Source organism: Ascaphus truei, chromosome 2, assembly GCF_040206685.1.
Source record: "Ascaphus truei isolate aAscTru1 chromosome 2, aAscTru1.hap1, whole genome shotgun sequence".
Classification (NCBI taxonomy): Eukaryota; Metazoa; Chordata; class Amphibia; order Anura; family Ascaphidae; genus Ascaphus; species Ascaphus truei.
Genome location: NC_134484.1, coordinates 171510731 through 171582819, shown reverse-complemented (window position 1 = coordinate 171582819; position 72089 = coordinate 171510731). Strand labels below are relative to the sequence as shown.

General features: G+C 44.3%; 1 protein-coding gene across 1 annotated transcript; it reads left to right on the top strand.

The window, feature by feature from the left end:
* Positions 1–12810: 12810 nt before the first annotated feature.
* LOC142486966 (putative 2-ketogluconate reductase) lies at positions 12811–59260 on the top strand. The gene is made up of 5 exons (XM_075585547.1): positions 12811–13187; positions 13480–13651; positions 21693–21871; positions 55192–55288; positions 57145–59260. The coding sequence occupies exons 1-5, from the start codon at positions 12812–12814 to the stop codon at positions 57299–57301; spliced, it is 981 nt and encodes a 326-aa protein (XP_075441662.1). The 5' UTR covers position 12811; the 3' UTR covers positions 57302–59260.
* Positions 59261–72089: the final 12829 nt, after the last annotated feature.

Sequence of the window (72089 nt, the reverse complement as noted above, 5' to 3'; positions counted from 1 at the left end):
GCTTGGCTCCGCCCCTGCGCTTGTACCGGGCGGCCGCCCCGCGTGGTGCGTGCACCGCTCCCCAGCTGTGCGGCAACTGTAATCTCTCTCCCACCTGTCTCCTGCACCTCGCAGCCAATCGCTGCTTCTGCAGAGGCCGCATCTCCGCTCCTCCCCTCAGTCCTATATGTCCAGCTCTCCTATATATGCTCAGCCTTTCCGTTCATTCTTTGACTGAGCATAGTTCATTGTAGCCTTGTGTTCCCACGTCCCTGCCTTGCCTTGTTCCTGTTGTGGTTTAACCTTGTTGCTTGTTTCTCCAGTGTACCGACCCAGCTTGACTTTAGGACCTCTCTCTGGATTACCGACCCCGGCTTGCCTCTGACCACCCACACTTCTCCATCCCTGACTATCAGACTAACTACCTTTCTACTGGCTCCAACCCCTGGCCACGACACTCCGGACTCTGACTACTCTCCTGGTCCCTACCTACGACCTCAGCAAGTATCAAGGCTAACCCACTCTCTCCAACCCAGACCCGGCGATCTTGACTATCCACCCTCCAGGCGTGCCTCTGCTACTGTGGGTGCGCAGTTCTATACTTTCCCACCTCAGTACCGGGGTCATTTTAATCACTAAATTTGTTTGGTCCAATTATTTCCTTTTGTTACATGTGATCACTTCAGGGTTTTCTTTTTTTTATTCTTGGAGTTTTTCAATTTTTTATCCATGCAAAAATGTAGGGTAAATTATCTCAAAGTCAAACGGGTTCCAAATTGGTGCAAAAATAACAAGATTTGTCAAAGACAATATGCCACTGTTTTGAATATTTTTCGTTGATAAATCTGGACCTGTTTCATACATACCTGTATCACCCGGGTTCTTGCTCCAGGAATGTTTGATATATGACAACTTATTATTATGTACATGTATACATAGTATTTTGTCTGGAAGTATTCCAGAACAGTTTTACAACAACCTTATTGTGGTAAATCCCAAAATACTCATATTTTAGTAGATTGGATCTTGTTTTCTTAGTGTACAATAAATGACTATAACTGTGAATAAGATGGCGGATCAGCAAAAAAACTGGTTATGCAAGCAACTAATTAACTAACAGCTCTGTGTTAGCAGCGGCTTCCTACTGTGTGCTGTCAGACGGCTTAAGAGAACGCTGGTATGTATTGAACTTTGTTTCATATTTGAATGGAATACTTTTGTTCTGTGGTTGAAGTGCCTGATTTCAGGAAATTCTAAGTCTGTTTCAGTGTTTGTTTAGCTCCTTTTTCTGTGAGTTATACAATATTTATGTTCGTAAAAACAAAAAGGAGAGACATCTGCAGTACGTGGCCCTTTTCTTATACTGTAAATAAGAAGTCAAACGTGAGGTTTGTAAATATAGAAAGAAATGGGACCCCAGTTTGTGTCATTTAGGGAACCTCTGAATGGATTTAGCAGGCCTTACACAAAATGTATTTCCCTGCTTACTAACACAAATACAATGGGCATAACAAATATAGGATTTGAAATTATGGAATTCCCGAGAAAAAACATGTAGTGTCACGTTGTTTTGTTAAACTGAAGAAGAAGTGTATACAATTATTAACCAGCGTTACCAAGTTGAATATTTCTGTGTGTACACACTGTGTGCCGGGCTGCGGCATCGAACTCACAGCACCTCCGGCACTTCAAGATCATATGATTGTGTCATCACTGATGCGAACAGAAGAGGAGGGGGGGAATCCTTTTCTGTTCCCCTACCTGCAGGGCCGCAAACAGGGGGGGGGGGAATGTGAAATGTGTTTGTGGGGGGGGGGTGGCGGCGAGAAGGAGCAATGTGGGGAGGGAGAAGGAGCTATGTGGCGTGGGGGGGGGAGATGGATATATGTGGGAGGGGGGGAGAAGGAGCTATAGGGAGGGTAGGACAAGGAACTATGTGAGAGGAAGGAGCTATGAGGGAGGAGTAGGTATGGGCCTGGAAGGGGGGTGGTAGGTATGGACCTGGGAGAAGAGAGTGGGTTTGGACCTGGGAGGGGGCGAGAGAGTAGGTATGGGTTTGGGGGAAATAAGAATGAGCCAGCCAATGGGAGAGGGGGGGGAAGGGCCTGGGGAAAAGGAAGGCCTGAATGGGACCAAATGAGCCTACCGACAGGTAGGGGCCTAGCTGGAACGATGTGCTGAAAGAAGAGGCGGGTCCGTCCATGTGCTGAAGGAACAGGTGGACCAGCCCATGTGCTGGAGGCAAGATTTTAAGTATCCCCCAAGTTGCTCGGGCCCATCTTCTTGTCCATGCCAGCTGGGTTCCCCATAGCCACCGGGCCCGGCTCTCCCCACCTGTCAGTGGCCCTACCTGCAAGATCTTGTTCAGTGCCTTGTGCCTTATAGGAGCGCCTGACTCGATCTCTGAAAATAGGTACTAAACTTCAGTCAATACTTCCACGGATCGGTTCTTGTTCTAATAGTTTATTCAGAGACAATAGAAAACAAACTGCATCATATAGGTCTATACAGGCATTCTCTGTTATGATCGGAGAGCTCCATTTTCTGTTGGTATAGCTTTTAAGCAATCACCAGTTCTGCTTTCAATACACATAGATAAAACATTTAGACCGCATTCCTGGACATCCGCACCTACCCAAATATGGGCCTGCCCCAATTACTGAGCAATAGGTAGTAATACAATGACCGGTGCTTCTGGTTCAGGGAAACCTGTCTATAAATTCCTATTAAGTTAGAATAGATGATCCAAGGCACTGCGGATTTTCCAAAGGATTTATTGTGTCAGAACAGCACGACGTTTCAACCTTCAGCGAGGTCTTTTCAAATGACTGGCATAACAAACTAGTAAAAAGTCCATAATATATAGTCCAACAAACATGTGAATAAATTTATCATAATCCCCCCTAATTATCCCACGTGGTTCTTTAGCTGTTCTCTTCCTCATTCTGACAAGTGTGTAAGTGCGCCGATCCGGTCTCCAGTCACGGTGACGTCATCAAGCCCTCCCATCATCCATCATGGTTCCTGATAGGTCCTGAACTCTTGTGAGATTTTCTTGTCGTCGACGTCATGGCAGGGGGATCTGGTCCTCTCCTCACTCGCGTCGCCTTTTCCTCCATTCCATCTTCGCGAAGGAAGCAGTGTAATTGCGCATCGATACGCGTCCTCCAGATTCCACAGTGGGGATCATGGGGGGGGGGGATTAAGCCTGGCATGTAGATACATCGTCACATGTGGGGAAGGTGGCTGTCACATAAAAGGAGAGAGATTAGAATAATCCGTGAGATAACACACCAAGTGCCACTATACCCTAAAGAGATCATTAAAAAATAATTTAAAAAAACAGAGCTTGTTTCTTTTCTTATTTTCATTCTTTTCTTAGGTCATTAACAGCACCCACCTTAGTCTCAAGAAAAGGCAATAGAGCAGTGAAGAGATCAGCAGCAGCATCTTGATGGTCTGTGGATGAGAAAAGCATTGTGCAGACATATTCCATTCAGCTGCTGTCTAAAAAGCAATTAAGGGACAAAAAAATCATAAAGTCCTCTTGGGAAGACTGTGTCCAATGTAAACTTCCAAAATGCTTCTCTTTGTAATAAAGCTTTGTCTTTATCTGAGCCTGAAAATGTTTTTTGCACTTCCTCAATCCCCATAAGCTTTAAAAAAGCCACAGTGTGTTTATATTCTGTGCAATGTGATATCAATACTGTCTCCTCTTTCTTACCATTGATCTTGTTCCCGTGCTCTTTGAACTTTGTCTTTAACATCCTGTTGGTTTTACCAACGTATATTAACCCACATGGGCACTTTATTAAATATATAACGTTGGTGGAGGTACATGTGATCCTACCCTTTATTTTGTACTTCTGACCATTTCTAGGATTGAAAAATTAATCACCGGTATTGAAGCTGTTGCTGACAGAGCATCCAAAACACTTATAACACCCATGCCTTGGGTTACTCAAGAAGTGTGATGTAATGTAGTATTGTATTGTATTGTATGTCTTTATTTATATAGTGCCATTAATGTACATAGCGCTTCACAGCAGTAATATACGTGGTAATCAAATAAATAACAGATAACATAAATAACAGATCATGGGAATAAGTGCTTTAGACATTAAGGAAGAGGAGTCCCTGCCCCGAGGAGCTTACAGTCTAATTGGTAAGTAGGGAGAACGTACAGAGACAGTAGGAGGGAGTTCTGATAAGTGCGTCTGCAGGGAGCCAAGCTTTATGTATCATGTGTCCATGATTATCCAGTGCTATTCATATGCTTCTTTAAGCAAGTGTGTCTTAAGTTGGTTCTAAAAGGTGGATAGAGAGGGTGCTAGTCGGGTACTGAGGGGAAGGGCATTCCAGAGGTGTGGGGCAGTCAGTGAGAAAGGTTTAAGGCGGGAGAGGGCTTTAGATACAAAGGGGGTAGAAAGAAGACATCCTTGAGAAGAATGCAAGAGTCTGGATGGTGCATAACGAGAAATTAGGGCTGAGATGTAAGGAGGGGCAGAAGAGTGTAAAGCTTTAAAAGTGAGGAGAAGAATGGAGTGTGAGATGCGGGATTTGATCGGAAGCCAGGAGAGGGATTTCATGAGGGGAGATGCTGAGACAGATCTCGGAAAGAGTAGAGTGATTCTGGCAGCAGCGTTTAGGATAGATTGAAGGGGTGACAGGTGAGAGGCAGGAAGGCCGGACAGCAGGAGGTTACAGTAATCAAGACGGGAGAGAATGAGGGCCTGAGTCAGAGTTTTAGCAGTCGAGCAACAGAAGAAAGGGCGTATCTTTGTGATATTGCGGAGGAAAAAGCGACAGGTTTTAGAAATGTTTTGAATGTGAGAGGAGAATGTGAGAGAGGAGTCGAGTGTGACCCCTAGGCAGCGTGCTTGGGCTACTGGGTGAATGACTGTAGTTCCAACAGTAATGTGGAAGGAGGTAGTAGGGCCAGGTTTGGGAGGAAGTATGAGGAGCTCTGTTTTAGCCATGTTGAGTTTAAGGCGGCAGAGGGCCATCCAGGATGATATAGCAGAGAGACATTCAGAAACGTTGGTTTGTACAGCAGGTGTAAGGTCGGGTGTTGAAAAGTATATTTGTGTGTCGTCAGCATAGAGGTGATATTTAAACCCAAAAGATGTTATTATGTCACCTAGAGAGAGTGTATACAGAGAAAAGAGAAGAGGTCCCAGGACAGAGCCCTGGGGTACCCCCCACAGAGAGATCAATAGAGGAGGAGGAGGTGTTAGCAGAAGAGACACTGAAAATACGATGGGAGAGGTAGGATGAGATCCAGGATAGAGCTTCGTTCCGAATACCAAGAGTATGGAGAATGTGAAGGAGAAGAGGGTGGTCCACGGTGTCAAACGCTGCAGAGAGGTTGAGTAATATGAGCAGAGTGTAATGACCTTTGTCTTTGGCAGCATGGAGGTCGTCAGTTATATAAGTGAGGGCTGTTTTCATGGAGTGAGCAGTGCGGAAGCCAAATTGTAGAGGGTCTAGGAGAGAATAGGTGTTGAGAAAATGGAGCAAGCGAGAGAATACAAGACATTCAAGGAGTTTAGAGGCAAAAGGCAGGAGGGAGACAGGTCGATAGTTAGAAAGACAGGTAGGGTCAAGCTTGCTGTTTTTGAGTAATGGTATGACTGTTGCATGTTTGAAGGAGGATGGAAAAGTTCCAGAGCAGAGGGAGGAGTTAAAAATGTGTGTGAGCGTAGGGATTATAGTAGGAGCAAGAGGTTTTAGGAGAGGGAAGGGAATGGGGTCAAGAGGGCAAGTGGTAGAGGGAGAAGAGGCGATCAACAGCGACACATCCTCCTCCGAGATAGTGGAAAAAGAGTCAAGGAAGGCAGGAGGAGAGTTAGGAAGAGGTGTAGGATGGGAGGAAGAAACAGAGGGGATGTTCTGACGTATGGATTCCACCTTTTCCTTAAAATAGTCAGCAAAGTCCTGAGCGGAGATGGAGGAAGGAGAGGCAGCTGAGGGTGGTTTGAGTAGGATATCAAAGACAGAGAACAGTCGGCGTGGGTTAGACTTGTGCATGTTGATTAGTGAACAAAAGTAGGCTTGTTTAGCTTGCGAGAGGGCAGAGTTGAAACAGGATAGCATAAATTTGTAGTGAAGGAAGTCTGCGAGAGTATGAGTATTTCCTAAAGAGGCGTTCAGAGGAACGAGTGGAGGAACGCAGCATGCACGTGTGGGAATTTAGCCAGGGTCTAGGGTTAGAAGGGCGAGTGCGGCAGAGAGAAAGCGGGGCATGTAGATCAAGAGAGGAGGACAAGGCAGAGTTGTAGTTCCTGACCAGGTTGTCAGGGTCTGTAGCAGAGCTGAGAGAGGAGAGGGAGGAGTGTAAAGTGGACTCAAAGTCAGGTAAGTGAATAGAGCGCAGGTTTCTGCAGAACCGGGGGGGTAGATGGAGGTGGAGAAGGGGAGAAGCGAGATAGAGAGAATGAGATGAGGTGATGGTCAGAGAGAGGAAATGGGGAAATGGAGAAATCGGAGAGGGAGAAGTTTTTAGTGAAAACCAAGTATAAGTAGTGGCCATCCTTGTGGGTGCTGGCTGCAGTCCACTGTTGAAGGCCAAAAGAAGAGGTTAGAGAGAGAAAGCGGGAAGCCCAAGGGAGAGAGGGGTCATCAATGTGGCAATTGAAGTCCCCAAGGAGAAGAACAGGGGAGTCTGAGGTGAGAAAGAAAGAGAGCCAGGATTCAAAGTGAGAGAGAAAGGCAGAAGGGGGATGAGTAGAGGTAGGTGGGCGATAGATGACCGCAACGTGGACAGGGAGAGGAGAGAAGATCTGGACTGTGTGAACCTCAAAGGAGGGAAAAGCAAGAGATGGAGGAATAGGAAGAGTTCGGTAACGGCAGAGAGAGGAGAGCAGGAGCCCACGCCTCCACCCCTGCCATCAGGGCGCAGAGTGTGGGAGAAGGAAAGGCCACCGTAGGAGAGGACAGCTTCCAAAGCAGAGTCAGACTGAGTGAGCCAGGTCTCAGTTATAGCAAAGAGAATCAGGGAGTGAGAGAGAAAGAAGTCATGCACAGAGAGGAACTTGTTAGAGAGGGAGCGAGCATTTCAAAGGGCACAGGAGAAAGGGAGAGAGGAGGGAGGGTGGCAGGGGATGGGTATGAGGTTTGAGGGGTTAACACCAGAAGGAGTAGAAGTTGTATGTGGGAGGCGAGGACGAGAGCAAGTAGAAATAAGGCAGGGACCAGGATTGGGAGAGATATCCCCAGAAGCAAGGAGGAGAAGCATGGATAGAAAGAGGATGTGTGAGGATGATTTGTAGGGGTGTGTTTTAGTGCAGGAGGTATAGCTGTGTGGTGACAGAGGGCACATGTAAGAAAGGAGTTCATGTGAACTGAGAAGTGGGGAAGAAAGGAGAGATGGAGATATATGAACAGAGTTAGAGACATAAGGAGACTGGTAGAAGGAAGTGCATAATTTGAAAATAAGTGAGGTTACAGCAAATATAAAAAAATAAAGGTGGCATCACAGCAATAGTTAAGTGTTGAGATGTGCAGTCTAGGATAGATGATATCCTCTTTTCCAACGTTGATAAAATGCAGGAATGAGAAGCAGTAGGTGATGTCCACTTTTCCACTTCTTTTTGAACTTCCTTTTTAAACCCCAAATTTACTTGAAACATTTCTACTTAGTCGTCTGCTGAGATAAGGATATCTTTTAAATTTTGCCCCCTTTGATGCGGAAATCTTGGTTGGTCATTGAAGGAAGAGCCCAAAGACTTATCCATCTGAAGCACAATCCAGTGTTTGCAAATACTGTTTTTAATAAACTTACTGGCAGTCGTGTATTTGCTTACAATGTTGATCCTCTCTGTATTTTTCTCCTGATGTGTAGTTATTATCTCTTTATTAAATGCCTTATCTATGATTGATTTGTTGTGCCCACGTAACATGAATCTTCTCTTAATGTCTGTCAGTGTCTCCTCCAGTGAGAAGGGTAACATTTTTATAAAAGGGTCTGGATGAAAATTTGAAGCGTGTAATGTGGAATTTCTGTCTGTGGGTTTACAATAGAGATCTGTGTATAAATGATGTCCATCATAAGAGATGAGTACATCAAGAAACAAAATCTGGGTGGGACTCCAGTTATTCGTAAAGTGTACTGGTGTTGGGAGCAGTTCAATGTAGGAGAAAAATTCAACCAACTCCTCATCTGTTCCACCTCAGATAAAAAACACGTCGGCAATGTACCGACAGTAAAAGATCATCTTACTGTAGTACTCAGTGTTGTAAATGTATTTTGCCTCAAAATCAGCCATATATAAGTTGGCATAGGATGGTGCGACATTACTGCCCATGGCACTACCCATGATTTGTAGGTAATAGTTGTTTTCATACCTGAAATAATTTTTGTGTAAAATGAAGTGCAATAGTACAAGGTTAAAGTCAACAGGAGGTTGTGTGGTATGTTCTTTTACTAAAAATTTCCTAACCGCATCTATGACATTGAGGCGGATGATCTTTTACTGTCGGTACATTGCCGACATGTTTTTTTATCTGAGGTGGAACAGATGAGGAGTTGGTTGAATTTTTCACCTACTTTGAACTGCTCCCAATACCAGGTCACTTTACGAATAACTGGAGTCTCACCTAGCTATCGTTTCTTGATGTACTCTTCTCTTATGATGGACATCATTTATACACATTACATCACACTTCTTGAGTAACCCAAGGCATGGGTGTTATAAGTGTTTTGGATGCTCTGTCTGCAACAGCTTCAATACCAGTGATTAATTTTTCCATCCTAGAAATGGTCAGAAGTACAAAATAAAGAGTAGGATCACATGTACCTCCACCAACGTTATACATTTAATAAAGTGCCCATGTGGGTTAATATACGTTGGTAAAACCAACAGGATGTTAAAGATAAGGTTCATAGAGCACGGGAGCAAGATCAATGGTAAGAAAGAGGAGACAGTATTGATATCACATTGCACGGAATATAAACACACTGTGGCTTTTTTAAAGCTTATGGGGATTGAGGAAGTGCAAAAAAAACATTTTCCGGCTCAGATAAAGACAAAGCTTTATTACAAAGAGAAGCATTTTGGATGTTTACATTGGACACAGTCTTCCCAAGAGGACTTAATGATTTTTTTGTCCCTTAATTGCTTTTTAGACAGCCGGTGAATGGAATATGTCTGCACAATGCTTTTCTCATCCACAGACCATCAAGATGCTGCTGCTGCTGCTGCTGCTGATCTCTTCACCGCTCTATTGTCTTTTCTTGAGACTAAGGTGGGTGCTGTTAATAACCTACAGTAAGAAAATAATGAAAATAAGAAAAGAAACAAGCATTCTGTTTCTTTTAAACATTTTTTAATAATCTCTTTAGGGCAGGCCTGCACAACTCCAGTCCTCGAGGGCCGCAAACAGGCCAGGTTTTCAGGATATCCATACTTCAGCACAGCTGGCTCAATTAGTCTCAGTATGACTGAGCAACTAATTGGGCCAGCTGTGCTGAAGTAGGGATATCCAGCAGGGAGCTTGTTAAATGCAGCTAGACAACCAGTCTCCACCTGGCTAATCAGACAGCTAGAAAAGCCTCCTACTGGGAACTGACAGGGAGACTCCTCAGCACACAGAATGACTGTGTGCTGCCAGCAGGATACCAGGTACGAGACCTCTATTCCAGGGTGCACTGAACCCGGGAACTCGCCGGAGGCTGGCCTCACAAGGACACCAACCCAGACCTAGACCCAAAGACTGACATGAAGGGCCCCCTGCTTTCAGGTACTTATTTTGGACTTTCAGGTCTTAGGTTGCAAAGAGGCATTTCCTCCCAGACCTGCAGATAGGGACTGGGGATGTGAGTTAGTCCTTACAAAGGGATAGGCTGTTAATTTCTTTGTGTATATATATATATTTCCTTAAACTATGTAATTTAAAGTGACGGGCTGAATAAAAGCCATTGTTTAATTTCCCCAAATCCATCTCCCTGGTCGTACCTCTGCACATGTCTCTTACAGTCCTCCCTAAACATAATGACAGGGCAGCCTTATTCTTCACTTTCCCATAACATTATTCTTGTAGATAACAAATATGCCTCATTATATTTCTACGGCCCCTTTGTCCAATATGGCCTTGTACTTTCTCTGCCTACAGATAATGAAGTCTTCCTTTCTTACATTAATTCTCTGCTATTTCTTTAGTTAACAACTTAGGTGCTGAGTATGCAGTTAGTGTGACTACAGACAATATGGCGTCTCTTTTGTTCAGATTGAAATCCTCCCATCTTCAATCTCCCTTAGAAAAACGAGCTCAAAAGCCATGACGTCGCCACCCCATCATGGGAGCCCATGGGTGCCAGACCTCAAAATGTGGTGGCTACTTCATGGCGCACTCAAAGAGTTGAATACAACTGAAAGGCGAAGATGCCCTACTGCCAAACCACACTAATCTTACTCACAATTTATTGTAATTGTAACAGTGCACGCCCATGTAGCCTGCCAAAAAAATAAACCTTTTTATAAAGAACTAAACAATCTAATTGGGTTCCTTGAACAAATATAACCATGCTAAAAGCAAATATTTGGCTGCTTTTATTTATTAGAAAATGAATTAGAGACTTAATTTCATTTTGCATTTTCACCCCTTGTAAATAAGAAAAACATGTTTTGGCCATCTGTCTAATACTGCTGGGGAGTTCTGATTTAAAGAAATGCTGGGGAGGAGAGACTTTACTTAAAAAAACAGTATATTTAAATGGTAAAGCAGCTCAGATGCTTTGGTACATTCCAGTTGAGTGATATGTACAGTATATCTGACCAAGGCATACGCTTCCTTCCCCATAATTTAAATTTTCTCATCAAGTACATACACTATTCCAAAATAATTTACAAGAATAGAACATCCACAATTCTATTAAAATACATTGTAAATAAATCATAAAATCCTGTTATACAAACATTGTGAAAGAAGGATCATTCTGAAATGGAGATGCTCCTTTAAGTAACTTCACTTTTAATAGGCTCACTATATAATACAGGGGTTGTATAGCCTTGTCCATTCTGTGAACTGGACAAGATCTTCAAAGCCCTTTTCCCTGGGGAACCTGCCCAACATACTGAAGCTATACCAATTATACTTTCCCTGACACATCCCACCCTAAAAACAGTCCCAGCCAATCAGGTAGATGTTCGTTATGCGATGTCAGCATACAAACAAGCTCCTGTATATGTCACCTTTGACCATGAAATTACCGCAATTTTTAATCTGTTCTAATAACAGCTCAATTCAGATCAGTAGCAGTTATTCACTGGACCATGAACTTATCTCCACGTGCTTAACTTTAAAAGGCTCATGGGCTCTGCTCAGCCTCTCCCACTTATCTTGAAGAATCCTGTAACAGGACTTCTCCTTTTCTTGCCAGAGAATCAGCAGAATTGTCAGGAATGCAAAACTGGCAATAGATGTGATAGCAGAAATTGTCACATAGATCCTATTCTGTATAACACACCGAATACATATTTCTTATAGATGGATATAAAAGAAAGTTTATTGACGAGTTACTATTGACTTCCTTTTTAGCAAGTCATATCCCCCTTTATTAAAATCAGACTCCTCAATAAAACAAAAGGGATGCGTGTGTGAAGAGCACACACAGAGATCCCCACTAGGGCGCACCACAGACCTGAGGTGAATTAAATCATGGTCCTTTAGTGCGCAGACACATACAACATATAATAGTTTATTAAATGACTAAATAAAAAACTATAAAACAATGAAGTCCCTAGTGCTACTATGGTGCCAGTACCTACTTAAAGGCTCTGTAACAGACCAGGAGGTAAATACGGGGATAGTACATGATTGACTCTAACGTTTCACCCTTGTATGAATCGACTCCTCTTTGATGATTCCTTGGGTGAGGTATTAATATACCTATGTATAAACCCTAAGTTTATAAGAGGAGATAGATCTAGAGTTAATGCTTCGTATAACTCTAGATCTATCTCCTCTTATAAACTTAGGGTTTATACATAGGTATATTAATACCTCACCCAGGGAATCATCAAAGAGGAGTCGATTCATACAAGGGTGAAACGTTAGAGTCCATCATGTACTATCCCCGTATTTACCTCCTGGTCTGTTACAGAGCCTTTAAGTAGGTACTGGCACCATAGTAGCACTAGGGACTTCATTGTTTTAAAGTTTTTTATTTAGTCATTTAATAAACTATTATATGTTGTATGTGTCTGCGCACTAAAGGACCATGATTTAATTCACCTCAGGTCTGTGGTGCGCCCTAGTGGGGATCTCTGTGTGTGCTCTTCACACACGCATCCCTTTTGTATAAGTACTTATGCCTGGCAGCACGCGACCGAAACCATTTATCAAACACTAAGGTTTTGAGCGAGGCATCCCTATCCTCCTCAATAAAACATTAACAAACTACAAGCAGAAAACACAAAACACAAATCTATTCAGTTTTTTTTTTAAGTTTCAACACAATATCAAAGGGGCGTGTGGATTTATATGGCCCAATGTGTATCAGAGAATACTGTAACATTCTTTGGGTAGCTGTCACTGTCACTTCCAATCCATGTGCTTTCCACAGCAATTAACTGTAATGTGGCCCCGGAGGACTTGGTGGTAATGTACATTGCTGTATTAAGCTTTTTCCCTTTCCTATTATTTTGCAGATAGCGATACCTTTTAGTGAAAATACATGAGTTCTTCACAGATTTAATTAGTATTTAAAATCTCATATTTATTTCATGTGTCTACTTCTAAGAAACTTACCTGTGCTTTTTGTGGAATTCATTAGTTGTTCATGAACCTCACAGCTCAGAAACATGGTTTACTATTTTATTTTTAGCAGGAAATGGATGAGCTCGCTTATGCTCTGTTATCTCACACTGGAGGCTCCTGTGCATTCCCAGAACAGTATGAATTTATTGTTAAAAGGCACTTCCAAATAGTGTATCTTGAGGAATTTTTAAACGATAAGGATGCATATTCCCAAAAGATACAAGTTATCCTATCATGGTTGCACAAGCCTAAAATTGACCGCGAGCTCCTGGAGTCTCTACCGAACCTGAAAGTCATTGGGAGTGCTGGAGCTGGGGTGGATCACCTGGATCTACAGCTTATATCAAGCTACGGCATTAAAGTGACCAACACACCACATGTGGGAGATGACGCGACTGCAGACGTGGGAATGGCTCTGATGTTGTCGTCTGCCAAAAATATACTGGAAGGTAACACAAACTACTATTCAGAATCATATATATTTTAAAGGTGAAACCTACTCATTACACCCACGTATAGCTAAAAACAAATTATAACAGTACTGTATGTACTACAAGACTTCTTCAGTGTCAGAGTACCTGCAGCACACCTGTGTAATGTATCACCGGCTCTCTGGCAGTGAAGGTTTAAGCAGCTCAGGGCTTAAGGAATAGTATTTACTCTTGTAAATTAGGCCCCAGTGCAGTGTAAATGCCCAAGTCTCAAATTAGCTAATTATATTGTGTGCATTTTATCTTACAGGCAACCGAATTGCATGTTCACCTGAAACCAGTCATTTTGATCTGAACTGGGTGGGTGATGACATCACAGAGGCTACACTTGGCATCATTGGAATGGGAAGTATTGGCTACAGTATTGCTCTGAGGGCTAAAGCTTTCAGAATGAACATTCTGTACCACAACAGGCAGAGGAGGTGAGGGGCACACGACGGCAACTAACCCTTTCCCGTCCCTATTGTATGAGTACTAATAATAGACTTTGTTATTCAAGGTATTCCACTTTATACCGCATAGAATTTACCCAGCACATTTTCACTGAACAAGACTATTTCAGCTACCATGTATCATTACTATCTGACCAATAGATGGCAATGTATGATAAATAGCTGTGTTTTAGGCTGTGGCCTGTAAGCAGAGGCCCATGTTATATATGATATAAAGATGAAGGGAACTGTTCAAGGCTGTTTTTGTAAACACTTTTGTGAATTGTCATCAAAATCTCAAAATGCCAAACAAATTTACCTCATGGATTAATGTTTACAAAACGTCTTAATCCCAATCAATGCCTTTTTCAAAATACCTGGTTGTCACATGATATGTGAGAACTTTAATCATAAAGTCCTGTGGGGAAATGAATGTGGCACTCAAGGTTACTCCTAACAGCATCCATAGTAACCTCTGTGCAATGCTTTTATAAATGTGCAGAGCGAGTTAAATTCCACAATAAGGGAAAATATTTGTGACCCCCCCATTGGAATTACTGTATTCACTTAAGGGGTTAAAGGCTTTAGATGGTTAACTGTATGGGTTACTGCAGTGTAATGCCCCTGTCCCAATCACATGGTACAGAGTGACTGGGCAGAAACCGACCCACGCCCACCTTCTAGAAGATGTTTAGCCCATCACCTGGTACAGGATATTAAGTGTGGCTCCATTTCCCTATGCCTAAGGGAACTACGCTGGCAACTACGTGTGCTGCTGTACCTGTTTACTCACAGGTGGCCTAATCCCAGGGTGAGCTCTTTCTCCTTGCGTGCAACGCCTCCACCTATGAGGGATCCCAGTGTTGGCGGGATAACCCCTCACAGGAACCAATAAACACTATACAACTGAATATAATATAACTTCTTTACTGTACACAATATAACCATAAAGCACACCGTATGATACACCAATACAATAACATGAGTGGTTCACCCAAAGTACTGAGGGCACCTAGAGCCCCGGTGTCCACACGAGCAACCCACCCCAAATTGTGAGGTAGAGCTAGCTTCCCTCCCCCCCCTCCCCCTGTGATGTGTAAGTGCACGGTGGTAGCTCCCTGGTCAACATCCCAAACCAGGGAATACTTGGCAAGGGGTTGGATCAGGTCCCACGCAGCAGGCCTCCAACATAAATCCCCTCACACCTTACAGATGGTGGTCACGTGCGGTCTCATCCAAATGCCGCAGGTCACCACGTGGACATCCATCCGACGGCGCAGTTTTGCTGGTGGTGGATCTCTAAGAGTGAGAGCCCTTTCTAAGGCCTTCCCTACAATACTCTAAGCAAGGATCGGGGCCTAACTTGGGACTTAGGGCAAGCTCTGGCCTAGTCCAGGGGCTTACTTGCTCCTTGGACATGTCTTGCCTCCTTTCTGGCTCTCTCGGGACTGAAGCGTGGGCTTTCCGCGCACTGAGGATATCCTGTTCCTCCTCTCCTCAGAGCCGTATTGGATGGGACAGTCCCATGTGATGTTTTCCTCCCCCCAGAGGATCCTGGGACTTGTAGTCCTGCGCTGCATCTGCGGAGCTGTCCTAAAATGGCTGCCACACTCTGGATACTGCGCATGCGTGCCTCGCCACAATGCGCATGCGCACCTAACAACATGGCCGCCCCCACACTCCCGATCAAGCGGGGGGGGGGGGGTGTACTAGGCTACATAAGTATAAATTCTAACCGCTCTCACTGTAGGCATGGTGACCTGTGATGTCACAAATAGGTATATGTAGAGTTGTAGAAAGTTCTAGAGGGAGGTTCTCAGGAGAAGTGTAAGAGATAAGGGATCTCATTCTACACAGAGTATGTCCTGTTTAAGTATGGAACTATATGTGTAGGGATGTATGATCACCTATTGTTTTTTACAGTTAGGGAAAGTGTCCCTTATTTTAGAATAGGGCCATACCAGAAAGGGGAGGTGTATGCCAGTCCATAAATGGGGAGGGTGGGTGTGGTACTCCACGTGATGTCCATTTAATATGGGCCTCAAAATATCACCATGAAGCTGCTCAAATAACAGGTTCACAAGCACACGTACATCCAATAGTATGCATGGCTCTGCACTGGGTGACAGGCTATTTAAAAAAAAAAAAAAATTATAAAAATGTTTTAGCAGGAAGTAATACATTGAGAGTTACCTCTCGTTTTCATGTATGTCCTGGGCACAGAGATAAAAATACATGGTTACATTAAAAGAACCGGGTTATACAGTCAATTCACAGACATTTCATGAACAGATAGAGTTGGAAAATTCTTGTGAATTTCAGATTGAAAATAGAGCAGCTTTAACATCACTTTAACATCAGCGAATAGCAGCAAACAGCTCACACCCTTTGGCTGCCCTTCGGCTGTGCCAAAGGCCATCTGCCTTTGGGGCAACACAGATGTACCCTGGGGTGGTTAAGATTCAATGCAGCTGTGAACACAAAGTTCTTTGTATCCTCTTGGCTCATTAACATTCCAGTGGGTGGGGTTGACGTTTCACAAAGTACAAGCAAATGTTAACCCTTAGTAGCTCTTGGGGAGCCACATCAGGCTATGGATCCTCGTGAGAATGCCCCCCTGTAACCAGGTCCCGGTGGGATGTAAGAAAGCCCTGTCTGCTAGACAAGGGAATGCAATATCAATAACACAAATGGTGACAAGCAATGTGCCTTTTTGGAATGCTGCATGCGCACCCAAAGATGAATACGACTGATGTCTAATGTGAATAAAGAATACTTTTTGTGAGAAAAGTTCATGGCGCCCATCCTTTGTCAGCACTGCTTAAACTCCCAGCCAGCATGAACGCCAGCACCATGAGAAAGGTAAACAGAGGCCCTGAGCACTATTTGTACAACGATAATATACCTTAATGTGACACTCCTTGTGAGCCAGGTAGGAAGGGTTACATACAGCATTTATTTCCTGTTCTCCATGGCACCGGGCACTGTAGGGCCAACTCTTTGTGCATGAGGTGCTTGTGCTTTAAATGCCCACGGCCCTTGTTGAATGGGAATTTAGACTTCATGGTAGATTTCCCCCTTTCGGTTCATAAGCTTTCCTTATGCATGTGATGACCCATTGGGATATGGTCTCCTTGGATGCTGCTTGTCCAGTCCTAAGTTCCTGTGGGAGGATAAACTGCCTGACTTTCTGAAACTCTGTACTCGGTTGAGATATGTTTTTAAACCTCACAACAGAGAGATTGTGTAGTACAGTACTGTACTTCTTTTTTTAGTTCCCTGTTTTGGGCAAAATAAAGGTTATATAATCTCCTGGTTAACATGAAATGGGGATACGACTTGAGACAGGAAATTGTAAACTGGCCGCATTACTGCCTTATCCTGGTGAATGGTAAGGAACGGTCCCTTGCAAAATAGAGCTTGCAGCTCCCACAGTCTTCTTGTTGACATTAGAGCGATGAGGAACGCCATTTTCCATGCCAACAGCTTAAAGAGATCTGTCATAATGGTTCAAATGAATGTACTGTCGGGGCTTCTAGAACCAGAGTGAGGTCCCTTGATGGAATATTACACTCGACTTGTGGTCTTAATCATTTGACTCTTGCAAGAAACAAATGACGAGGCTCTGACACTAGGTTCCTCACTAGCAGTGCCAACAATGCAGATACTTGCACTTTTGATTAACTCAGGCTTGGTCCTCTGTCGAATCTTTCCTGCAAGAACTCTACTAATGCCTCTGGGTTGGGGGAAAAACAAACAACCAAACCCAAAAAACTCTTATATAGTCGTTGAAGCAAATCCAAATTCTTTTCTTGCTTCCAAAAGGGTCTGTATGGTTCTGACGACCCTTTGTCTCAGGACTTGCCACTCAATTTCCGGGCCACAAAGGCTAGTTTCTTAGGGTTTGGATAGGTCATGGGACCTTGATATAGTAACCTTTGAAATTTCGTCAAATGCCAAGGAGTGTTGCCATATGTACTAGATGGGCGAACCATGGTCTTGTTGGTCAGTAAGGTATTATTAGTATTACCTCTGCCTCGTCTACCTTTATTTTCCTCATTATCTTCGCAATAAGAGGAATTGGAGGAAAGAGATATGCCAGTTTGAAGTGGAGGGCATCTATCTGCATTGCGCAGTGAAGAAATTACTTTGAGCAGTAGTTCACATTTTTTCCAATCGTCGACCTCTGGATAAGGTTATATTTCTATGCCCATTTTCCTTACTTCTGGTATTAGGCGTGTTAGCATCTTTGTGATGGTTCCTGGTGAAGTCGCTAAACCAAACAGAAGAAATATGTACTGGTAATGCTTGTGATCTACTGGGAACCTGAGAAACATCTAATGCTTTCTTGCTACCTCCTTGGTGTCTACTGATCACATCCAATCGTAGGGTTTTACTTTTTCGATGGTGTTAGGCGAGACCATTTTGAACTTTTTTACTTGCAGGTAAGTATTCAGTTTCCGTAGGTGTAGAACTGCTCTGTGACGCCCTCATGCCTTTCTTACCAGAAAAAAATCCTAGAATATATACCTGTTTCCTTTTGTTCTTGAGGTACTCTTTTTATCACCTTTACCCGCAGTAGGTCTCTTAAAATGATATTAATTTCTTTAGTTTCTTCTTTTGTATGAGGACATCTTGACATTATAAATATGTCCTTTCTTGGGACCTTTTGAATCTCAAGTGGTAACAATAGTAAAGATGTAAAGGACCCACCTGTCTTCGATTGAGTCCGAGCAGCCCTGAAATGAATTAATCTTCCAACTGGAGACTGCTGGACTACTTGATCTTCATGCAAACTTCCCTCTGGCAAATGCAGCTCTTCCTCTGGGACTTTTTTTTGCCTCTCCAAGATTTGCTGCCAAAATTGTCTTCCCAGATGATATGACCTTGCTATTCTATATTGTGTTCTTTCTGACTGATGAGATTGCAACGCTCGCGCTGCCCACACACAAGACAAGACCCCGGCACTGAGGTGGGAAGGCGGATAGTTTAGCATAGCCGCGTCTGGGTTGGAGTGTGTAGAAGATGCGGTATACTTGCCGAGTTCCGGGATTGAAGAAGACAGGCTAGTAGGGGTCCATAAACTATGGTCTGGGATTGGGGAGAGCAGCGTAGTCCGAGTCCGTATGTCGTGTTCAAGGGTAGGAGATATCGCCGTAGTCGAGGGTATGCCAAAGTCCAAAATCCAGAAGGGTCCACAAACAAGCCGAGTCGGTACACAAGAGGTGCAAATGAGAGAGCACTGCACAAACGAAGTGAGCTTCATGAGGCTACATAGGATTATACTGAGCAAAGCGTGGGAGGAACCAGGAAGTATTTAAAGGCAGGACAGACCAATGGGGACAAGGGGAGGAGTAGAGGCGCGACCCCAGTGGAGCAGGGATAGGCTGCAGGTAACAAGGCAGGGAGAGACTTGCCACGCAGCTGGGGATCATTGCACGTCATCGCGTGTGCGCGCCGCGTGGGAGAGACGCGCGGCGCGTGCAGGAGGCAGGACCAGGTTCCGTGCAGCAGCTATAAGAGCTGCGGGTGCACGCGCGCTCTGTAATGAGAGCAGGGGAGCGCGCATGGGCAGGAGCAGTGGCCGCGGCGGCAGCAGCACGTCGCAAAGGACGTTTTCCCCGATTCCTTACAGAGATTAACATAAATTGAGTAGTGTCCGCCACCCAGTAATTTTCTATCTGGCTTTCCATCACCTCTCTCATAGCCTCATGTTTACCTGCTGCTTTAAGGCAGTCTTTGCAGAGTTTCTTAGCTTCCAATGCAGGTTTATCACAAGTTAAACATACGCTAGCTTCAGGAACTGTATTGACAATTTTTTTTTTTAATTCTGCATAAACACTTACTTTCCATCACTCCTGTAACTAAGGACTCACCCTGTAAATTTGGATAGTAACCCTTCGTTTTCAGCAGATTCCATCGTCATGTATTCTCACAGCTTCCTCTAGATGAACTGCAGTTTTCTCTCTACAAAGCCCCATGCGGCTGAGTGGCTCTTTAAATTCAAAGCCATCGCTCCTTCTCGTTTCTGATGTCATCATCAGGTCTCCAATCAAAGCACTGAAGTTCGGCTGTGCACAGGAGTGGGCCTATGTGCGTGTGGCAGGTGGGAGCCCTGTTGTGCTCTCTCACAGCTGTGTTAGGAGATGTGTCTGCTGTCTGCCTCAGTCGCAAGGGCCTCCGACAGCTGCCGCCCACGGTTCTGACGTCAGAGCTGCAGGAGGAGAGAGAGGATGAGAACCTCCTGGATTTAACTGCACTAGTTGCCGTCTGGCGAGTCCCCTTAAAAAATAATAACAAACTCCACTCCTAGCTGTAGGACAGGAAAGTGACTACCTGCTGAAAGTAAGAGGGGCCTTTTATGGTACGTACAGAAAAATTACATTTCCAGTTCTACTCAAGGTAAGGATGTAGTGAACCCTACGATGCCTACAGCAATATGGTTCCAGGAAAAGAAAATGATGGTAAGTTGGCAATACATTTTCTTTGTACAGTCTATGTTACATACCTACACTTTTCTCAATTGCCAAGAACTTATTCTATAAAATACTGTACAAAGGAGAATCATTTGGATCGCAATTTTGTATTAATAACAGTCCTTTTTCTGAATGAATTAATAAAAATGTGGCCAGGGTTCCCCTTCGTCCCCACTAACCCCGCTTACCATGACTGCTGCAGTGGGAGATGCGTGCGGCGCGTGACTGCTGGAGAGGCAAGCGCATCGCCAAAGGCTCCCGGCGGCTCCCGGTGAAGGGCGCCACCATCTTGGACGCAAGTGCGCATGCGCAAGGTGCCGCACATGCGCAGGCAGCGGCCAATAAGGGAAGGCTCCACGCAGGGACTACATGTCCCATGAGCCTTTGGGACAAGAACACATGGTACCCAACAGCCAATAGGGCTGCAGCTTTTCCCCTGCTTGCTATTGATACATTTGGTGCGCTGCACGCCAGTCGGAGCTGGGACAGGATAAGGGTAGGGTTTGCATGTGCAGCTGTTTGTGGCACCTGTACTAGGCCAGAGACCCCCTTAGGCCCCAGCTATGCCTCGACTCTCCTTTGTAACGGTATGCTCACCCCAAACAAGGCGTGATCGCGGGGCCGAGGTGGGGATTAGATAAACACCAACCCATAGCCACGTGGAATGTAGATTGGTCGAGGTAGCCGGGTCGGGGTAGGAGAAGTCAGGATGGTCAATGATACTTGCCGAGGTCTGGATTGGAGATTTACGGATCGTTGCAGGTACTTAGCCAAGGTCTAGATTGGAGAGGTATGGATCGTCGTGGGTAAACCGGGTCAGGAGTGGAGAGGTACCGAATCCAAAAGCAAGTGGGGTCAGGAACACTGGTCAAAGCAAGACAGGCGAGGCTCAGACACGAGGCAGGACTGTAGTGAACACAGCGCACATACACAAGGTTATGCTCAGCCGATGTGCCAAAATGCAGGCTGAGCATATATAGGGAAGATAGTCCAATGAGGAGGATGCATAGTCCTGAGTAAGCTGAATTGTGTTTGGCTGCTGGAAACAGCACAGGTGTATCCCATTATACAGAGGAGTGAGGAAGCTTCTGCGCGCGTGCCGCGCATAGGGTGTGTGCGCTGCACGACGGTGACATCACAGTACAAGCGAAGCCTGGAGGCGGGACCAGCGGGGACAGCATTTAGAGCCGCGTGAGAGCCACGTGCGCTTCTACAAGGAACACTGGTGTTCGGATTTAGACAGAGTGATAGTTTTGTTTTTGTAAGTTCAATTTTTTGTATTTTATATTTGTAGAAATAATGCAACAGTTTCATGTACATGTCAAGTTACCTCCAGTTTTTGGCTTGATCTATTTTCAAAATAGTTGTTTACTGTACTGCTAAATCTATGTATGGAAAACATGGGGCTGAGCTGTTCCTGATCTAGTTTGCAATATCTGGCTGTTAAAATAAAAGCTACTCATTGGTCTGTGAACCATTACTAACTGTATGTGTATGTGTAATATATATATATATATATATATATATATCATGCATTGTGCATCTTGTTACATTAGGAAACCAGAAGAAGAACTGGCGGTCGGGGCCCTGTACTGCAGTAATATGGCAGACTTGCTGCAGCAGTCTGATTTTGTGATGCTTGTTGTGAACCTGACACCGGAGACCCACAAACTGATTGGAAAACAGGAGCTGCAATTAATGAAGCCCACAGCCACTCTAATAAACATCAGCAGAGGTATTGTGTCTTAGTGCGGCAATGTATAAACCAATTTTGATTTGTTCTGCAGCAAGTTTTAATTTTTTTTATATTAACTAATAAAAAAATGATGCTGAGGTAGAGACGGAGTGTGGATGTGAGTGGTGCACATATTATATGTGACACTAAATTACAAGCATGTGTCACGTTTGTGCATCAGAAATGTGCCAAATTGCCCTATCACTTTTTTGTATGTGTAAAAGACAAATGCATGTATGTATGTGTAGCACCTGTTCGCTCACTATAAGTGAGATCATCCGGCTACCTGGTGTTGCTGGTGAGGTGCATGCCTGTTTAGCTGGAACAGGAGGCTCTGAGTGCTCCACGGTGGTGTGGGGAGATATCAGGACAGGTTTTCAGGGTGGTTCATCTCTGGTTACAGCACTTCCAGCCAGCGAGGATCCTGAGATGACCAGGATGGTCCATGCTGGCAACTTCTTAGTGACCCAGACAGTGATCCACACATATGGATGGTTCCATTATTCTTTGTCACATTGCAGAAGTCACAGCTTTAAATCCCTGACAGAGAACCTCCAAGGCTTTTAGACCAATATAGGCCCCTTCTGAGCCCCTCCTGTATCCCCTCCTAGGATACAGGGTAGATGACACCCACTACACAAGGGGAGGGAAGAGATCCCTGACTTCAGGGAGAGTGTCAGTATATACCCAGGGGATGGGCTTGTAACCCTGCCCCATAACAGGGCAGGGAGTAGGATAGATGTGATGCTCCAAAATTGTGACCAGTCCTGTAGTATGAGTATCAAAATGTATAAATCCACAATGGGTTAATCCAAAACACGATGGAGTGCCCCCAATAAGATTAATTGAAAACTGGTGGGAATATCAGTGGAGTCAGCCAGACACTCACACGATTATAGCATAATACCACCCAACCAGTACAATATAAATTAATGGACAATGCCCATAAGAGGAGGAGATAGGATTAAACAGTTAGATAGACGAGAGTCTTATTGGATTTTTACCTTGAGAACAAGAACACCCCTGGACATGAACATTGATTGGGATCTAAGTCACTTTTATGAGCATTCTTCATGATTTTTTTAGAACATTAAAAGTTAGTTCACTATTTCATTTTTTCAATAATAGTTTTATAATTTTTATAATTTTTTACATAAAAAATTCTTTCACACAATTTTTTTGACACTGTTGTCCTTGTTATAACCAACACGTAAATCTTAATGTAATTATATTTAATTGTTACTTTAGATACTATATATTGCTCCCAATCAATGTTCATGATTATCTTCCTAAATATATAATGTATTTTTTATACATATGTATTTCCCTGCCAACAAGTGTATAATATTGTACAATAACTTGTTATATATCAATGTATTCCTCCTTTAAATAGTGCGGGTATTCAAGCTTAATGTCATATAGAGATTATTAATACTGAACTACAAATCTATAACTTAGATATACAAGGACAAAAATCTTCTACTTTGCTTGATCAACACTATTTTTCTTTCCTCTGATAAACAAGGTGTTTTAATTTTTGCCATATGTAAAGTAACTGTGTTTATATACCCAATTCAATATCTTTCAAGGTTTTTACCTTTAAAGTAATACAGTGGGATAAATGGTAGGATTATTTATTATTTAGTGATGTAATTGTTATAATAATTATTTATTTAGTGGTATATGCATTATATGTTCACTATCCATGAGTAATTATTGTTTTTGATCATCCTTTTTGTTCCACTTATACAGTATATTGTTACGTAGGGTTGCTGCTAGTATTGCAATTAGTTATCCGTTTTTAAATTTTACTTTTTAATACATTTTGTATAGTATTGTTTTGTTTAATAAAGATTTTGTTTTGTAAAAAAGTGTTTCATGTTCTGTCAGGCTACTGAACGTGACATGACGTCAGCGCGACCACGTATTGTGTCGCGCGCTGATGACGTCACTCAGTGGGCTGAAGCGTTTAGTGCAAGATAGGTTTTGTGCTATGCCCAAGCTGCCCGGCCTGTAGCTGCGCGCACACCTCTCTCGCGATCCTGCGCATATGCAGGTGACTGGGATCAGTCGCCGTGACTCTGCGCACCGCGGGAAAGTGGCGCGGCATCCTATTGGCTTACAAGCAGTTCGGGTAAGTACAAATAAGCAGCTTTATTACACTGTTGTCACCTTGATAAAGTACCTTGAGTACGAAACGCGTAGGTGCGTTTACCTGTCCATTTTTTGTATGTTCAGCATGCAATAAATTCAACTATATTTTTTGTTACTTCTGGAGTGGCCTGGCTGTTTTCTTTTCCCTGCATGGACTATACAGGACTCCTTGGCTGTGCTCTATCGAAGCTCTCTATTCTTTTGGATCCATAACGGGGCAGGTCTGATACAGACAGGCATCACATTAATGACATGTGACCCAGGCAGTATCCTCCCCAGGATGACACTCTGTGGTTGTTGTAAGGCCCGCCCCTGGAAACAGCCAGTGTATCCAGGCTGCAACAACAAGCTAGGCCTTCATGAGAAAATGAACCCCTCACATTGCCTGTACCTAACAGGACTTATACTGTGGGGGCCCAGCAGAAGAATAGCAGCCAGAGGCTATGCTGTATATGTATATATTTATTTATGTGGCACGCACAATGTACTCAGCATTTCACAAGAGGGGAAATACAGTACGGGACATTAAATACAATAAGTGCCAACAAAAACAGACATTCGGAAAGGAAATCCCTGCTCTGGAGATATTACAATCTAAGGCCTCGGTTACAGTGGAAGCGCCTGCAGCAGGAGGATTGGATTGGTCCTCCTCTTCTCAGGATTGGTCCTCCTCTTCTTACGATCACATCGTGGCACTTTAAAAAGAGGGAGAGCTGAAGAAAATGATGACGTCACAGGACCCTTGGAAACTGAGGACGCAGGATGCATATCCGAGACGTAAAGCACAGACGAGGAAAGCCTTACTAACTCACAGGATGCGTGAGAAGCCCCCAAATAATAGCGAGATGAGGAGGACCAATCCTGATAGGGCAGATGACGTCAGATTTAGCCGGAATGCGGAAGAAGAGGACGCTGGAACGCAAGCACTGATAACGCTTCGCAGAAAACAAGGGAAACAAAGGAGTCCAATCAGAAGCTGTGATGATGTCACTGACACGCAAAACCGGAACTGAGCTCTCACGAACTGAAAGGAATAAGCATGTTGATCGGACTAATCAGGGGAGACGGATTGGGGTCAGCTGGGGTGATTTCTTTACCTGTTTTCACCTGTTGTATTGTCTTTGGTTGGGGGAATATATACTGGGCTTATCCTCAGTTGTTTCATGCCTAGTCACTTGAGAAAGACCTATTGGTCGAAACGTTGTGTGGCACAATAAATTAGCTTTATTTAGAAAACCGTAGAGCGTTGGATCCTTCTTTTCCTTGATATATATGTAACGGGTCTTCCATCCCACCCAATCGCATATATAGTGTGGGTGCGTAGAACATGCAGTGTTACCGGTGTGGTGCGTATACCTGCAGGCTCACAGGAGGTCTGAACCTCCGCTAGTGAGAGCCTGGGGTGAATCCTCTGGAACGTATCTTCTTTCAGCGCCTCCACCTATGTAGGATTCTAGGGAAGTGTAGAATGACCCTAACATAGGAACCCACTCAGAAACCACACACACAGTGATTATATAACTAATGACTTTACTAACAAATAATAATAACCTGTGTCCCTCTCACGAGGAGACACTAAAAGTGACGTCTCGCAGGACGATTCCCCAACCGTGGGTGATCCCACCCAGTGTCCCAAGAACCCCACCCAATGTCCCGTACTCCTACAGAGATAGTCAATGGGTGACTGCGCAGTCACTAAGAACCTCTAGGCCTGTTGGTGCACATATGATGGTATGATACCTGCCGAGCACTCCGGTGCTCGGGTCAGCAACAATCTTCTCAAAGGGTCAGACGTGTGATGAATCCGTCTGATACTCCAACCAAACTCCTTGCACGTGCGGACCGCCAGGGGCGATCCTATTCATACGAAAGTACCTGTGGACCCCAACGTGAGTCCAACCGTTCCACAGGAACAGCAGCAGCCGCTGTGTCCCTATCTATATAAGTGGAACTAACGTGACAGGAACCCTAACCTAGGGCCTGTCCCTGTAGTACAGCAACCTGTAGTGGCTTGGGGAACTCCTATGGCCTGTAGGGGGTAATGACCTGTCCCACTCCCCTAACTACCCAAGTCCCTTCAGCCTCACTACTTTCTAACTAGTCCCAGCGCCTACAGCAGCAAGCTGTAGCTCACTGGAGGCTGCAGCCAACGTGCTGTGCAACAAGGTGCCTGCCTGTCAGACCTCACAGCACAAACAGCCGTGACTCTGACAAGGCAGCACTCTATGCTAAGGGCAGCGTCCCTATCTTGGGCCTCCTTAAGCACTTACCCACTAAGCTAGTGGGGAGTTGGAGCCTACCTGGGGTGTGGGTACCTATATGGGGCAGGAGCTGCACTCGCTCCCCGCACCCTTCCTTCCCTCACAGCTCCCTGAATCCAACTCATTGTAACCTTCCTTTTTCCAGCTCCCACTAATGTAAGTAGCAGGGTCCCTAACCTGAGGGCTGCCCCTGGCAACACTCACCTTACTGGGGAGCTGAGCTATCTCTGGCCCTGGGGGTACTGGCCTAGTACAGGGAGTCCCCGACTCCTGTACCCTACCTCCTTCCCTCAGCTGCTTCGGTCTCTGACTGACTAGTGTGCTCTTTTGCCCGCGAAATGTATCCACTTGCTCTCCTGGCAGTCCTGCAGCCCTATTGGCTCCTATGAGGCACCTGATGCCTCCCTCGCTATGCTCCATGGGAGTTGTAGTCCCATAGAGCCTATCCTGGCATTGGGGCCGCGTGCGCACTTGCCCTGCGCATGCGCGAGTCTTTGGGGGCCACCTCAACCTTTCCCTACTCTGTTCTGGCCCTCGCGCGACTCTCCCTGACTCTGGGGTTCCTCGCACGCCTGCGCGATCACTGCGCATGCGCGAGTGGTTAGGTAATGGCGGCGCCCTCACAGACCTGCTCCGGGAGCGCCGGGAGCCCAGCAACGCGATTGCGGCCCTAGCGACGGCCCGATCGCGTCCCCGGCAACCAGCCCGCTCGCGGAGGCAGATCACTACTCCCTGCTCCTGCCCCCACCCTTGGAAGCAGCCGTCGGGTCCGTCGCTGGCTCCGGTGGCACCCGCGACCGTGCTGCACCAAGAGAGGGGGGTCTCAAGGAGCTGCTGGAGACCTGGGTTACATATAGGAAAGAATATGAGTGGAGAGCCTAAAGGCCGGGGCATAACGAGAGTAGGTGCAAACACTAATTATTACACTCGTACTCTTTGTATGAACCAAATGTAAAAATATGAATAATGAGGTGAATAATGAGGTGAAAAACTGCTCTTGGTTAAAAAAAAAAAACACCAACTGAAACAGCCTCCTGGGAATCTAAAGTATAAATTATGCTATGGTGATCTTTTGGCTATATAAATGACATAATAGCATACGCCGCTAATAATTTTAGGCGAGAAATATATATTTTTAAGCTATTTCAATAATTTTTTAAGCTATTTCAATTAACAAAAAAACAAAACCGTTCTTTATATATATTCCCTCATGAGTCTGTTTCAATACTGTCACGCTTGTGCTCGCCACAAACCAAGACCGGACCGCGGGACTGAGGTGGGGATGTGAATACACCGACCTTAGGCCACAAAGCCGATTGTGGATTGCGCAGTTCGTAGTCGTTCATAGCAGGGTCAGGGTTGGAGAGGCCAGGGTAATCCTTTGACATGCCAGGGTCAGGGTTGGAGACAGTAGAAACATCATAATCCAAGCAGGGTTTCGGCAACGGGAAATCAAGTGCACTCCGCTTCAGCGTAGGAGCAGCAGCAGCGCAGGGGTGGCCTCTGCCTGAGGAGCGGGAACGGCTCATGGTACCGGTCTCAGCAAAGAGAGAAGGAGACCGGAACAGGCACACCGACAGGCAGCACTGGCAAACCAGTGCTTCAGTGCAGGAGTCCAAACAAGGCCTCTGCGAGGGGAGGAAGCAACAGACCTAGGACTCAATAGGCAGACCTCTGCTATGGAAAAAGGCAGCAGGTCACGGGAACCAGGAACAGGGATCAGGAACCAGATCAAGGAACCAGGAACACAGGAACAGGACGGCCAAACAGGTAGCTTGTGGCAAACACAGTACAGTAACATCCTATGAGATAGGACTCTGCTCGGCAGTGAAGCAGTGTGGGGAGAGCAGTATATAAAGGGCGACGGGTCAATAACAGGAGGGAGGTGTGTGAGAATCCGCCAATGACAGAGCATAGGACTAGGGCTGCAGTGAAAGCTAGCACAGGTGCTATTGATTGCAGGAGGGAGTATAAGTGAACTGCAGAGATCTGCAAGGCTACAAGCAAAGAAAGAAACGGATTCCTTACAAATACATAGTAAAGTCCTTCTTTAGCACACTAATTATTACAAGTGAAGTAAAAGGTAAGCAGCTTATTACATATGATACAGATATGAACTACATACGCAACCTCACACCAGTTTTTCCGCACTAAATGAAGAGGGAAAAAAATCATGTGGAGATATAGAATTTGTAAAAAAATCACTAGATGGCGCTCTACTGCACCACAAGCAGTGAAAGTGAAATCTTATGCAAAAATTATGCAGTGATAACAAAATACAAATAATAAACAGTGAATTATATTAATAACAGTGAAATAAAGGCAAAAACAAATTATCACTCGACCCCGACAAAAGACTGTTCCAGAAGTCTTGCAGCAATGGTGTAGAAGAAGTTCTAGGGGAGCGTCGCCGTATGCACATAAAAAGAAATAAACAGTGGATAGTGTAATATTGTAAAAAACAATAAAAAATGAAAGTGAATAACGAGTTCCTACTCACAAAAGTAGCAGGAATATAAGCATGTGAGTCAATAGTACTCTGTGATGCAGCTCGTTCCGGAGGTTTGGTATATGGGTCAGCACATCTTGGAAAAATAGAAAACAGCCATAGTGTAGATGGAAATAAACTTTATCTAATAAGTATGACAATTGGAGGCTTACGGCTTTAGAAGGAAATACAGCATTGGGGATATTTTCTCAGATGCAGCATAGATCGTCTCGTCTGCTTCTACCCTCTGGCGGCGTCCGCGAACGTCACTTCCGGATCGTGACGTCACTTCCCGCCGGAGCTGAGGATCGTGAGAGTTCCCTTGCTTCTTTCCCTCCTCTACCAAGATGGCGGCGGAAGCCCGACTCGACGCGTTTCGACGTGATGACGTCTTCTTCAGGACTGGCTTATGGGTACTGACAGCTCGGTATATATACCTACTACCTTGCTGTGATTGGTGCTATACTTATTGATGGCGCGATTTTTAAATAACGTTATCTAATCCATACAATTATACAATAAACAGACTAATACATATGCACGCTATAAGTTAAGACAATATCAATAAAATAGCTTATGGGTCACATGGTCTAATATTAAGAATCTTATTCTAAAATCAACAAGCTAATGTATATAGACACTGTTAGTTAATACAATACTAATAAAATGACTAATTGTATAACAATTAAAAAAGTATAAAATCGTGTTGATGCTGCCCCCAAACAGCATGAACACTCAAAGATCTAATATGCATTACGAATCCAGTAGGTTAATAGTAAATTCGACGATTGATGCACTCTGGTGGTGATAAGATGAGAAAGAAACATATTAAGAGATGAACATGATACAATACAATCAATATAATAAAATTTATTTAATAAAAAATCATCTAAAAATATCAGTAATTTTAAAGCTACTAAAAACCAATTTATAAAAATGCTTTAAAATCAAACTCAGCATTCAAACCATTTGGAACCAATGTTTTTAATGTATAAATCCAAAAGGATTCTCTTTTTGTTAATTCCAATTCTCTGTCACCCCCTCTCCAATGGGGGAGGACCTGTTCGATTGCACTGAATTTAAAACCTGTAAGATCACAATTATGTTTTTTAATAAAATGCTCAGATAAAAGATGTGTTAAAACATTGCGTCTGATATTACCAATATGTTCAAGAATTCTAATGTTTATTTGTCTTTTTGTTTTCCCAACATATTGTAACCCACATGGGCATTCTATGAGGTAGATGATATGGTTACTCCTACATGTAATGTGTTTTTTGATAGAAAACTTCTTTTTTGTGTTTTTGGAGACAAACTCATATTTATCTGTAGCCCTATATCTACAAGCTTTGCACGTGGTGCATCCAAAAAAAACATTTATTGTTGGTAACCATCTATTACTAGAAAGATTTTTTGGGAGAGCACTTGGAGCAAGCTTGTCTTTAAGTGTCCTCGCTCTTTTAAAGATGATTACTGTTTTTTCTGGAACACTATCACCAATGATACCGTCATTTTTTACAATATGCCAGTACTTATTCACAATATTGATAATTTTCCCGGCTTGCCTATTATAATTTGTAATAAAAGAAAAATTAAAATCATTCATGATTTTTTTATCATTATTTTTATTACTTCCATCTATCAACAGATCATCCCTTTTTATGTTGTTTACCTTTTCTAAAGCTGAATCTATAGTCTGACTATCATAATGTTTATCATAAAATCGGGTTTCTAAAAACTTACTTTGAATTTTAAAATTGGCTTCATCGGTGCAATTTCTTTTTAATCTCCTAAATTGTCCGTAAGGTACATTTTTCAGCCAACTTGGGTGGTGACAACTTGTAGGTAATATATAATTATTTTTATCCACCTCTTTAAAATAGGTCATAGTTTTAATAGCCCCCTGTTCAATATAAATAGATAAATCTAAAAAATTAATTCTCTCTTTACTATAGTTACAGGTAAACTTAAGATTCAGATTATTATCATTAATATATAAAATGAATTTTAAAAGGCTCTCTTCATCTCCTCTCCAGATAAAAATGACGTCATCTATAAATCTACGCCATAGAACCAAATTTGCACCCAGCTCCGCAATTGACCAAATATGGTCATCCTCCCAAACGGACATAAAGAGGTTTGCGTAGCTGGGGGCAAATTTGGTACCCATGGCGGTTCCACACTGTTGTAAATAAAAATTGTTCTCAAACCAAAAGAAATTATGTTTTAATATAAAATATATACTATCTAGGATAAAATTGGCTTGTTCATCAGTCATGGTGGAATCTTTCGAGAGGATTCTATCGATAGCCTCAAATCCTTCTTGATGACCTATAGAGGTATACAAAGATGTGACGTCTCCTGTTACTAAATAAAAATCATCTTCCCATCTGTGATCTTTTAATGTTCGTAAAATGTCAGTGGTATCTTTGATGTAGCTTTTTTGTATTTTCACGTAATCTTGAAGAAAAAAGTCTACATAGGCTGAAAGATTTGAGGTTAGGGAGTCAATCCCAGCTATAATAGGTCTTCCAGAGGGATTGTTGGGACACTTATGTAATTTTGGTAGATAGTAAAAAATGGGTAATATTGGGTTTTTCTGATCCAAGTACTCATATTCTTTATCATCCAATACTCCATCATTTTTACCCCTAGCTAAAAGAGTCTGTAGTTCTTTTTGGTATTTTATTGTGGGATCTCCAGGGAGTTTACAATATGTAGTTGTGTCTCCCAGGATTCTTTCTGACTCTTTTAGGTAATCATCCCTGTCAAGGATGACTACCCCTCCCCCTTTGTCAGCTTGTTTAAAAACTATGCTTCTATCTTCAGTTAGGTGTTTTAAAGCATCTCTTTCTGTTTTTAAAAGGTTATCATTAAACGATGAATTATTTGTAGACAGTTTTTCAAAATCCTTTATGATTAGTTCAGAGAAAACCTCCAAATTCCTCCCTTTACAAAATCCGGGATAGAAGTTGGAAGGTCTTTTCAAACCTGAGTGAACAATATTATGATTGTTTAATTCAATCTTGGAGAGATTTGGTAGATCTTTTTTCATATTGTCACTAGTTTTAATCTCTACTTCTTTTGATTTAAAAAACCGTTTAAGTGTTAATTTACGTAAAAATCGTTGTGCATCAACAAATAAACCAAAAGTATTAGGACCTGTTGTCGGTGCAAATTTTAAACCTTTCGATATAATCGTTTTCTCAGGTGTAGTTAAAACTCTAGAGCTCAAATTAAAAATGTTTTGTGTATCTATTACTTTCTTTGTATTTTTCTTATTTCCTTTTCTTCTCTTTCCTCGTTTTCCTCGTTTCTTTCTCTCTTTTTGGTGTGTTTCTTCCCTGTGGGGGGTTCTGTTTCCCTCAATGGGTGATACCTGTTTGAGGACCCCCCCTCTCCTAAAAAATCACTCTTATTGTTGGTATACTTAGAAAAAAATTGTTCTTTCTTTTGTTCCCTAGAGGTAACCTTATATGTGTTACCTTTTTCATCATCTGAATCTTCAATGTCACTTTTCTCCTCTTTTTCTCTAATTGAGTTGGGTTTGGGATGTTTGTCGGCACGTCTTGGGGGTGACTTTTTGCGTTCAAATCTCCCATTTTCCCTTTCTGAGGAATAGTGACTTTCTTTAGACTTATGATGATTCCCCTTTGTCTTTTTTTCCGTGTGTGTATAGGTTTTTACATTTAGGGAATTAGTTCCAGGTTGTTGTGCATTATCCTCTTTTTGATCAATTTTAATATCTTTTTTTGGGACATAAATTTTTCTAAGGTTCGGTGTAGTTTTGCGGGGAGGGCCATCTTTGTAGTCCTCCTCGTCTCTGTTAAATTTTTCCACTTTATTAGAAATAATTTCCTCTTCCAGTTTATCTAGCTTAGATTGAAGAATCTTATCTTTTTCTTTAAATAATGGAGTTTCAGTTAATTCTCCTATTCTGAGTTTACTTTCATTGATCTCCTTATCTATTTGTAAAAGATGTTTTTTCTGTTGCTCAATGATTAAATCAATTAAATCTTGTGAACTCTTTTCTAGTATATGGTACCTTTTGTCTAGAAATTCTTTATCTTCAAGATCCATAGAAGGATTTTTCTTCAATCTAAGACATCTCGGTATCCTATCACACAATTTGTATTGTTCCAAGAACGTAAAATCTCACCATTTTTTTATATCTTTTGTAAATAACTTTTCTAGTATTTCAAATTCTGTATTTAAGATTTGTTCCTCTCCTTTGGGGGGACTTTTCTCTTTTTTGAGAATACTAAGAAAATCTGTATTTCTCAGGAGTCTCCTAGAAAATACATTAGAGAAACTATTGTTGGTATCCATAGTTTCCATTGTATATGGTGAGCAGTGCTGCCTATCTAGATTGAAACCAACCAGATAATGTAAAAAAACACTAGATGGCGCTTTACTGCACCACAAGCAGTGAAAGTGAAATCTTATGCAAAAATTATGCAGTGATAACAAAATACAAATAATAAACAGTGAATTATATTAATAACAGTGAAATAAAGGCAAAAACAAATTATCACTCGACCCCGACAAAAGACTGTTCCAGAAGTCTTGCAGCAATGGTGTAGAAGAAGTTCTAGGGGAGCGTCGCCGTATGCACATAAAAAGAAAAAAACAGTGGATAGTGTAATATTGTAAAAAACAATAAAAAGTGAAAGTGAATAACGAGTTCCTACTCACAAAAGTAGCAGGAATATAAGCATGTGAGTCAATAGTACTCTGTGATGCAGCTCGTTCCGGAGGTTTGGTATATGGGTCAGCACATCTTGGAAAAATAGAAAACAGCCATAGTGTAGATGGAAATAAACTTTATCTAATAAGTATGACAATTGGAGGCTTACGGCTTTAGAAGGAAATACAGCATTGGGGATATTTTCTCAGATGCAGCATAGATCGTCTCGTCTGCTTCTACCCGCTGGCGGCGTCCGCGAACGTCACTTCCGGATCGTGACGTCACTTCCCGCCGGAGCTGAGGATCGTGAGAGTTCCCTTGCTTCTTTCCCTCCTCTACCAAGATGGCGGCGGAAGCCCGACTCGACGCGTTTCGACGTGATGACGTCTTCTTCAGGAGTGGCTTATGGGTACTGACAGCTCGGTATATATACCTACTACCTTGCTGTGATTGGTGCTATACTTATTGATATAGATATAGAATTTGACACATTATAATATGTGCGTTACCTAATGCCTCATTTTCTCTTTCTGCTCCTCCCCAAATCTCAGGCGAATACACAAGGCAAAATAAATGTACAAACACCTCGCTTTATACACACCAGTAATAAGGGATTCTCTTAGCATCAGTGTCATTTACATTAAGTTGGAAATAATTCCAATTTATTGTAATCAGGAAACTGCGATTAGCCTACTTAATTATAAAAATCATATTTTTGTTGATGGCATCTTGGCACAAGTGTTTTTTTGTTTGTTTTTTTTAGCTTTTTGTGGAACAAATAAAATGGTTTCCGATCATTGGAAGTACAGTAAAAGTAGTGCTATTCATTGAATAGGTGCTGGAAATATGATATTACGGGATAAATTAAAACAAAGGGCCCCATGCAGTAAGCACCGAAACAATCTCTTCGGCAAGTGTTGCCGATAGGCCTTATTTTGGCGATTTGCCCTCGCAGTATTCAGTAAGGGCCGAATCCATGCCAATCCCTGCCGAATCACTGCGAAAGCAAAACTGCCGATGAGCCTGTGCCGATACAGCCTGGCTCCCGATAACCTTCCGATAGGCCTTTTCTGCCAATAGGTGTTTGCAGCAGAGAGAGACCAGCCGCTCTCTCTGCCCCAACATCGGCAAAATATAAAGTATTTATAAACAACTTTTTACATGTGCAGGGGGTCTCCGGAGCTGAACCGCATTGGTTTCAGGTCCGGGGACCGTCTGCTTCCCGAGATACAGGCCCCTTTATGAGGTGCCAGTATCCTTCTGCATTTAAAGGTCCCGATCATGTGACCCCGGAATGTAAACAAAGCAGAGGGATACCGCGGCACCCCATAAAGGGGCCTGTATCTCGGGAAGCAGGGGGTCCCCGGACCTAAAACCAAAGCGGTTCAGCTCCGGAGACCCTCTGCACATCTACACTATCAGTAAAACACACATATCAATAAACACTCGTTCCTTACCTTTGCGGCTATGTGCTACGGTAACGAAGCAGCATGAATGTATTTTTAATAATAGTGTACTGTGAGCAGGGTGTCCCCTGAGCTGAACCGCATTGCTTTGTGGACCAGCGACCCCCTGCTTCCCGAGTTACAGGCCCCGGAATGTGTCATCGGGTGGCAGTGTCGCCGCCATCTTTATAGCGTCCCATTCGCGCCGTGTCCGCTATAAATATGGCGGCGACACTGGCACCGGTGCCCCAAACCGGGGCCTGTAACTCGGGAAGCAGGGGGTCTCTGAGCCACAAATCAATGCGGTTCAGCTCAGGGGACCCCTTGCTCCCGCACAATATTATTAAAATACATAAATGCTGCTTCATTACCATAGCGGATAGCCACTAAGGCAATGAAGGGTTAAGGCAGAATAGCATGTTTATTGGGGACATTTGCCCCCAATATACATTGCAATAAACAACATACACCCCCTGTGTATTTAAAATACATAAACAACAATAAATACATTAAATACATATAGCACTCATCCATTTCCGGCTGCCACGATGAAGGCCATCCTCACCTTCATCCTGCCCATGCCCCCTCCGCTGCTGCAAAACAGACACAAGAATAAAAACATCCAAACTAATGTCCCCTTACCTCTTAATCACCATAGCGGTTATTAACCGCTACAGTCATTAAGGGGTTAACCCACCCTCACCCACCACTCGGGACACCTACATACCCTCCCACACAAACCCCCCACCCCGTGAGGCCTAACCACCCTCACCCACTACCCACAATGGAGGCCTACCCACATACCGTTGGGGAAACCCCCCCCCCCACCCCCAGTACCCACAATAAAAACAATACACAGCCCCACAATAAACATCATTCTATTTATTAAATACATTACCCACCCCCTGTGCCTCCCCATAAATACATGATTTATCCTTTTACAAACAGGGTTCATAACACAGCCCCAGGCGAGTCCCCGGCGGGCTGGCGGGGCACCTGACAGACCTAGAGGGTACCAGCAGCTCATTTCAAACAGGTTCTGGAGGCCTGTTGGTGGGTCCCGCCAAGTGCCATGGCCCCCAGGTGGTCTCCTTGGGTCACCGTGGGCCACAATTGGGTCCCCACGGTAGGCCTGCGGATGTCTTGGAGCCCCGGGTCAGACCCACAGGTGTCTGTGGGGCCTCGGGTGGTTCCCACAGGGGTCTGGGGAACTCACGAGTGCTCAGTACGGGTCCGCGGTGCCCCCACGGATGTGGGACCACCGCTTCATCCCCGCACCTATGGGTCCGCTATGCCCCCACGGATGTGGGACCACCACTTCATCCCCGCAGACTACGGGTCCACGGTGCCCCCACAGATGTGAGGCCACCGCTTCATCCCCGCAGGTGTCACCCGTGGAAGCACCAGCCTGATACCCGTGAGATACCCGAGGAGACCGTAGGTGGTCTCCTGAGGTCTCACGCAGAACCACGGAACAAACCCTGAATGTAAAAAAATAAACCTGGCCTATATATTCAATACATACACACACACACCCTCAACACCTACAGTACAATAATGTGCAAAATAACTATTATCCAGATAAGGATAATAGATTATTTGCCCATTATTAAACACATTAACTAGCATATTCAAATAAATAAAGTATTACTAACCTCATCAATAAGAAGCCCCCGTCGCCAGCAGCATCCTGGTCTTTCGGTGCCCACAAAATGCATAGCCAATACAAAGCCAATACATTGCAATTACATTCAGATATCAATTAACCCCTTAAACACCTTATCGAATAATAACCGCAAAGGTAATTAAGGGGTTAAGCCACACTGGCCCGATACCCACCCTTCACCCATGAATTTGTACAGTGGCTTCATCATGCAACTATATATATATATATATATATATATATATATATATATATATATATACAGAGAGAGAGAGAGAGAGAGAGAGATACACACACATGATGAACCAATATACAAATAAATGTAGAAGGGTTATCAAAAATATGCTGTACTCCAAATAACACTTCTCCATACAGACACACTACAATAAAATCAATTTCCTTTAATAATTCTATCTGATCTTACAATAAAAATCCTCAAATGCCAATAAAAAAACTCAAATGACAATCAATAGATTGCATTTACATTGTATAAATGATGCATAAAATCTATGCACCATATACATTCTGCAAATGAATGTTAGCAATATCATTGCAAGCAAAATACAAAACACTTCCAAACAAGTTAACTATTTTAACCAATCAAGTAAACAAAAATCAATTAGCAATCATTATTTACATCCCTAAACAATTGACAGTCCATCCCGAACAATGAAACAATTAACTAATTCACGCCTGGAGCAGAACAATTTAGCCTGTGAAACAATATAAGTACCAACCAGAATACAAACTTTAAAACCAAGGCTATCCCTGACCTCCCTCAAACACACAATACAATACCAAGGATTACATCTATCTAATTTTAAAATACTTTAAACTCACAATAAAGCATAGAAGCATAGACAAATTAATTTAAAACACATCAAAACAAGCTTTTAAAACAACATAATTTCTTACCCTGTATGTATATATCTCTCTAGACATATATACATACATACAGTAGCAAGAAATGATATACCACAAAAAAAAATACACATGTTAAAAAACCTTTTAAAAAAATTAACAAGTTAAATAAAATACATTTCTTTAGTTCACTTACCATTACTTGGCCCCACCGACTCCTGTTGCGCAGCTTACTCACGAACCAATCCACCAGGCACAGGAACCCATAAAATAATAAACCATAAAAAAATAAACATTAAACTAAAAATCCAAATCAATCCATGGGTCTTCTATTTGTAATCCATCTTCATCTGTATTCTTCTTTCTTCTATCTTCTTCCGGGGTCTTCTTCCCGCCTTCGGCCACGCCCTGGCCTTCTTCTTCTGTAGGAGGTCCTTCCTCCTCGGCGTCTGGCTTCAAAATGAGACGACATAGGCTTTTAAAGGCCTATGGCGTCACATTTTAGTCATGTTTCACACGGCCCTGATTGGGCTGTGAAAACCATGTGTTTTGGCCGATAAAAAAAAATTATGACGTTCACTTAAAGGCAATGAAAGCACAGCCAATCAGAATGGCTTTGCTTCAATTGCCTTTAAGATGACGTCATTAAAAGAACCATGGCCGTCCACACATGGTACGGTAGCCAATCAGAGCATGGAAACTCCATCCCAACTCTGATTGGCTATAGTATACCATGTGACAGAGGCTTGGGGGAGAACGGATGTGACGTAATTGAAAGCCTGTCACATGGTACTAGAGCCAATCAGAGTAGGGATAGACTTCCCACGCTCTGGTTGGCTACTGTACCATTCTGATTGGCTGTGCTTTCATTGCCTTTAAGTGACGTCATCATTTTTTTTTATCGACCAAAACACATGGTTTTCAAGGCCCAATCAGGGCCATGGGAACCATGACGAAAATGTGACATCATAGGCCTTTAAAAGCCTATGTCGTCTCATTTTGAAGCCAGACGCCGAGGAGGAAGGACCTCCTACAGAAGAAGAAGGCCAGGGCGTGGCCGAAGATGGGAAGAAGACCCCGGAAGAAGATAGAAGAAAGAAGAATACAGATGAAGATGGATTACAAATAGAAAACCCGTGGATTGATTTGGATTTTTAGTGTAATGTTTATTTTTTTATGGTTTATTATTTTATGGGTTCCTATGCGTGGATTGGTTCGTGAGTAAGCTGTTCAATGGGAAACGGTGGGGTCAAGTAATGGTAAGTGAACTAAATAAATGTATGTTATTTAACTTGATTTTTGTTTTTAAAGGTTTTTAACATGTGTATATTTTTAATTCTTTGCTTATAATTTCTTGCCACTGTATGTATGTATGTATGTCTAGAGAGATATATACATACAGGGTAAGAAATGATGTTGTTTTAAAAGCTTGATTTGCTGTGTTTTAAATTAATTTGTCTATGCTGCTATGCTTAAATGTGTGTATAATGTATTTTAAAATTAGATAGATGTAATTGTTGCTAATGTATGGTGTACTTTAGGTCAGGGTGAGGCTTGCTTTTCTATATTGTATTCTTGTTGGTACTTATATTTTTTCACATGATAAATTGTTCTGATCAACGCTTGAATTAGTTAATTGTTTAATTGTTAGGGATGGAATGTAAATTGTTTAGGGATGTCATTAATGAATGCTAATTGATTTATGTTTACTGGAATGGTTAAAATAGTATACTTGTTTGGAGGTATTGGTATTTTGTTTTGAATGTTATTGTTAACATTCATTTGCAGAATGTATATGGTGCATAGATTGTATGCATCATATATACAATGTAAATGCAATGTTTTGATTGTCATTTGAGGTTTTTTATTGGCATTTGAGGATTTTGATTGTAAGATCAGATAGGATTATTAAAGGAAATTGATTTTATTGTAGTGTGTCTGTATGGAGAAGTGTTATTTGGAGTACAGCATGTTTTTGATAACCCTTCTACATTTATTTGTATATTGGTTCATCATGTGTGTGTGTGTGTATATATATATATATATATATATATATATATATATATATATATATATATGCAAATATGCAAATATAACTGTATGCTAATCTGCCTGTCTAAGGCAGGTCTGCAACCCCGCCCTTCACCATTATCACCCAGCACACAGCACTTCCACTGCAGCAAGGCATTCTGGGAAATGACATGCAAATGAGCACGCAGTGCCACTTTTTGCTTCAAAAACCATTTTTAACATGGTTCACTATAGGCTTAAGCTTGCTGCATGGTCACAGCTTTGAGCACATCCAGGGTTAAGGTGCATACCCAGAAAACCACCCACAGACATCTGTTTCGACCTTAATGGGTCTCATTAGTGTGGGGTTGATTGACTGGGTATGCAAAGAAGCTAAGGGATGGGGTATACCATAATACTGAGTTAAGTTATGGTGAGTAAAAAAAGTGATGGAGGGTTTTTGTCACTTTTTTTACTCACCATAACTTAACTCAGTATATATGTGTGTAATGTATTTTAGAATTAGATAGATGTAATTTTTGGTCTTGTATGGTGTACTTTAGGTAATGGTGAGGCTTGCTTTTGTATATTGTATTCTTTTTGGTACTTAGATTTTGTCTGATGGTAACTTGTTCTGTTTAACGATTGAAATAGTTAATTTTTTCATTGTTATGGATGGAATTTAAATTGTTTAGTGATTTGATTAATGAATGCTAATTGATTTATGGTGACTTGATTGGTTTAAATAGTATACTTGTTTGGATGTATTGGTATTTTGTTTGGAATATGTTATTGTTAACATTCATTGGCAGAGTGTACATGGTGCGTAGATTGTATGCATCATGTATACAATGTAAATGCAATGTTTTGATTGGCATTTGAGGCTTTTGATTGGCATTTGAGGCTTTTGATTTGAAGATGAGATTGTTTTTTTTTATGAAATATGATTTTATTGTACTGTGTCTGTATGGAGAAGTGGTATTTGCAGTAGAGCATGTTTTTGATAACCCTTCTACATTTATTTGTATATTGGTTCATCATGTGTGGTCATCAGCCGGATATATGTATATATAGTTGCATGATGAAGCCACTGTACAAATTCATGGGTGAAGGGTGGGTATCGGGCCAGTGTGGCTTAACCCCTTAATTACCTTTGCGGTTATTATCCGATAAGGTGTTTAAGGGGTTAATTGATATCTGAATGTAATTGCAATGTATTGGCTTTGTATTGGCTATGTATTTTGTGGGCAACGAAAGACCAGGATGTTGCTGGCGACGGGGGCTTCTTATTGATGAGGTCAGTAGTACTTTATTTATTTGAATATGCTAGTTAATGTGTTTAATAATGGGCAAATAATCTATTATCCCTATCTGGATAATAGTTATTTTGCACATTATTGTACTGTAGGTGTTGGGGGGGGGGGGGTTATGTATTGAATGTATAGGCCAGGTTTATTTTGTTTACATTCAGGGTTTGTTCCGTGGTTCTGCATGAGACCTCTGGAGACCACCTGCGGTCTCCTCGGGTATCTCACGGGTATCAGGCTGGTGGTTCCATGGGTGACACCTGCGGGGATGAAGCGGTGGCCTCCCATCTGTGGGGGCACCGCGGACCCGTAGTCTGCGGGGATGAAGCGGTGGTCCCACATCCGTGGGGGCACCGCGGACCCATAGGTGCGGGGATGAAGCGGTGGTCCCACATCTGTGGGGGCACCGCAGACCTGTAGTGAGCACTCGTGAGTTCCCCAGACCCCTGTGGGAACCACACGAGGCCCCACAGACACCGGTGGGTCTGACCCGGGGCTCCCAGACATCCGCGGGCCTACCGTGGGGACACAATTGTGACCCAAGGAGACCACCTGGGGGTTATGGCGCTTGGCGGGACCCACCAACAGGCCTCCAGAACCTGTTTGAAACGAGCTGCTGGTACCCTGTAGGTCTGTCAGGTGCCCCGCCAGCCCTCCGGGGACTCGCGTGGGGCTGTGTTATGAACCCTGTTTGTAAAAGGATAAATCATGTATTTATGGGGGGGCACAGGGGGTGGGTAATGTATTTAATAAATAGAATGATGCTTATTGTGGGGCTGTGTATTGTTTTTATTGTGGGTACTGGGGGTGGAGGGGGGTATTTTCCCCAACGGTATGTGGGTAGGCCTCCCTTGTGGGTAGTGGGTGAGGGTGGTTAGGCCTCACGGGGTGGGGGGGTTAGTGTGGGAGGGTATGTAGGCTTCCTGAGTGGTGGGTGAGGGTGGGTTAACCCCTTAATGACTGTAGCGGTTAATAACCGCTAAGGTGATTAAGGGGTTAGGGGACATTACATTGGATGTTTTTATTCTTGTGTATGTTTTGCAGCAGCGGAGGGGCCATGGGCAGGATGAAGAGGAGGATGGCCTTCATCATGGCAGCCGGACATGGGTGAGTACTATATGTATTTAATGTATTGATTGGTATTTATGTATTTAAAATGGGCACATTCACTATTATCCATTTGTGGATAATAGTAATTGTGGCCATTACTATACTGTATGTGTTAAGGGGGGGGGGGGGTTCTTTATAAGTATGTATGTGTTTTGACATTAATTTATGGGGTGCACATAATTGGTACTGCAGGCCTGCGGGTAACACCCGAGGGCCCCCGCCGGCCTATAGTATCATTGATGTGCATATATGTGTATGTTAGGGGTTATAGGGGTTTTTGGGGATATATATATATATATATATATATATATATATATATTTATTTATATTTATTTATTTATATTCATTTATTTATTTATATTCATTTATTTATTTATTTATTTAGAAATATTTATTTATTTATTTAGTGTGGGGCTGCTGTGTGTGATTATTTTTTATTGTGGGTAGCGGGTGTGGGTGAAGGGGATATTAGCCCCAACAGTGGTTGTTTAGGGCTTGCGGGTGGGTAGCGGGAGGCCTTAACCCCTTCATGACCATAGCGGTATTAACTGCTACGGTTGTGAAGGGGTTAAGTGTACCCGCAACCCCCCCGCAAGCCCTAAACAAACCACAAGGGCCAAATACCCCCTTCACCCACCCCCGCTACCCACAATAAAGCTGGCACGGTGGGTTAACCCCTTCATTGCCTTAGCGGTTAGCCGCTAAGGTAATGAAGTGGGCTGTACATGCCTTTTTCCTGCCTCGGATGCATGCCGGGGGGCTCCGGTGCGGGTATCAGCTCCAGAGACCCCGGCATCAATCACAGATAGGAAAAAGGCCTGATTTTGTCTATGTGTCGCCCTTGCCGATGCTTCTCCTCCACCAACTTGCCAACTTTAGTTGGCGGGCTGGATTCCCGAAAAACTCTCCATTCTGGCGTGCCGATCAGCAGCGAAAAGCTGATCGGGGCTACTTGAATTCAGCCGAGTTCAAAAAGTGCCGATAAGTGGCTTATCGGCAGCCGGCTGCCGATAAGTTTTATCGGGAACAAAACTTGCAGATAATTCCCACTTATTGGCGCTTACTGAATCGGGAGGGCAAAAAATGGCGAAAAACGCCTTATCGGCGCTTACTGCATGTGGCCCAAAGTGTTGGAAATATTTTAGGATTATTTGATTTTCGATAAAACTATTTTTTTTTGTTAAAGCTTTCTTTTTAGAGCAATTATACACTAACGTCCCTGTTTATTTAAATGTCCTTATTTTACAGGCAGAAGAACTCATTTTGTACCTAAACATGGACTGTGTTGCAGTGTACATGCAACCACACTCAGTGTTTCTGGATAAGGCTTATTTATTGAGCCTTAAAAATACAGCACACAAAAACGGAACTGCTTCTTTTCAGCATGCAGGACACAGACAGTTCATCAAAAATCTACTTTGAAAACAGACCCTGTAGCAGTAATCTTACTTCAGCATTTCAGTCCTATCTCTTGACCAGCTTGCCTACATGTTTGTGTAGCCTTTTGTTTTTAAAGGCCCTTGATGAGGCAGCTGGGTTCAGACTAATTAAGCAGCCCTCTCAACTGAAACTTAACCTCGTCACTGCTGTACTGCAAACCTAAACATATGTTTGCCAGGTATATGGCTGGTGACGTTTATTCACCCTGTCACATTCCTCCCCTGTTAGTGTGTGGCTGGGGCCACGCACGGCTGAAGCCCGACCATCCACCCCGTCTCTAGAAAATAAATCAGCATTTGCATTTTCTTTTCCAGGCCTGTGCTGAATCTTATATGAGAAGGGTTGGAGGGCCATATACCACCTGGTCAGTCTAGCATTGGAGTCCTTCATAGTATTTAAGCACTTTAATGGAACATGGTCTGTTACCAACGTAAAATGGACTCCTGCCAGGTAATGCCTCAAAGCCTCGATTGCCCACTTTACTGCGAGGCACTCCTTCTCAATCACTGAGTAGTTTTTTTCCCTCGGGAACAATTTCCTACTGAGAAAAAGGATTGGATGTTCCACTCCCTCAAACTGTTGTGACAACACTGCCCCTAGCCCTATCTCTGATGCATCCGTTTGCACTACAAAAGGCCTGTTAAAGTCTGGGCTTCTAAGGACGGGACCCTCTGATAGACACCTTTTTATATCCTGTAAGGCTCTCTGGCACTCCCTTGACCATACCACTTTTTTGAGGTACGTTAATGGGGCTGCAACTTCCGAGTAGTTGGGGATGAACCGCCAATAGTACCCTGCTAAACCCAGCAGAGAGCGTACCTGCGTCTTTGTTTGTGGGGTCGGAACTTCTTTCAGGGCAGCTACCTTGTCGGCTAATGGCCTTACTTTTCCACCTCCCACTGCATACCCTAAGTACTTGGTTTCCGCCTTACCTAAGGCACATTTCTTAGGGTTGGCTGTGAGCCCTGCCTCTCTTTGAGGACCGATTTCAGCCTATTTAGATGGGCCTGCCAGTGTCTACTATAAATGACAATGTCGTCTAGGTAGGCTGTGGCATAAGACCTATGAGGTCTCAGCACTTTATCCATGAGTCTCTGAAATTTGGCTCGGGCTCCATGCAGTCCAAATGGCATTGTCACAAACTGGTATAAAACCATGGGAGTGGCAAAGGCTGTTTTGCACTTGGACTTTTCCTCCAAATATATTTGCCAGTATCCTTTTGTTAAATCCAGCATGGATATATATATTCCATGTTACCAAGGACATCTATTAACTCGTCCACCCTTGACATCGGATATGCGTCAAACTTGGATACTGCATTGACCTTTCGGAGGTCCACACAAAATCTTTCCTTCCCATCGGGTTTAGGGACCATAACTAGTGGACTACACCAGCCACTGCATGATTCCTCAATCACGCCTAAGTGTAACATTTCTTGTACCTCCTTCTCTACCAGGGCCTTCCGGCTTCCAGGCACCCTGTAAGGACAAGAACGCACTTTCACCCCAGGTGCTGTCGCTATCTATGTGAAACTAAATTAGTTTGCACCTTGTAAATCAGAAAAAACATAATTGAATTGTGTAAATATTTCTAACAAGTCCCCTTTTTGTTCAGGGGACAATTGGCTACCCATTGGGATTTGTTCGTCACCAATGATGTTCCCCCGTGGGGGCTGAGGACCCAGGTCCGTTTCCTCCTCCACCGGGTGGATGAATAGAGACCGCTGCACCTTCCAGGGTTTCAGCAAATTCACATGGTAAATTTGTTTACCCTTCCTGGACCCTGGTTGAGCGATCTCGTAATCCACATCACCCGTGCGGCGGAGTACTTCAAATGTGCCCTGCCATTTGGCTAGGCGTTTGCTCTCACAACTGGGTAACAATAACATCACCTGGTCTCCCAGGGTGAAACACTCTCATGCGAGCATTTTGATTGTAATGTCTCTCCTGACTGTCCTGGGCTGATCTAAGATTCTCCCTGGCAAACTGTCCAAACACATCTAGGCGCTTCCTAAGGTCTAATACATATTGCAGGGTATTCTTAGAAGGGGACCACTGTTCCTCCCAGGACTCCTTTAGGAGGTCTAGGATACCCTGGGGTTGGCGGCCATACCGTAATTCCAATGTAGAGAATCCCGTGGAGGCCTGGGGAACTTCCCACATGGCAAAAAGCAGAAAAGGGAGAAGTTCCTCCCAGGCTCTCTTCTCTGAATCTACAAATTTTCTCAGCATACCTTTTAGCGTTCGATTAAATCCTTCCACTAATCCGTCAGTCTGTGGATGGTAGACCGATGTCCGAACAGACTTGACCTCTAGTAGTTTTAAGACATCCTGCATTAGTTTTGCCATAAAATTTGTACCTTGGTCTGTCATCATAACCTGGGGAAGTCCAACCCGTGAGAACAGCTACAACAATTTCTTGGCTACTTGCTTCGCCGTTTCTGTCCTCAGGGGGAACGCCTCAGGATATCTTGTTGCATAGTCAACTATTATGAGAATGAACCTGTGTCCTTTCGCAGAAGGTTCTAGAGGTCCTACCAAGTTTACTCCAATCCTCTCAAAGGGAACTGACACCAAGGGTAGGGGAAGCAAGGGGGCTGGTTTTTGTCCCTTCGGACTAGTTAGCTGGCATTCAGGACATGCCGCACATAACTTAGCAATATCACGATGTATCCCTGGCCAATCGAGACGAAATACGGTCCAAGGTTTTATCCCTACCAAGGTGACCACCCCAAGGGACAGTATGGGCTAGGGTGAATACAGATTTAACAAACGCCTTGGGAACCAATATGTGTCTGGTGACCTCCCCTTTTTGTGTCTGCCTATTCACCCTATACAAGATATCATTTGACAATTCAAAATGGTGGAATACTATCACACCCTGTGCATTCAATATCCGTTCATCAATTTTTACCACTTTATCATATTGTCTGGCAAGGACTGGGTCTGCCCTTTTTGTCTGGCGAAAATCAGGGAGGTATAGCTCTAGTAAATTCCCAGGACCTATATGTCCCTCTTTCTGGCCATTCCCAGCCATCACTTGTGACTCCTGGCTATTAGTATGGCTTCCTTGAGTCCCAGATTTCTGCAACCAGTCCTGTTTTTCATAGCGTCTTTGCCTCCGAGACTTTGGAACCCGGTGTCTACTGGGAAACAGGTCTGCCGAGAAGGGGAACAGTTTACCAGGTTTCTCCTGAGCCAGAGAATGAGGCTCCTCCTGAGAGATTGGAGCCATTAGGGTTGAAAAATAAAGGCCAGACACGGCCGAGCACAACGGGGGCAGGGAGCCAAGGAGCGACTCCTACTTCGATCCTGGCCTCCTGACCTTTTATCTGTAGCAGGATTTTGGCCGTTGGATACCATTTTACATCGCCGTGTATACACTCTATACTCCATGGGGAGTCAAAGGAAAGCACGTCAGGCGGTAACAGTTCCCGGAAGACCAGCGTTTTTCCAGAGCCTGAATCTACAAGGGCCTGGACGGTTTTACCCCCAATCTGGACTGGAAGTAACCAGGGTTTGCAACTTCCTCTGGGGAAGGCCGAGGCGACTGTCCTGCTGAAGGAACAATCCATCTGAAGACAGTCCTCATGGCGGTGGCCTTGTTCTCCGCAGGCGGAACATGGAGAGGGTTCCCTCGAAGGAGGGTGCCGCGGATAGCACTCCGCTGGACTGGATACTGGAGACCAGATACTTGACTGGATACTGGATACTGGAGACTGATGGGTCCTGTGGGTGACGTCCTCGGAAGTTCCTCTCATTTGGTGACGAGCTGACATCAGGAAGGGGATGAGGGTCTCGGCGGTGCCCGGCATTTTGACCTCTTCGTTGTTGGAAGGACTGCTCCTTTTGTGGCACTTTGCGGTTGCGTATGGAGGGGCCGTAGTTTCCCCGTTGTTCCAATCTCCCTCTTTGAGTGTCCGCTAGTGCCGGTGAAGTTGGATCCGTCAGGTCCAGGGCACTCGCCTGATCCTCGGCCCCAAGGAAGTTCTCAACGAGTCAGACCGCCAAAGCTAGGGTTCCAGCTGCATGGTGTTTTACCCAAGAGCGTGAGGAAGGGGGTATTCTCTACAGGAATTGTTCCAAAACAACTTGCTCAATCAATTGCCTCCTTAGTGCGCTCCTCGGGTTGTATCCAGCGAGTACACAAGTCCAATAACCGCTGAGAGAGGACCCGGGGTCTCATCTTAGCGTGTACTTCAGGTTCCGGAACGCCTGCCGGTAGGTCTCTGGGGTCAGACCTAAGTGATCCAGTATGGCGGCTTTTACTTGTTGGTAGTCCATTGCCTGATCTGCTGGGAGGCCCTGATATGAGGCCTGGGCTTCTCCTATGAGGAGCGGGGCCAAAGCGGTTGCCCAGCGATCTGCAGACCAGACCTGTGCTCAACACATTTATTAACTATGTTAAACAAAATCACTTGGTGTCACAATTATTTCTGGGTAACACTAGATGTGGCATCTTTATATACTATTATTAGTCACGAACTAGGCATTCAAGCAGTCACTCACTTTCTTAACACTTCTAATTTATATACACCACAAATCACATTTTTATTAGATTGCATTATTTTTTTATTGCAACATAATTATTTTTTGTTTGATCATCACTTTTATCTTCAAAAACAGGGCACGGCTATGGGGACTTCTTTTGCACCTTCTTATGCGAATTTATTTATGGGTTTTTGGGAAAATATTCACATATTTGGTGTCACTAATCCATTCCGCAATAACATTATCTTCTATCGTCGGTACATCGACGACCTCATTCTGATATGGAGGGGAGACTACTCTACACTGAGGGAATTTATTGATTATCTCAACAATAATACCTTTCATTTAAAATTTACCTCATTAATACACATTAATCATATTAATTTTTTGCTGAGAAACAAGGAAAAGAATCCTACAAGATGCACTCACTGGGGGTAGAGCTCAAAATAAATAAATTTTATTAAATGTTAACAAGAAAACTTTCTAATTAAAACCTGATATACAAGCGCATGTTTGGCACAGCGGAGTGTGGAATGCTTACTGCAAGTCTATGCCTGGTTATAGACACTATATGAGTGATTCAGGGTCAGGACTGATAGCTAGTTCGTAATTTGGTGGTGGTGGTGGCAGTATAGAAGATGCCTTCTTGGTAGTCTGTTAACCCCGACCGTATTCACAGTCAAAATGAGGTAATCTAAGGGGTAAATGCCCCAAGCACAAAGTTCATATACTGTTATCCCTAGTTACACTGCAATCATTGTGTTGCTGTACAGGTAATACCAAATATCCGCTCATGAATGGGCGTACTGCTCTGCTGTATGAGTGTATGAAAGGGTTAAACTATTATCCCACTCTATCATGAGTGCTAGGTAGATAGTGATGATAGTTTGGCAACCTTATAGAGTCAGAGGCAGTGAGTAATTCACTCCCCAAAGCCCAGAGTGTCAGGTAGTGCCAAGGGTTAAACAGCTATCACCTTTAACCATAAATGCCCCACACCAGCACAGTGTAAGTGTACTGTTTTCCTTGATTACACTGCAATCACAGTGTTGCTGTGCAGGTAGTACTGAGTTTCTGCTTAATGGATGGGTGTTCTGCTCTGCTGCACATGTGCTGCACAGTCTTGTCTGCTCACACAGAAACTTTTTTAAAAATTCTTCCATTTTTTTTAGCATTTTTTTTTCGTGTATGTGGCCCTTCAACTGCAGGGGCCTCTCAATATCCCGGCACTTCTGACACCATATGTTGCAGGGTACATGCAACCACACACTGGGTTTCTAGATAAGGCTTATAAGGCTTATTATACAGCACACAAAAACAAAACAGCTTCTTTTCAGCATACAAAAACAAAACAGCTTCTTTTCAGCATGCAGGACACAGAAAGTTCATCAAACATGTACTTTGAAAACAGACCTTGTAGCAGTAATCTTACTTCAGCATTTCAGTCCTATCTTTTGACCAGCTTGCCTGCATGTGTGTGTAGCCTGTGTGACAAACGGCTTACTCCGGGGCTCCGCTGCTTGTCCGGGACGGTTAGAACACGGTCTTTTGGGGTAGGTTAAATGAGGAGGCGTCACGTACTGTTCCTTTAAACAGGCTGTGCCTGGTTTATTCAGTCCCAGGCACTGAGACTGCCACAGTGCATACAACAAAACACATCAAAACAAAACTGCTCACCTGAGCGATAACTTAACTTAGATTTCCCTAACTCAGGGTGGAAGTGGCTTTTCCACTTTCCAACAACAAAACAAGGTACTTTTGCAGAGTTAGCCAAATGAATAGAACAATTGAACCTGTGTGGGGAAGGGGCTTCTCCCCACTGTGTTCAGCAGCCTTCCAGGCTCTGGAGAAGAGACAAGAGCAAACAGGAAATCAGTCTTACATACCTGATTTCTAATTAGCATGACAGGTGACAGAAATCCCTCAGTTCCAGCGCTTGCCCAAAACTGTGGGATGGAGTGCATGTATTATAAGGCTGCACTCCCAGGCCAGACAGGATAGAAACTGTTCAGTATCCTGGGAGCCCTATATATGGAATTTATTACCATCCCCTGGTTTCTGTCACATATCCTCCCCCCCAGCTCAGACCCTGAGGGATGAGCGACCATGGATATTAGGGAGTGCATCCTTGACAACCCGTCAGCATTGCCATGTTTGTGCCCTGACCTGTGTTCCACAGAAAATTTAAAGGGTTGTAGGCTTAGGAACCACCTGGTCACTCTAGCATTCTTTTCCCTGTTTTGACACATCCAGGTAAGGGGTGCATGATCTGTGATCAACCGGAATTTTCTCCCCAACAGGTAGTATTTGAGCGTCTCTACAGCCCACTTTATTGCGAGACACTCTTTCTCTACTATGGAGTAATTTTTCTCCTGGGGATTTAGTTTCCTACTTAAATAAAGGATGGGGTGTTCCTCACCTTGAGACTCCTGGGAGAGTACCGCCCCCAGCCCTACCTCAGATGCGTCGGTTTGGACTACGAACTCTTTGGAGAAGTCAGGTGTGACCAACACTGGTTGGGCACAGAGAGCTTCTTTCAGGCTTCTAAAGGCCTGTTCGGTTTCGGGGGACCACTTTACCATAAGTGGCCCTCTTGCTTTTGTGAGGTCGGTTAGTGGGGTTGCCTTAGTCGCAAAATTGGGAATAAACCTTCTATAGTACCCAATTAACCCCAAAAAGGTCCTTACTTGTTTTTTTGTAACTGGCCTTGGCCAACCTTGTATCGCCTCCACTTTGAGTGTTTGGGGTTTGAGTAAACCTCTGCCAATAGAATACCCCAGATACTTGGCCTCCTCCAGACCAATGGTGCATTTAGCGGGGTTAGCAGTTAGTCCAGCAGACCGAACTGCGTCGAGCACAGCTTGGACCTTTGGAAGGTGGGATTGCCAATCTTCACTATGGATTACCACATCATCCAGGTAGGCAGCAGCATACCGAGCATGTGGTTTTAAAATTTTATCCATCATTCTTTGGAATGTGGCGGGAGCTCCATGTAAGCCAAAAGGCAGCACCCTATACTGAAAGAGGCCGTCTGGGGTTGAGAAGGCTGTCTTTTCTTTTGCCCTTTCTGTGAGGGGAACCTGCCAGTACCCTTTTGTTAGGTCTAGGGTTGTGAGATATCGGGCTTTGCCCAGTCTCTCTACAAGTTCATCTACCCTGGGCATAGGGTAAGTATCAAATTTTGACACCGCGTTTAGTTTCCGGTAGTCATTACAAAACCTTGTTGTACCATCTGGCTTTGGGACTAAGACTATAGGGCTGTTCCACCCACTTTGGGATTCCTCAATTACGCCTAGTTTTAGCATTTTTTTAACCTCTAAACTTATAGCCTCTCTTTTGGCCTCTGGGATTCGGTACGGTTTAAGGTTAACTCGGACCCCCGGTTCAGAGACTAGGTCATGTTCAATTACGCTAGTTCTACCTGGCTGTGTAGAGAAGATTTCTTTGTTTCTGCTCACTAAATTCTGAACCTCTTGTTTCTGATGAACGGACAGGGTTTCAGCTATGCTAACCTCTGGGTCAGTTTCTTGACTCTCTGACGGACCTGGGGTTACTAGGGTTGACAAGACTTCTCTATCTTTCCAGGGCTTGAGTAGGTTAATATGGTAAATTTGCTCAGGTTTCCTCCTACCTGGCTGTCTTACCTTATAATTTACTTCTCCCACTCTTTCCAAGACCTCATATGGCCCATGCCATTTAGCAAGGAATTTACTTTCCACGGTGGGAACCAGAACTAGTACCCTATCACCTGGAAAAAAAATTCTGACCCTAGCACCCTTATTATACGTATTCCTCTGTGCTTCTTGAGCTTTCTCCATGTGTTCCTTCACTATGGGTAGGACTGCAGCAATGCGGTCCTGCATCTGGGCAACATGCTCTATTACACTTCTGTAAGGGGTAACCTCGTGTTCCCAAGTCTCTTTGGCTATATCCAGTAAGCCCCTTGGGTGTCGGCCATACAATAGTTCAAACGGGGAGAAGCCTGTGGATGATTGGGGAACTTCCCTAATGGCAAATAACAGGTACGGTAACAAACAATCCCAGTTTTTCCCATCTTTATCGACCGCCCGCCGTAACATGCTCTTTAAGGTTTTATTGAACCTTTCCACTAAACCATCTGTTTGTGGATGATAGACTGAGGTTCTGAGATGCTTGATTTTTAGGAGTTTACATAACTCTTTTGTTACTTGGGACATAAACGGTGTTCCCTGGTCAGATAGAATCTCTTTAGGAATTCCAACCCGGGAAAACAGAACTACTAACTCTTTTGCTATGTTTTTGGCAGAGGTGCTACGTAGGGGAACTGCCTCCGGATATCGGGTGGCATAATCTAATATTACCAATATATGCTGATGTCCCCTAGCAGACTTTATTAGGGGTCCTACTAGATCCATAGCAATCCGGTCAAATGGTACCTCTATTATGGGAAGGGGTACCAATGGGCTGCGGTACGCCTTGAACGGGGCGGTGATCTGACATGCTGGGCATGAGGAACAATAATTCGTAATTTCTGCCAGAACCCCAGGCCAATAGAAGCTTCGGAGAACCTTTTCTTTTGTCTTTTCCACCCCTAGGTGTCCCCCCAATGGATGACTATGTGCGAGGTGTAACACTACATTACGGAATGTCCGTGGTACCAACAATTGTTTAGTTGTAACTGATTTTCTTTTATCAACCCGATATACTAGGTCGTTCTCTACCTCGAAGTAGGGGTAAGCAAGCGACCTATCTGGTTGGCCAAGAGTACTATTCAGGTCCCGTATATTTCCCCTTGCTACCTCTAATGTGGGGTCCTCCCACTGGGCCTTCTTAAAACTCCCAGGACTGACCTCTAGGTCAGCGAGGGTCTTATCCGGTTCTGGGGTGGTAAGTGTCTGATCAACATCCTGATTTGGGGTATTCCCTACCAAAGTAGTGATGGGGAAGGGAATTTTACAGCACTCCTCCTTTTCCCCCTTCTTATTTGGGCCCTCGTCAACCTCCATTTCTGAAAACGGGAAAGGATTTATTTCTTCTAATACTTCGTTATGGTCCGCTATTGAACTCTGGGCGCTATTCTGAGCGGGGGACCACATTTTTAGAAAATGGGGAAAGTCGGTCCCTATTAACACATCATGTGCCAGTTTGGGTACAATACCCACCTTGAAATCTAAAGAACCAAACTCTGTTTCAAAAAAAACATCAACAGTGGAATATTCATGATTATCCCCATGTATACAACAAATTGCCATTCTTTGTGAACTGTTTCCCTGTTTCTTCTTAATGGGCAAGAGGTATTCGGACACTAGTGTGACCATGCTCCCAGAGTCCAGAAGTGCCCGAACCCTCCTACCATTAACCTTTACAAATGCCCACAGATGGTTATTCAAGGGGTCCTCTGGGCTAGGGCGCATACATTGGGACAACAGCGAATAAGGTTCCACGCTGTTGCATTGCATGGGCTCATCATTTAGTGGGCAGATTTTTGCTGTGTGGCCCCTCTCATGACAATTTACACATTTAGGTACATAGTCTGTGTCCCACTTAGAGCCTTTTCCCGGCTCCCCATGTTGGCTATTGCCCTTAGTGTGCGAACCACTGTTGCTGGTGCTGCGTGAAGGTGGTCGCCGCTCTTCAGCTCCCCTTAACCCCGGTACCCTTTTACCGTCTCTGGAAGAGTCCTGGAACCTCGGGTAGTGGGGTTGCTCCACGACTGTGGGTTGCGGGTGCTCTCCTGCTGCATTGTACCTTTCTACGAGGGCCACAAGCTCATCCGCATTGTGGGGGTCACTCCGACTGACCCAATGGCGTAAGGCAGAGGGAAGTTTCCTCAAGAACTGGTCCATGACCAACCGTTCCACGATGTGGCTTGCTGAGTTGATCTCGGGTTGTAGCCACTTCCGGGCGAGGTGGATGAGGTCATACATCTGGCTTCGGGTGGCTTTATCCATCGTGAAGGACCATGCGTGAAACCTTTGGGCGCGAACAGCCGTGGTTACGCCGAGGCGGGCGAGGATCTCGAACTTCAATTTTGCATAGACGTTAGCTTCGGCTGGCTCTAGATCAAAGTAAGCCTTCTGGGGTTCGCCGCTTAGGAAGGGTGCGATTAGACCAGCCCACTCAGCTTCTGGCCATCCCTCTCTCTGTGCCGTGCGTTCAAACGTGAGAAGATAGGCTTCCACATCATCCGAGGGTCCCATCTTCTGAAGGTAGTGGCTTGCCCTGGTCATTTTCGGAACTGGGGCTGCCGCTGCCAGTGGAAGGTTACTGATAGTCCCCCTCAGGATCTCGACTTCCTGCTGTAAGCCCTGAGCGAACCGCTGTTGCTCCTCTCTCAGCAAGCGGTTTGTCTCTTGCTGGTTTGCATTCGCCTGTTGCAGGATTGCATTAGTCTCTTGCTGGTTTATTAACAGCTGTCGCTGGGTTTCACTCGCCTGTTGCTGGGCTTCATTCGCGTCTTTGTGGACAGCGACATTGCGTACCAGCGCACTCACCACGTCTTCCATCTTGTTTGGAGAGAGAGAAAAAAAAATTTTTTTTTTTTTTTTTTTTTTTTAAGTTCTTTAACCCCCAGACCTTTTAGTGTTCTGCCCGCATTCTCCACCATATGTGACAAACAGCTTACTCCGGGGCTCCGCTGCTTGTCCGGGACGGTTAGAACACGGTCTTTTGGGGTAGGTTAAATGAGGAGGCGTCACGTACTGTTCCTTTAAACAGGCTGTGCCTGGTTTATTCAGTCCCAGGCACTGAGACTGCCACAGTGCATACAACAAAACACATCAAAACAAAACTGCTCACCTGAGCGATAACTTAACTTAGATTTCCCTAACTCAGGGTGGAAGTGGCTTTTCCACTTTCCAACAACAAAACAAGGTACTTTTGCAGAGTTAGCCAAATGAATAGAACAATTGAACCTGTGTGGGGAAGGGGCTTCTCCCCACTGTGTTCAGCAGCCTTCCAGGCTCTGGAGAAGAGACAAGAGCAAACAGGAAATCAGTCTTACATACCTGATTTCTAATTAGCATGACAGGTGACAGAAATCCCTCAGTTCCAGCGCTTGCCCAAAACTGTGGGATGGAGTGCATGTATTATAAGGCTGCACTCCCAGGCCAGACAGGATAGAAACTGTTAAGTATCCTGGGAGCCCTATATATGGAATTTATTACCATCCCCTGGTTTCTGTCACACCTGGTATTTTTAAAGCCTCTTGATGAGACAGCTGGGATCAGACTAATTAAGCAGCCCTCTCAACTGAAACTTAACCTCGTCACTGCTGCACTGCAAACCTAAACATAGGTTTGCCAAGTAAATGGCTGGTGACGTTTATTCACCCTGTCACAGACTGGTTATTTAATAAAAGTGGAAACAGGCTCAAATGTATTATTATTATTATTATTATGATCATGATAATTATCATTGTCACAGGCCCGGTAGTTGATCAGGATGCTTTGGTGGAAGCGCTTACAAATAGGAGGATCAAAGCTGCGGCTTTAGATGTCACGTATCCTGAACCACTTCCAAGGTACGTTCTTTTTGGCTTTAGGAAATTGAATCCTATAAAATGCCTGTTTCTGCTGGGTGTCTCCGGCTTATCGTTCTGCCAGCCTGACTCATGTCATCTTGAAATGGTGATCTTAGCCTTGTTTTTTTAACTCTAAACCGAGTGCATTCTGATTTTCAGGATAACATGCAATTAGTATAATATTAAGAGCCAGATCCATAATGCTCTGTTAAACCAGGACTCATAACGTGCTGTTACCTAAAAGAAAATTGGACGTTCTGTTCCGAGTAAACATAACATGGTATCCTCAGACTATTTATATGGAAAGCAAAGTCTGAATTACTCATTTGCATAGGCCTAACATCCTGTTAATATAGAACAACATTGTGTTATCTTCCAAAAACGTGACCGAAAAAATGTCTTGGCGTTGATCTAATCTAGACCCAAAAATAGATAAGATTTCACCGGAGTAGAGAGAGAGCAGAGGAGATAGGAATAATCCTGTTATTGAAATCATGTGTAACTGTGGTGGTACTCCCTTCCAGACACATGAAAAGGCCTTATTTTAGGGTCTGGGTGTGAGTAACGCATGACTTAGTGTTATGTTGGTGAACTCGCCACGTTAAAATTAACCGATTTTGGTGGTATGACGGTGCTATGATAATGCCTTATTTACATGTCATTATCACTAACACTCGTTCTAGTTAACGCAATTCTCTTTAAGGGAGAAAACATGGCTTAATGTTGGGTCACTGTTCTTTGAATATACACTGTTGGTCTTAATGTGACATGACTCTTGATTGCCCCTTGACATAGCTACCACATCATAAGGTCTGGCATTCCTGGGTCCACACAACGATGTGGGATTTTTGTTTGTTTTTAGCTTCCGTGGAGCTCTGGACGCGATCTCACCGGACGGGAATGGAAGAGGAGGCTCCACCTCTTCCGTTCCCATCAGCAGTAATGTGGCAATCATGTGATCACTCCTGTGCCGGAGGGACAGTTGCACGCTGGCGCTGCAGCCCCTCTGGCACACAAAGGGTGTTTTGTGGATCTGGGCCTAAGAATGTTGAACTGGTTAAAACGCAGGATCACTTAACATCATATACAGTACCGGCAGCTTTTATTCGATGTAATGCCGGCGGCATGCCGGGGCCTACTCCGGGTGGCGCCAGTCAAGACCGCGCGCCGCCGCGGTTCCACCACGCACCCCCCCTCCACTTCAGGCGCATTTTTGCCCCCCTTCACGACCCGAACCCGGCTCCTGCTCTGCCCCTCTGCTTCCCCGCACCCCCGCTTACCTCAATTTACACTCCAGGGGTGTCGGGGAAGCCGGGGAAGCCGGGCGCGTCACGTGACGTCACAGTGCGCCGCAACAAGCCGCGTCACCACGCTTCCCGCACGCATCCTGCCGTGCGGGAAGTGTTCGAATAAAAGCTGCCGGTACAGTACGTCTACTGCTACAGAGTGAAGAGACATCTTAAATGTGTGTGGTGGGGGGGGTTTAAGGGACTAAATTGTTAGTTTGATCAGAATTAATTATTTTCTCCATGTTTTATTGAGAAGAATGGACTACAGTAGCCTTACTTGAGACGAGCCAAAATAACTGACAGCAGAACAACCAGTAGGATTAAATCTTGTGCCTTTTATAGCATTCAAGTTTTGTCAAGTATTCACTTTAGCATCAATAATGAGAACAACGTGAATTCATGAACAACAGTGTTCATGGCTTTGTGAATTTTTTCCAAAAGTGGGAAATGTTACTCTTCTCACACTTTATTATTTTCACATTATGTCCAAGCTAGTGGGTTCTAATGATTAATGACTTACACTTGCAATGCTGTTGCACTTACACACCAACTTTATTTTTTCTTTAGAAATCATCCATTGCTGACCATGAAGAATGTTATTGTGACCCCCCACATTGGAAATGCAACTGATAAAACCAGGCAGAAAGTTGCAGAAAAACTAGTATCAAACGTATGTGCCATCATAAAGGGGTTTCCGATAACGGACATAGTGACAGCACCATGATGATGTTATGTTTACACGTCACTTTTTTATTTCCCACTCGTGCACTTTTCAATACATTCTCACTAACGCAGTAATCAGGAAACAGAAAACGCTGCAATAATAAGCATCCAATAAACCAGATATGTTCCTAATTCACCAAGCTGAGCAACTAGCAGTTACATGCTTGTAAAATGTGGGATTTAAGAGCACTAGTATCTTTCTTTATTTTATAAGTCTTTTTTACAAGGAACCTATAGTTCGATATGCATCTTGATTTTAAGAACATCCTATGAACTTTTTGGGAGGAAAAGGGAATTTGCCAAAGACTGTAAGTTTTCCAGACATGAACTGAACCCACATGCTTGTGGATTCAAAGAAAACACATTATGCCAGACCCTCACCCAAGTACATGTAGAATAACTTCTTGGTATGTCTGTCTGAGTAGAATTATTCTATCAATTTAACCCCCATTGCAACAGAATTGATCTAATTAACAACTCCTTGGTATGTCTGTCTGAGTAGAAAAAAACCCTCCCTTAATTATTAGTCAAGTGAATATGTTTAGAGTTTATTTTGTTAGTCTATCTTGATTGTGCCATATGGCTGTGTAACATCTTAAGTGTCACATATAAAGTGTCTGTGAAGTTAATATTGGAGTTCAATAGGTGGTAAAGGCTACAAGAAGAACTGGACCCCGCCCTTCATCAACAATCCTGAAACTGTGAGAAGTTGACTTTGTAAATGCTCTGACAATTTGTACACATTGATAGACGCAGTATCTAAACTGCAGCTTCAGTGCTGTACTGCCCTGCCAGGTCTCATTTACGCACCTTTTTTTCAACTCCCACTCTTAGGCCACGGGCATGGTCAGCGCTTAGGCGCTGACCCGCGCTGACGCTTGTCAGTAAGCCCCTGCAGCCGCAATGAGAGCGGCTTTAGCAGGGGCTCGCGCATGCTTCCGCAAGCGTGCAGAAGCGTAGCCGACAATAATTTTTTAATTGAGCGCTCACGGGAGCGCAGGGCCGGTCACGTGAGCGGTTCGCCCAATGAGGGCGAACCAGCTCTGTGACGTCACTGGCCCGCCCCCGGACGGCGTGTGAACTAAGGCCAGGGAAAGCACCCTCTTTCCCTCAGCCTCAGCACGCCTCCGCACACCTGAAGTCACTAAGGACTCAGCCTTATCCTCCAATACCTCCTGCCTCTCATTATGTCCTCCCTATTTGCAGTTTTTTTCACTCCTGTGTAAACTTTTCTCTTCTCACCAATTTACCCACTCCCCTCGTATCCACATTTCTTCATCGCTCCTCCCCCCAACCTATGCCTGTGCCCAAACACTGCACCACTATTTACACAGCTCTTTCCCAACAACTTCTACACCCCTCAATAAAAAGCACCCCCACAAGTCCTCTATTCACTTCCTCTCTCTCTACTCCTCCTTCTTGCTGCTGGGGATATCTCTCCTAATCCTGGACCCAGTCATATACACATCTGTTCTCACCCACACCCCCATGCCACCTCTTTCCCTTCTAATGGTATTAACCCATCTAATTTAATACTGACCAACCATAAAAACCACATCGCAAAAGAAGTATCACAATAGCCTGGACTCATGGCTACTTTCCCACACTCAGTCACTCCTACCAACAATTGGGACCAAGCACTGCCATCTACTGCACTTATTCCCTCACCTGCTGTCTCTGTAAGTCTCCCAACATACCACTTATATTGTAAGCTCTCTGGGGCAGGGATTTCCTTTCCTATTGTCAGACTTTGCTGCGCTTATTGTATTATTATTATAATACCCTGTGCTGTATTGTCTTTGTGAAGCATTGAGTACACTTTTGGCGCTATATAAATAAAGACTTACATACATAATGCAGATTTAGTATGACATCTCTAAACCAATTCCTCACATTAATAATACTGTACATATAATTATGCATACATTGTACTCTATTTGGTCGATTTACCCTTTCGCCATATTTTCTCAACAAGTGTGCTGTATATGACTAAATGTTATAATTAATTGAACATATGTAATGAATAAATACTACTGAACATCGTGGTTTTCTCCAACTTTATATTTTGTCCGTGTCACGGTTGACCAGAACTTTTAACACCTTTACCACCGGTTCACTATCCCCAGACAGGACACAATAGTTGAATAAACAAAAGTTTATTCTGGCAAGCCAGCAATCATACAAATCACACAATCACAGTGTTACACTCACCAACAGGGGCCTGTGGGGGGAAAATCTAACTTCAACTAGGTGCAGGGGCCTGCTTCGGTAGGCTTGCCCTGAACAGCTACATGTCCTGCTTTTCAGTGCTATTCTTCCAATTTCTAATAGCCCGCCAATTGGGATGTCACCGTCTCCATCCATACTCTCTCTGACATGTCTGGTACTCTGATCGGGCATGCTCCTTTAATAGGCCTCGGTCTCCTATCTTTTCCATGGAGCAGAGGCCGCCGATCAATCAGAACACGGATCGTGACGGTGCAGCCAATTGGAGGACGAGGGCTAGTCCAGCTGCACCAATCAGAGGAGTTAGCCCGCTTAAGGACTCTAAACCATCCCTATTGCAGTGAGGTTCTAGCAAGCGGGAAAATCAAACTGGCCAATGGGAATCGTGCCTGCAGGGTTCAGACCCGGCAATGGCTCCCCTGGCCAGCCCAATACCCCCTGCTGGGTTGGCGCCTCCAGCGTCTCGGGAGAACAAAGGCTCTTCACTGTCGAAAACCAGTTCCCAAACCTGAATCACAGCCCTTCCCCACTCACCATTGTCCAGGTACTCAAGCCGCTCCCAATCTCTGAAACGAACCAGCATTTGTCTGTATTCAGCCGAGCTAAGTGAATTACTGTTTCTGCACAAGGAGAAATGTCCAAAACACAATGGTCTTGGCTGCCTTACTAACTGCATGGGCAACATACTACCACAGGGAATAAGGTGTTTTAATATACAATCCCCATTCCCCAAGACACACAGTTTTCCCTCTTTCAGATATCACACAGTGACATAGCTCTCATCTGTAAAAGGTTGCACGAAATACATTACGTTCAGGCCAAAATTAGCCTCACAGAGGCGGCCATTACACACAGTATTGGGGCAGCCAGTCAGGTTTCACCTTTATTATGTGAGGCTGCTACCCGTACTGTGACAGTCTGCTTTCAGCTGTTGATTCTGCATATATTTAAATTATGGCTGTATCTAGTCTTCTCCAACTCCGTTATTTGGAATGAACAAGTTACTCATTCTCTGATGAACTCTTGCAATCTGTTAAGACTGATATCCATTTTAAAGAAGAAACAAATACTACTATCAATGTGATAGAATGTTTTTTAGCGCATGTGACTTCACAACAATATAAAGGTAGTGTTGAAAAAGCTGCACATAAATAAAATAGGACCCCATGAGCGTAATGCAACTCTGAGTGAAGACTTTCCAAGATGTACAATGGCGCAAAACACTCCCAGGGCATGAAAGCAAAAATGGGAACAAATAATACACAAATCTTCAGTCAAAGGGACCTATTCTGTAAACTTCGATAACTGACTCATCGAGGATTTTGAGCAGTTCCCTAATGATTTGGCAATGTTGCTATTCAGAAAGCTCCGATGACCTGCCAAACTCGTTTAGGAAGTACATCTCCCTGAGCGGTCTTACTCCTGTTTTAACACACCGAGCGGAAGCTCAAAAAGAGCTCTAACTCGCGTTTTTTTTTTATAAAGAAATCACCCTTCTCTAGTTCTCTGATGAGATCATCGAGGCTCTCAACTAGTGAGAAGCTTGCAGGTCTCATCTCGCCACACCAAGGGTGGTGGGACGGGATTTTCGGTAGGACTTAGAAGAAAATTTTTATTTTTACTGCATCAGATTGAAGCCGAAAATCTCCGAAGCTGTCCCGCATTAATACCATCTCCGAAGACTCCCTGCTTCAGTCCAATGTAATAAAAATACATTTACAGGCAGCTTCATTACCTTAGAGGCTAACCGCTAAGGTAACGAAGGGGTTAAATACCAGTGCCTGGTTTATTGGGAGTAGCGGGGGTGGGTTAAGGTGGTATTTGGCAAATGGTGGGTGTTTAGGCATTGCGGGAGGGTTGCGGGAAGAGTTAACCCTTTCATTACCTTAGTGGTTAGTACCACTAAGGTAATGAAGAGGTTAATCCTTCCCGCTACCCACCGGTAGGCATAAACACCCACCACAGGCCAAATACCAACTTCATCTTCCCCCCCCCCCTCTAACCCCAATACTGCCAAACCGCTTGCTTCCCTAATCAACTCTATCTTGCCTTCAGGCCATATCCCTCAGACCTGGAAAACTGCCAGGGTTGTCCCAATCTTCAAAAGTGGGGACAAAAACACTGTTTCAAACTACAGGCCAATCTCTCTTCTCCCAATACTATCCAAAGTCATGTTAAAAAGTGTTCACTCCCAATTAAGTGATTACTACTGCACCGACACACTTTATTCGAGCAAATACCCAGTATGTACCTGGCAGATACCTGGAATGCGCCGCTCCTCACCTCTGACAAGCCCCGTTGCATTTGCCTTCCCAGCCTGGGTTCATGCCTGGCTGACGGGCGGCTGATCTGTTAAATGATAATGATTAGGATTTAATAGGCTGCAATGCTTCGCGTGTCTACCAGATGGCATAAATTCATGAATTGTAATGCAGTGTATATATATATACTGTGCAGTATTGCAGCCAGCGGGAATAAAATGCTTCAATCCCTGCCTGGAAAATAACCCAATGCACTCGGGCAGAAAAAAGTCACAAACCTCAATACACCCGGGTATACCCGAATTCGTGGGACTAGCCGAGCTCGAATAAAGTGTGTCGCCAGTGTATACCAAGACACATTTCCCTAGCCAATTCCAATCTGGCTTTCACCCCAAACACTCCACGGTAACTACCCTCCTAAAAGTTTGCAATGAGATTCAGTGTGGAATGGACCTGGGACAACTTACTGGTGCAATTTTCCTAGATTTTTCAAAGTCTTTTGAAACTGTTGATCGTATTATCTTGCTAAACAAACGCCAGAGCTCTGGAATAGGGGAGCATGCTTTAAAATGGTTTCATTCCTACCTATCAGGTAGATCGCAACATGTGTCCAACTCAGGCACTAACTCCAACCCCTTGGATATCACCTGTGATGTTCCGCAAGGCTCGGTTCTGGGGCCCCTACTCTTCTCAGTGTTCATCAATGATCTTCCTTACAGCTTGTAAGGCAGCCTCAATACACATGTATGCAGATGACACAATCCTATATGCACACAGCCCTAACCTCTATGACCTGGGACACGTACTTCAATCTGACTGAGACTTGAAAATTGGATTTCCCAAAACAAACTGTTTCTAAACACAGACAAGACTGTAACAATGGTATTTGGGACAGAGGCTACATTTCTAAAGCTTCCAATGAAGGAGCTACAGATCAGAACGACTCTAATACTATCCTCGCCCCTGTTACTAGTTTCAAATATTTGGACATATGGTTTGACTCCCATTTGACATTTGGGTTGCACATTAATACCCTGACATCCAAAACCTATGCCAAACTAGGTGTACTATATAGGAATAAATCCTCCCTAAGTCTGCTGGTCAGAAAGCATAACGCACAGCAGATGCTGATGACAACTGTAGACTATGGGGACATAGTATATGGCACGGCACCCCAAACTCACCTCAGCAAACTTGATACCCTCTACAACTCAATATGCCACTTTGTCCTCCAATGCAATTACAACACACATCACTGTGAAATGCTCAAAGAACTAGTTTGGTCATAACTTGAGTCTAGGCGCAAAGTTCATCTTTCCTATCTTGCCTTCTAACACTTTCTGGGCAAGCTACCCAACTATCTGAACAAGCTAACCCCTATCACATTCAGCACTTATCTTAGATCTGACTCCAAAAGACTGTTCATGGTCCCAAGGTGCAACAAAGTATCCTTGCCGCTCCTCCTTCTCTTACCATGCACCCCACCAATGTTATAGTCTACCGGAGACTCTCACTTCTGCCACCAGTCTAAATTCTTTAAAAACTAAAGCAGTCTCACATTTTAATCTGGTCTGTAACTGATTGATATATCTACTATATATTTCTGAAAGCACTGTATGTTTGTCTGCATGACCTGTGTCCCTAGGGGAAATCTCTTTGGTCCCTTGGGCTGCCCGCCCCCGCACACCTCTCATTGGCCTGAGGCGGAGTGACGGGCCAAAACACACACACACAGACACACACACAGACACACACACAGACACACAGACACACACACAGACACACACACACACACACACTGCGAGGCGCTCATCGTGACCCCGCGCACCTCCTCCTCTCCCGGTTTCCCGCGCTTTTTCATCCCCCCCCGGCGCCGCTACAGTCAGCGGGGGAGCGGAGCGAGCGCCCGGGACACAGCGAGGGACTCTCACCAGGCGCTCTCCCTCACCCCCCACCTGCTCACCCCCCCCCACACCCACACACACAGAGAACTGAGCAGCTCCCCTCACACAGGCCGCTCCCCCCCCCCCACACACACACACACAGAGCACTCGGCTCTCCCCTCACACAGGCCGCTCCCCCCCCCCACACACACACAGAGCACGCGGCTCTCCCCTCACACAGGCCGCTCCCCGTCCCCCCCCCACACACACAGAGCACGCGGCTCTCCCCTCACACAGGCCGCTCCCCATCGTCGTCCCCCCAGCACAGATACACAGAGCACGCACTGTGCGGCTCTCCCCTCACACAGGCCGCTCCCCGTCCCCGAGGGTGCTCCTCCGGCTGTCTCTGCCTCTCCCCGCGAGAGGCACAGCACCTCCTCACCGGAGCGTCTCAGCCTCGCAGCCGCGGAGGAGCCCGAGGTGGAGGAGGAGGGCGGCCGGTATCTGGAGGAAGAGGAGCGCGGCCATGTGCAAGGTGAGGAAACGCAGGGGAATGGGTTATTTAACGCGTCCCTGTCTCCCCCTGCCCTTTGCCCCCCGTACCCTACCTGCCCCCCTGCCCTTTGCCCCCCCCCGCCCTCCCTCCCCCTGCCCTCTGCCCCCCCTGCCCTTTGCCCCCCCTGCCCTCCCTCCCTCTGCCTTTTGCCCCCCCCTGCCCTCCCTCCCCCTGCCCTTTGCCCACCCTGCCCTCCTTCCCCCTGCCCTTTGCACCCCCTGCCCTCCCTCCCCCTGCCCTTTGCCCCCCACTGCCCTCCCTCCCCCTGCCCTTTGCCCCCCCCTGCCCTCCCTCCCCCTGCCCTTTGCCCCCCCTGCCCTCCCTCCCCCTGCCCTTTGCCCCCACTGCCCTTTGCCCCCCTGCCCTCCCTCCCAATGCCCTTTGCCCCCTGCCCTCCCTCCCAATACCCTTTGCCCCCTGCCCTCCCTCCCCCTGCCCCTTGCCCCCTGCCCTCCATCCCAATGCCCTTTGCCCCCCCTGCCCTCCCTCCCAATGCCCTTTGCCCCCTGCCCTCCCTCCCAATACCCTTTGCCCCCTGCCCTCCCTCAAAATACCCTTTGCCCCCTGCCCTCCCTCCCCCTGCCCTTTTCCCCCTGCCCTTTTCCCCTGTGCCCCCCTGCCCTTTGCCCCCTGCCCTTTGCTCTCTTGCCCCCCTCCCTCCCCTCTAGCCCCCCTCCCTCCCTGACCTCTTGCCCCCCTCCCTCCCTGCCCCTCCCTGCCCTCTTGCCCCTCCCTGTCCTTTGCCCCCCCCTGCCCTCGCTCCCCCTGCCCTTTGCTCTCTTGCCCCCCTCCCTCCCCTCTAGCCCCCCTCCCTCCCTGACCTCTTGCCCCCCTCCCTCCCTGCCCCCTCCCTGCAATCTTGCCCCTCCCTGTCCTTTGCCCCCCCCCTGCCCTCGCTCCCCCTGCCCTTTGCCCCCCCTGCCCTCCCTCCCCCTGCCCTCCCTCCCCCTGCCCTTTGCCCCCACTGCCCTCCCTCCCCCTGCCCTCTGCCCCCCTCTGCCCTCCCTCCCCCCCCTGCCCTCCCTCCCCCTGCCCTTTGCCCCCCCTGCCCTCCCTCCCCCTGCCCTTTGCCCCCCCTGCCCTCCCTCCCCCTGCCCTTTGCCCCCCTGCCCTCCCTCCCACTGCCCTTTGCCCCCTGCCCTCCATCCCAATGCCCTTTGCCCCCTGCCCTCCCTCCCCCTGCCCTTTGCCCCCTGCCATTTGACCCCTGCCCTCCCTCCCCCTGCCCTCCCTCCCCTGCCCTTTCCCCCCTGCCCTCCCTCCCCCTGCCCTTTGACAAATCTAAACCACTTTTGAGAGTATCAATCTGTGTGCGCAAATCAACCAGTGTGGATTCATCATTAATAATCAGAATATTCATCAACTCAGTTGAGCATTTATCAAGAGCAGCCTCCCATTTATACTTAAGCTCAATATTACTGAACTCAAATGAGGGAAAAACTTGAACTCTAAGTCCCCTAGGTATGAAGTGCTGCTCAAGGTAGCGCTCTAAGGAAATACGATTCCACCATGTCCTTGACTGCTTTTGTAACATAAATTTAAGATGTTTCAACTGATCCACCTGTGTGTTAATAGGTGGAGTATCACCCTCTGCACCTGATGAACTCTGTGTGCAAAATATTAAATCTGCATTGCTTAACCAGTTTTTCTCACTAACCGAAAAATCCATAAATAAAAAATAATAAAACACAAGGTCGTGCTAGGCAAAGAAATCCACAATTGAGTGGTAGAGATATATGATACACAAAGAAGCCTGCAGCAGACCTATATCAATAAACTGTGCTAAAAACAGGTCAATGAGGTGTAAGTAATAACACCACTGGCGGTGCTGAGGATGGGAATAACATGAAAACCATCACAGAAAAAAGAGAATCCCCTGATAGCACTCTAGCATACAGAAGTAACAAAATGTATTAATCACAAATACAAATAAACATACATGGGTTAAAAGGGAGCGGTTGTGTCCTACCTGCTGTAGGATAGTACTGAAACTCCTTAAAGACAAACATAACAAGCTGAAATAAGCTGTTACTGAATTTAAATTAGTCTAGAAGGAGAGCATACAACTGAACTATAATGTAGACACAAAGTAGTGGTACTGAGTGCTTAGCACTTGAAAATAACTGCACCAAAAGGTAATAAGAGTGTAGAAGCAAACAATGTTTGCCTCTTACAACTCGGACCGGCCGGTCAATAATTACCGAAATAACAACCCCTGTATTGAATCCGTGTGTGCATAACAGCAAAAATATGCAATAAAGATTAATATAATTTGGCACACACAGAGGTTAACTAGTTGACAGGTAATAAGCAACAAAGTCAAAGCAAGATGCAGGAAAATACTTAGCATGAGTCCAGCAGTAAAGAGTGTCCACAAATAAGAAGAGTCATCAAAAGTTCAGTGATGGTGAGTCGCAGCCGCAACCGCCACAGTGCGCATGCTCCCTGTATGATGGGAGCGTCGGGCGGAACCACGTGATGCGGCAGGAAGAAATGATGACAGCTGGGGGCACCACCGGATCCGGGGGAGACAAACAAGCCCCGACGTGCACGTTTCGCCACCTGCTTCGTCCGGGGGCTTAACATGTAGTGCAACAGCAAGCATTTAAGTAGTCTGTTCAATTTGTGACGTATGGAGTAGTCAGGTGAGTGAGTCAGCTGGAGAATAAACAATGTTAATCAGCTTTCTCCATGGACCGTGATTCGTTAAAGGGGACTGCAGTATGAGGCAGATAATAACTGCTGAGTGCAGGGAGAGAGTGAAATAAAGAAATTATAAAAATTAATACAGCACACAAGAGATCACAAGTTTGCAGAAGGCGAAGACTAATAAAAACTGATAAAAATAAAAGAATAGAGTGTATGTATATTTATAGAGGAACCAAAGGATAAAATTAAGTTTCAAAATTTGAAAAAACAAAATATAATAAACTGCCAAAAATCATGTACATAAAACACATATAAATGCACAAATTAGTAAATAATGCAATATGTGTTAATGATGAAATTAACAGATACTAATAGCGGCAAAAAGTTTGGCTGGCAACAAAATATAACTACATAAATATATGTTTATATAAGTGCCAGGAAGGGAGACACTGGATCGTTTAAAGGAACATTGCAAACCCCATATATTCGTTCATTCCTAGGGGCAGCAAGGTTCCCAATTTTACGATCCAGCAGCTATAAAAGCCTATGTCGTCTCATTTTGAAGGCAGACGCAGAGGAGGAAGGACCTCCTACAGAAGAAGAAGACCAGGGCGTGGCCGAAGAAGACAAGAAGACCCCGGAAGATACAAGAAAGAAGAATACAGATGAAGATGGATTACAAATCAAAGACCCCCTGGATTGTTTTGGTTTATTATTTTATTGTTTATTATTTTATGGTTTATTATTTTATGGGTTCCTGTGCGTGGATTGGTTCGAGAGTAAGCTGTTCAACGGGAGTCGGTGAGTGGGTCAAGTAATGGTAAGTGAACAAAAGAAATTTATTTTATTTAACTTGTTCAATTTTTGTTTTGTTTTTTACATGTGTTTTTTATTTTTAGATCATTTCTTGACACTGTATGTATGTATGTATGTATGTATGTATGTCTAGATCGATATATACATACAGGGTAAGAAATGATGTTGTTTTAAAAGCTTGTTTTGCAGTATTTAAAATGATTTTGGCGATGCTGCTATGCATAAATGTGTGTAATGTATTTTAGAATTAGATAGATGTAATTTTTGGTCTTGTATGGTGTACTTTAGGTAATGGTGAGGCTTGCTTTTGTATATTGTATTCTTTTTGGTACTTATATTTTGTCTGATGGTAACTTGTTCTGTTTAACGATTGAAATAGTAAATTTTTTCATTGTTATGGATGAAATTTAAATTGTTTAGTGATTTGATTAATGAATGCTAATTGATTTATGGTGACTTGATTGGTTTAAATAGTATACTTGTTTGGATGTATTGGTATTTTGTTTGGAATATGTTATTGTTAACATTCATTGGCAGAGTGTACATGGTGCGTAGATTGTATGCATCATGTATACAATGTAAATGCAATGTTTTGATTGGCATTTGAGGCTTTTGATTGGCATTTGAGGCTTTTGATTGGAAGATGAGATTGTTTTTTTTTATGAAATATGATTTTATTGTACTGTGTCTGTATGGAGAAGTGGTATTTGCAGTAGAGCATGTTTTTGATAACCCTTCTACATTTATTTGTATATTGGTTCATCATGTGTGGTCATCAGCCGGATATATGTATATATATAGTTGCATGATGAAGCCACTGTACAAATGAATGGGTGAAGGGTGGGTATCGGGCCAGGGTGGCTTAACCCTTTAATTACCTTTGCGGTTATTATCCAATAAGGTTATTAAGGGGTTAATTGATATCTGAATGTAATGGCTATGTATTTTGTTGGCAACAGAGGACAAGGATTTTGCTGGCGACAAGGGCTTCTTATTGATGAGGTCAGTAGAACTTTATTTATTTTATTATGCTAATTAATGTGTTTAATAATGGGCAAATAATCTATTATCCCTATCTGGATAATAGTTATTTTGCACATTATTGTACTGTATGTGTTGGGGGGGGGGGGTGTATTGATGTATTTAATGTATAGGTCAGGTTTATTTTTTTTACATACGGGGTTTGTTCCTTTTGGTTTGCGAGAGACCTCTGGAGACCACCTACGGTATCCTCGGGCTTCTCACAGGTATCAGGCTGGCGGGTCCACGGGGACACCTGCGGGAAAGAAGCGGTGGCCCCACATCTGTAGGGACCACCTGTGGGTCTCCAGACCCCCGTGGGAACCACCCGAGGCCCCTCAGACACCTGTGGGTCTTACCCGGGCCCCCAGACATCCATGGGCCTACCGTGGGGACCCAATTGTGGCCCACGGTGACCCGCGGAGAACACCTGGTGGGCCATGGCACCTGGCGGGACTCACCAACAGGCCTCCAGACCCTGTGTAAAACATGATGCTGGTAACCTGTAGGTCTGTGAGGTGACCGTCAGGCCCACCAGGGACTCACTTGGGCCTGGGGTATGAACCCTGTATGTAAAATAATAAATCATGTATTTATGGGGGGCACAGGGGGTGGGTTATGTATTTAATAAATAGAATGATGTTTACTGTGGGGCAGTGTATTGTTTTTATTGTGGGTACTGGGGGTGGGGGGAGGGGGTATTGGCCCCAAGGGTATGTGGGTAGGCCTCCCGACTGGGTATTGGGTGAGGGTGGTTAGGCCTCACGGGGCGGGGGGATAGTGGGGGAGGGTATGTAGGCCTCCCGAGTGGTGGGTGAGGGTGGGTTAACCCCTTAATGACTGTAGCGGTTAATAACCGCTATGGTGATTAAGGGGTTTAGGGGACATTACATTGGCTGTTTTTATTCTTGTTTCTGTTTTGCAGCATCGGAGGGGGCATGGACGGGGATGAAGATGAGGATGGCCTTCATCATGGCAGCCAGACAAGGGTGAGTGCAATATGTATTTAATGTATTTATTGTTCTTTATGTATTTTAAATGGGCACATTCACTATTATCCATATGTGGATAATAGTAATTTTGCCCATTACTATATTGTATGTGTTAGGGGGGGTGTTTTTATTGTAAAGTATTTGTGTTGTTATATTTTTTGGGGTGCACTGAATTGGTACTGCAGGCCTGCGGGGAACACCCGAGGGCCCCCGCCGGCCTCTAGTATCATTGCTGTGCATCCCAAAAATGTGATATATGTAATGGGGATATAGGGGTTTTTGGGGGCAAAGAGGGTGTATGTTGTTTATTGCAATGTTTATTGGGGGTAATTGTCCCCAATAAACATGCTATTATGCCTTAACCCCTTCATTGCCTTAGCGGATAGACGCTATGGTAATGAAGCAGCATTAATGTATTTTAATAATATTGTGTGGGAGGCCAATGTCGCCGCCATCTTTATAGCGTCCAAGACGCGATATGGGCTCTATTAAGATGGCGACGACACTGGCACCCGATGCCCCATACCGGGGCCTGTAACTCGGGAAGCAGGGGGTCCCTGAGCCACAAATCAATGTGGTTCAGCTCAGGGGACCCCCTGCTCCCGCACAATATTATTAAAAATACATTAAGGCTGCTTAATTACCATAGCGGATAGCCGCTAAGGTAAGGAATGATTGTTTATTTATATGTGTGTTTTATTCATAGTGTAGATGTGCAGAGGGTCTCCGGAGCTGAACCGCTTTGGTTTTAGGTCCGGGGACCCCCTGCTTCCCGAGATACAGGCCCCTTTATGGGGTGCTGGTATCCCTCTGCTTTGTTTACATTCCGCGGTCACGTGATCGGGACATTTAAATGCAGAGGGATACCGGCACCTCATAAAGGGGCCTGTATCTCAGAAAGCAGGGGGTCCCCAGACCTGAAACCAATGCAGTTCAGCTCCGGAGACACCCTGCACATGTACACTATGAATAAAAGTTGTTTAGAAAGATTTTTATTTTGCCGATGTTTGCGCAGAGAGAGAGTGGCGGATCTCTCTCTGCTGCAAACAGATATCGGCAGAAACGGCCTATCGCCAGGTTATCGGGAGCCAGGCTTTTTTATCACCAGCTCATCGGCGTTTTGCTTTCGCAGTGAATTGCCAGGGATTTGGCCCTTCCTGAATACTGCGAGGGCAAATCGCCAAAATCATGCCGATAGTGAACACTTGCCGATAGCACTTTTTCGGCGCTTACTGCATGAGGCCCATGGTGCTGAAATGGAAATGACAACAATGATACTAATAAATAGTAACTAATGGGGCAGTGGAGGCAAGAACATAACCTTACATTTTTATGATAATCATGACCAAAAATAAATTCCAATAATGAATCATTTATGTAAAAAAAAAAATGTAATTCCCAACCTTTGACCATTGTTTCTAGTTCATCTGAGATGCTCAGAAATTCTGACCTTTAAAGATCTGATTGTCCTGCCAATATAAATACTTCCACGGGCACATCTAAGAATGAAAACAACATAATTTGTAACACAGGTCACAAAACTCTTTATTTTATAAACATGGTCAGTAAATTTACACTCTATTGATCTAAGTGGTGTAGCATATTTGCAATAGTTACACTTTCCACATCTGTGAAAGTCCTTAGGAAGATTCGACCCTTGGGGCTGCTGGTTTTAATAAAATGTACCAATTTGTTATACAGTTACATGCTATGGAACCTGCGCTTCTCTTTGTTTTTTGTTCTTAGATTTTATAGTGGTTGGCTATACCACTTCATCTGAAGCTGCAAAGTGCTCCCTGGATCTGTTTTGTTGGGACTATCACCTCTCTGGATTTTCACCAAGTGGAACATTTTTTGGACTTATTCTTTTTATCACTGGTCAATTATGGTTTGTTTTATTATATAGTTTAGTTTAATATGTAATCATGTCACTATTTAAGTATAATAATTTATTATCCTACACTATTAATCACTATATTCCACCTTAGTGCTACGTGTGTGTGTGTGTGTATGCGTGCGTGCGTGCGTGCGTGCGTGCGTGTATATATATATATATATATATATATAATAAAATAAGGAACAAAAAAGATGATAGTGCACTGCTACAAATAGGGCTGGAGGCAGGTAGGAAAAATAAAAATGCTTTATTCAAGATGCAGGATAGCAAATGCTAAAGAAAAAGGTCCTCTAACGCATTTCACGCCTGCATGGCGCTTTATCAAGGCTCTTTGATAAAGTGCCATGCAGGCGTGAAACGTGTTAGAGGACCTTTATCTTTAGCATTTGCTATCATGCATCTTGAATAAAGCATTTTTATTTTTCCTACCTGCCTCCAGCCCTATTTGTAGCAGTGCACTATCATCTTTTTTGTTTCTTATATCCTTTC

Excerpts from the sequence above, each read along its gene's own strand:
- LOC142486966 (XM_075585547.1), top strand. The coding sequence starts at position 12,812 with ATGGATGAGCTCGCTTATGCTCTGTTATCTCACACTGGAGGCTCCTGT. Across the intron at positions 13,188-13,479 it reads TGCCAAAAATATACTGGAAG|GCAACCGAATTGCATGTTCA; the intron begins GTAACACAAACT and ends TTTATCTTACAG. Across the intron at positions 21,872-55,191 it reads TCTAATAAACATCAGCAGAG|GCCCGGTAGTTGATCAGGAT; the intron begins GTATTGTGTCTT and ends TCATTGTCACAG.